This window comes from Arachis ipaensis, chromosome B9, assembly GCF_059453495.1.
Source record: "Arachis ipaensis isolate K30076 ecotype BB chromosome B9, ASM5945349v1, whole genome shotgun sequence".
NCBI lineage: Eukaryota > Viridiplantae > Streptophyta > Magnoliopsida > Fabales > Fabaceae > Arachis > Arachis ipaensis.
Window position 1 is genome coordinate 81,523,647 of NC_142444.1, and position 63,345 is coordinate 81,586,991.

Consider the following 63,345-nt stretch of genomic DNA (forward strand, 5'->3'; position numbering starts at 1 on the left):
TTATCTTTCCAACCCTGGTTAGAATTGTCCTGCCATCCATAGTTATAATTGCCACCTTGATTGTATCCTTGATTGGGGCGGTCATAGAAGTTATGAGTGGCTGCCACAGTGTTGTCTTCCTGCTGGAGCTGCGGACATTCATCAGTATAACGGCTGTAATCAGCACAGATCCCGCACACTATCTGTGGAACCAACTGTTGGCTTTGCTGTGGTGGAGAGGGCTGAGCTTGCTGAGCTTGTTGTTGACTCAACTGCATCTGCTTTAGTAAGTTGGTCATTTCATAGATACTCTAAGTTAGAGCAACAGTCTTTCTGCTAGAGGATACTTCTACAACAGCTTTTGACCAGCTTTGTTTCTACCTGTGATTCCTAGTAGACTCAGCCAAATCGCTGATCAATTGCCATGCCTCATCAGTGGTCTTGTACTTTTTTATAGACCCATTGCTAGTACTTTCTAATGTGGTCTTATCTTGGGGCCTCATGCCCTATGTAACGTAGCCGAGCAACACTATCTTGTCAATCATATGGTGGGGACATGCTTCTAGAAGGTTGTTGAAGCGCTCCCAGTATTCATAGAGAGTCTCGGACTCGTCCTAAACAATCATGGAAAAGTCTTTCCTTAGTTTATCAGTAACTTCAGCTGGAAAGAATTTTTCCAAAAATTCTCTTCTAAGCGTATCCTAGTCAGAAACAGTTGCTGCTGGTTGAGTGTAGTACCACTCTCTCGCCTTTTCCTCAAGAGAGAATGGGAAAGCTTTTAGCAAAATAGAAGTTTCATCCGCACCATCGCGCCTGACAGTAGAACAGGCTGCTTGGAAATCCCTTAGGTGCTTAATAGGCTCTTGAGCAGGTAAGCCATGAAACTTAGGCATCAAGTTGAGTAGTGCAGTCTTTATTTTAAAGTCTGTAGCCACTGCTGGGTGATGCACTTGAAACCGTTGCATTGTGAAATCAGGGGCTCCAGCCTCCTGGATAGTAACTCTCCTAGGTTCTGCCATGTCACCTGCACGTGAATCAACCGAATCAGTAGAATGGGGGCTTGTTTCTTACTCAAGTGACGTTTCAGATCCACCCTCAGAGAGGACTAACCGACGCTGAGCTTGCTTTATACGTGAAATAGTTCTTTCAATCTCAGGATCAAATATTGGCAAGTTTGGATCAGGAAGTGAACGCGTCATTTAACGAAAGAAACATGCAGCTCATAGTAGCAAAAATAAAATAAAATACAAATAAATAAATTCTAATTAATAACTTAGCACTCTATTGCAACTCCCCGGCAACGGCGCCAAAAATTGACGTGGCGGAAATTGGCGAGTTAAGAATTTGTTATATGAGATACGTTGCAAGTACAGTTCTTAACCATCCAAAAATCTACTTATCAATTTAGAAGGGTTGTCACAAAATAGAAATTAAAATACTGGGAGTATGAATCCCAGGTCGTCTCCCAACGAGTTACAGAAATATGTGCTATTTTATTAATCAGATGTTTTCCAAGAAATTGTTTGAGTTAATAAACAGGAAATTAAATAAGAGAATTTATGTAATTTAAATAAAAAAAACCTTGACTGGGAGTAGATTAGTTGGAATCCCTATCCTTGATGGAGTTCTCTCAAGATCAATTAATAATTGAAGGTTGTCTGCTCAGAAATCCTTTACCGGATAAAGGAAAGTCAAGAAAGTTTGAAGTCAATTTCTATTCACAAGTTCTAATCCTCTCCCTTGGGAAGGATTAGTGTCAGTGATTAGATGGCAACCCAACGCGAATCCCAATTATAATTTCACTCTTGAGCATCCAACTCAAGGTCTTCCTGTCAATCAACTCCCAATTAAGTTATGGAACTACTCGCTCATTATGTTTGTAAAATCCATGAAATAAGAAAAGGTAATATTGAAACACATGATAGGTAATAATCAAAAGGATCAATTAAAATTAAAAATAGTTCTTGTATTAATAAATTCTAAAAATAATATAATAATAATCTTGAGTAAATAAAGGACATGGAAGAGTAAGTGACAGGTAAGGAAAACAAACTAGAATGGTGAAGCCTTGACGGAGGTAATAACTCTTCTCAATATCCCATCCGAAAAGCAATGAAATCGAAATACTAAGAACTATGAATGTGTAGAGAGAAAACCTAGAGGAGGAGTAAAATTAGATCTAAAAAACTAAAACTATGCGGAATGAATGAATGTTGTTTTTTTGTCTCTGCATGTTCTCTGGCTCTAATATGCTTTTCTGGACCGAAAACTGGGTCAAAACAGGGCCCAAAATTGCCCCCAGCGAATTCTGCAGATTTTGCAGATCGCGCACGTCACGCAATTGCGTCATCTAGGCGTTCGCGTCATCCAGTGTTTTGCCTTGCCACGCTTGCACGTCGTCCACGCCTTTGCGTCACTTGTGCAGTTTCCAATCCGCGCGGTCGCGTGAGCCATGCATCCACGTCACTGCAAGTTCCTCTATGTCGCGCGGTCGCGTGAGCCATGCGTCCGCGTCATTTCTCGCTGGTCATCTCCTCAATTTCTTGTGTTCCTTCCATTTTTGCAAGCTTCCTTTCTAATCTCCAAGTCATTCATGCCCTATAAAGCCTGAAACACTTAGCACACAGATCACGACATCGAATGGAATAAAGGAGAATTAAAATACATAATTAAAAGTCTCTAAGAAGTAATTTTTCAACCATGAAGTATTTTTAGGAAGGATTTATAATGCATGCTAATCATATGAATAAGTGGGTAAAGATTTGATAAAACCACACAATTAAACACAATATAAACCATAAAATAGTGGTTTATCAGGGTGCATCCCAAAAGCACTTCTTTAATGTCATTAGCTTGACGAACAACTCCTTTCAAGGAGGAAGATAGTCATAGAGGAATAAATATGCACTCCTTACTGGGAGCTTCCTTCCTGTACTCTCATGGAATAGCGTAATATGCTCAAGAGACAGGATCTTGTTCACTGCTTGAGGCAGGGTTGGGCTTACAGCAGTATGCTGGTGTCCCTTTTTGTCACTTCCCTCTTCCATGGTAAAAATCTTTCAGTAGGGATAATTTTGTTTTTTCAGCTCCTATGTATCTTCCTTTTGGGGCCTTCCTTCTTTGTGAATAGTGGACATCCAACACCAAACTTATATTTGGTCTTAGGAAGGATTGAATTAGTTCCATCCAAGGGAGGAGGCTTGGATGCTGAATCCTTTATCCAAGTGCCTCCCTTGTCAGGGGGTAATGGAGGGTCAAGAACCTTGAATACCATCTAGTCCTTATGCAAGGTAATCCTTATTTCCTCTTGGATTCCAAGCTTCTTGATAAACCACTGTTTTATGATTTATCTTGTGCTCAATTGAGTAGTTTTTATCAAGTCTTTGCTCACTTATTCATATAATTTGCATGGTTTTACAATTCCTTCCTTATTATGTGATATATGTGAAAACATGTTTCCTAGACCTTAAAACTGCGAATTTTAATTATCCTTTATTACCATTCGATGCTGTGATCTGTGTGTTAAGTATTTCCAGGCTTCATAGGGCAGAAATGGCTTAGAGGATGGAAAGAAAACATGCAAAAGTGGAAGGAATGCGACAAAATGAAGTTTTGAGAAACTGGCAGCGATACGTACGCATGGATGACGCGGATGCGTGCCTAGCACAGAACACAAGTGACGCGTATGAATGACTGACACGTACACGTGAAAAGGAATTTTGCCATATGACGCACACGCGTGACATATGCGTACGCGTGACCTACGCGTACGCGTGACATGTGCCACGTGCAGAAAGTTGCAGAAAGTGCTAGGGGCGATTTCTGGGCTCCTTTTCGGCCCAATTCCAAGCCCGAGAACACAGAATAGAGGCTGCAAAATAGGGGAATCATTGATTCATTCATGAATACACATAATTTTAGGTTTTAGATGTAGTTTTCTAGAGAGAGAGGCTTTCTCCTCTCTCTAGGTTTTAGGATTTAAGATTTCTCTTAGTTTTAGGTTCATTCCTTCTAAATTCCATGTTCAATGTTCCTTTAATTTAGTTTCTCTTCTACTTTTATTTATTCTATAGCTTTGGTTCATCTATTTCTCTTGTTAATTACTTATTTTCCCAATTTGGTTTATGTACTCTTCATGTTAGATTTGAATTTCTATTTAATGCAATTTGAGGTATTTCAAATTTATGATTTTAATTTAGCTTTTTACATTCTTAGCTTGAATTGATTAATTGGTGACACTTGAGTTATCAAACTCCTTTGTTGATTGATAATTAGAATTTGCTGGTTGATTTGGATCCCTCTAAAGCTAGTCTTTTCTTAGGAGTTGACTAGGACTTGAGGAATCAAATTGACTAGTCCACTTGACTTTTCTTTATTTAGTAAGGGTTAACTAAGTGGGAGTAATGAACAATTCTCATAACAACTAATAAGGATAACTAGGATAGGATTTCCAGTTTTTATACCTTGTTAAGAGCTTTATTAGTTATTAATTTACTCTCTTACAATTTACTTTTCCTTGTTCCTTATTCAAAAACCCCAAAAAAGATAATCTTCCATAACCAATAATAAATCATACTTCCCTGCAATTCCTTAAGAGACGACCCGAAGTTTAAATACTTCGGTTATCAATTTTATTAGGGGTTTGTTACTTGTGACAACCAAACTTTTGTACGAAAGGATTCTTTGTTGGTTTAGAAACTATACTTTCAACGAGAATTTATCTGTAAAACATCTTTACCAACATAAGCCCGTTCGTCACTTCTCCATTACTATACTTGACCCTAGGTCACACAGAGCCTTCTCGAAGGTCATGGTGCCTATGGTGCAAGAGATCAGAAAGCGTCCTGGATCTGGAAGTTTCTGAGGTAGCTCCTGCTAAAATAAAGTACTGAATTCTTTGGAAAGCAATGGAGGTTCTTCCTCCATAGGCTTTGTACCAAATAGCTTGGCATTCAGCTTCATGAGAGCTCCTAGGTACCGAGCAACTTGCTCTTCCCTAGTGTATTCATCTTCATCCGACGATGAGTTGTCATCAGAACTTATGCACCGTAGGAGTGCATTATTAAAAAGAACCTCAATGGTCTTTATGATTTTCTTTGGTTCTAGGATAGAGGGTTCTGGAGTGGGATTTAGGCACTCAAAGGGTGTGCTTTGAATGATGTTTAACGCCAGATCTGTGAGCTCTTTGGGCATTAAACGCCCTTGCTGTCCACCCTTACTGGCGTTAAATGCCAGTTCCTCTAGCCTTTTAGGCGTTGAACGCCCAGCAGGGATGTCCCTGCTGGCATTCAACGCCTGCTTCCCTGGGTGTGTGGGCGTTGAACACCCAGTGAGGGGTTCCTGACTGGTGTTCAGCACCAGGCTGCCTGCCTGTTTGGGCGTTGAACGCCCAATCAGGGGTTCCTTACTGGCGTTCAGCGCCAGAAAGCCTCTGTGTTTGGGCGTTGAATGCCCAGCCAGTGCTCCCTGGCTGGCGTTCAACGCCAGCTCTGCTGCCAGGATGGGCGTTGAATGCCCAGTGAGATCTTTCTCACTGGCATTCAATTCCTTCCCATTCTCTCCAAATTCGGCCTCTGCCTTAGTGGAAGGTATAAAATTTAAACTTAAGAAGATCATACAGGGCTTTGTCATAAATGATCTTTCTAGTAGTCCATAGGATCTGAAAGCTCCATGGATCTGTGATGCACATAAACTAGTTATGCTACGATTTAGGAAATTGCATGATCGGCAAAATTTCTTCCGGCAAGTGCACCGGTTATCGTCGTCAAGTAAAAACTCACAATAGAGTGAGGTCGAATCCCACAAGGATTGGTTGATTGAGCAATTCGGATTAGAAGTGTGTTCTAGTTGAGCGGAATCAAGAATTGAGATGAGAATTGCGGAATGTAAAATTGGCGGGAAAAGTAAATGACAAGAAAATTAAATGGCCGAATCTTAAATTGCATGAATTAAAGAGCAGAATGTAAATTGCTGAAATTAAAAGGGAATGGGGGTGATTGCAAGAATTGAATTGCAGAATGTAAAGAGAAAGTGAAAATCAGAAATGGGGAATTCATTGGGTTTAGGAGATATTGAAATCTCCGAATCAAAACATGTATATCTCTTCCTCAACCAATGCATTCATTGAATTTTGCTTGGCAATCTTATATGATTGGATCCCAATTCCTTGGCTCACCAATGCTCTCTAAAAACAAACAAATTCCCAATCCCTTGGTTTAAATGTTCATAAGAAGAGATGATGCTTGATCACTGATTATACCACACAATTTCATGAACCACAATTTGGTAGGATTACATGTCACAATATCCATCCAAACCCCAATCCAATCCACTGTGAGAAAGCTTCTCTAGCATGAATCCTCCATTCCTTTCCCAAGGCTCCGAAGGATTCCAAGTATGAGTAGTCTCTTTCCCAAGACAACTACTCAATGGAATTAGATCGAGAAGCTTTCTAACAAAATTCAAGAGAAAAGATTGAAGAAGAAGATAAACTATTATTGATTCATTGAATTACAATAGAGCTCCCTAACCCAATGAGAGGGGGTTTAGTGAATCATAGCTCTGAATTCAATTACAAAGAAAAGGAAAAACTAGCTCCAAGTGAAAGTAAAAAATCCTCTCTAACTTAACTTCTATCCTATTTATACACTTTCTATATTGAGCTTCAGTTGTGCTTCTTGGGCTTTGAGGCCTCTCCTTGCTTTCCTTTTGCCTTGGGTTTATGATCCATAATCTTGATGAGGTTGTTGATCCAAGTCCTGTAACATTTATTGAGCCAACTTAGTGATAATCAAATAATGACACATGACTCAACAAATTGAGATTTCAAACTCATCAATCCTTCAGGCCCAATCCCATAAACCATGATATTCAATTGGGTTTCATACCAAAGTAAGTTTAAGTTAATAATTGTGCTCAAAGACTAACTTAAATCACAATATTTTTGGCCCAGAAACCCTTTTCAAGAGTGGCGTTTAAGTTGTAGTTTAAGCTTAAACTGCAACTTAAACGCCAGATACTTCCAGTGAGGCCATTTGTAAAAGCACGTTTAAGCTTCAGTTAAGGTTAAACTGAAGCTTAAACGTGGAAATGGAAGAATGGTAGCCCTGGAGAGTAATGTAGTCGAACACGTTTAACCTCCAGTTTAAGGTTAAACTGGAGGTTAAACGTGGAAAAGGAATGAGGCATCCTGGAGGTCGAACACGTTTAACCTCCAGTTTGAGGTCAAACTGGAGGTTAAACGTGGAAGCTTGGAATGGTGGCCCTGGAGGTGTCGAACACGTTTAACCTCCAGTTTGGGGTCAAACTGGAGGTTAAACGTGGAGGTGGAGAGAGCAACCCTGGAGTGGAGAAACTATCGAACACGTTTAACCTCCAGTTTGAGGTCAAACTGGAGGTTAAACGTGGAAGCTTGGAGAGAGCAACCCTGGAGTGGAGAAACTATCGAACACGTTTAAGCTCCAGTTTGAGTCAAACTGGAGCTTAAACGTGGAATGGCCCCTGGTACTCTTCCTGGTTCTGGCGTTTAACCTCCAGTTTGAGGTCAAACTGGAGGTTAAACTTCAATCCCAGCATTTCTTATCCTTCATGATTTTGGCGTTTAAGCTCCAGTTTAGGCTTAAACTGGAACTTAAACTCCACATGTTATATACAAGCTTCCTTTATTGATTTTGTTGCTTCCTTGCTTAGCCTCTTCTTCCCTGAAATCATCCAAACAATTGCATCAAAGTCTTGCAAAATTTCATGAGAAATCTTTCATTCATAGCATTTAAGTAATATAACTAAAACTCATGGAATTTGCATCAAAATCATATTGTTTGGATGGTTCATTACTTTGTTCTTCATTTACCCATTTTTGGTTACTTTAAGCTCAAGAAAATGCATAAAACAACTAAAACTAACAGAAAATTGCTAGTGAAACTAGCCTATGATGCCTTGGCATCACAACACCAAACTTAATACTTGCTTGTCCCTAAGCAAGTCCTGAGTTAATTGAGAAGAAAGTATGAAACAGAAAGCAATTACATTGGCTATATTAGCAAGCATTTGAAGTTCATCAGAAGGGTTTTATGCAGAAAGTTGCAGCATCACTTTTTCATACTTATCAGGTAGGATTATCACTTTTTCATTGCATCCATCAAAAATTGCTATGGCCTCTTGTTATTCTTATGTCTTTAGCACTTTTCTCTTCTTTGTTTTTCTTTTCTTTTTCTTAGAGCTTCTTTTGCTCCTTGTTTGCTTAGTGTCATGTGTTGCACAAGCCTTTGGCATTTTCTTTTTCTTATCAGTGCACTACACATATCCACCTTAGGCATTTTAGTTCACATTTCTTCTTGAGACATTAGTGCCCAGCACCTCTTTGTGTGACTAAATGTTTTGTATTTAGGTTGCTCTTGATAGTGGACTTTTGGTTGATAATCCCGGGTTAGTTAACCCAAGTTACCAAGTGTTGAAACACTCCTCAGAACCTATTCATCCAAGCATATCCTTAATACATAAACACCACAGGCATTTGTCTCAGAAGTTCAAACCATTGGTGCCTAGCTTATTTTCTCAATTTTTTTTTGCTTTTTGGTTGCCTTTTTCCGTGGCTATTTTCCTTTCCTTTTTCTTTCTTTTTCATAGCCAAAGACATTTATTCATCAAGATCCATAGACAATTTTTACTTCTACATAAAAAAATGATAATTCTACACTCAAATTTTAGTGATGTGACTAAACAATCAAGCATGCATACCACCACTTAATTCTACTTGATTTGTCACTAATTTAGCCAAGTTACTTTTGTTCAAACTTTTCTTTTATTTTTGGAAACAGAACAAGCATGGCACGCACTTGTTTAAGAAGGTGAAGTTATATCCAAACATCTAGGCATTCACTTTATTCAAAGCAATTAACAAGAAAAACTACACATTCCAGAAAGAGTCAACATTTACAGTTTAATCCAGAACACGCATGCTTTTGTTTAACCTTTTTAAAGAATTATCAAGGAATAATACCACCTTGTGAAATTCCTTGTTTTCTCTTTGTTGTCAGGAAACACTTTGATTTCTCCTTCTTCTTCCTACATGTTGCTTCATGCTTTAAGGTTCTTGTTTCCTTTCCTGCAAAGAGTAGTGAAGTTGCTTGCTCCTCAAGCACTTAAGTGGTTAGCTAAACTATGTGTGGGTAAGTATCGGATTCTTAAGTTGGTGTGTGAACACCAAACTTAGTCTCCCACTTACTTCTCTGTGTTCTTTGAATCCTTGAGTTATCTTGGAATGATGTTGCTACTAAGGGTTTTAAGCATTTCTGTGACTGCTTAGAATAGTTGTTCCTTTCACATAATTCAAAGGTTGTTGTGTTCAGTTGATCTTTATGGTGGAACACCAAACTTAGAGTCACACATTCCCCTTTGACTTATGGATCCATGAATTCATTGTTTGGTGTGAAACACCAAACTTAATTCTTTGCAATGCACAGAAACTACTTTTACCCCTTTTATTGAAACAAATAAAAGAAACAGCAAAAAGGTATTACCTCAGGTTGGGTTGCCTCCCAACAAGCGCTTGTTTAACGTCATTAGCTTGACAGTCAGCTTCCTCAGTTGAGGTGATATTTAACTTTGTCCTTCTCCTCCACATCTCCCAAGTAATGTTTAAGTCTTTGACCGTTGACAATGAAGGTTCGTTGTGACTTTTCTTCCATGATTTCTACTTGTCCATAATTGGAGACCTTGGTGACAAGGAATGGTCCAGACCACCTTGATTTTAGCTTCCCTGGAAACAGCTTCAGCCTAGAATTGTAGAGCAATACTTTTTGCCCTTCTTCAAATTTCCTTGGGGTTATGTTGCTGTCATGCTTCTTCTTTGCTCTTTCTTTGTAAATTTTGGCATTCTCATAAGCTTCCGCTCTGAATTCTTCCAACTCTTGAATTTGCAACATCCTTCTTTCTCCAGCGGCTTTGTTGTCCAAGTTCAGAAGTTTCAAGGCCCAGTATGCCTTGTGCTCCAACTCTAGTGGCAGATGGCAAGCTTTTCCATATACTAGTTGGTAAGGCGACATTCCAATTGGTGTTTTGAAAGCTGTCCTATATGCCCAAAGAGCATCATCTAGCTTAATCGACCAGTCCTTCCTTGAAGTTCCCACAGTCTTTTCCAGGATTCTTTTGAGTTCTCTGTTAGATATTTCGGCTTGCCCACTTGTCTGTGGATGGTATGGTGTGGCCACCCTGTGTTTGACTCCATATTTTAGAAGCAATGCCTCTAATGGTTTGTTGCAGAAGTGGCTTCCTCCATCACTGATGATTGCTCTTGGCACCCCAAAACGGCAAAAAATGTGTTTTCTGAGGAAGTTCATGACTACCTTATTATCATTGGTTGGAGTTGCTATTGCTTCAACCCATTTGGAGACATAGTCTACTGCCACAAGAATGTAATTGTTTGAGTATGAGGAGGGAAATGGTCCCATGAAATCTATCCCCCATACATCAAACAATTCAAGTTCCAGAATGAATTGTTGTGGCATTTCATTTCTTCTTGGCAAGTTCCCAGCTTTCTGGCATTCATGGCAGTGCTTCACTAATTCTTTTGCATCTTTGAAGATAGTGGGCCAATAAAAACCACACTGCAACACCTTAGCTGCTGTTCTTTCTCCTGCAAAGTGCCCTCCATAAGTGGAGCCATGGCAGTCCCATAAAACTTCCCTTCCTTCTTCCTCGGATATGCATCTTCTGAGTATGCCATCGGAACATTTTTTGAACAAATATGGTTCGTCCCAGATGAAGTATTTGGCATCATTTACCAATTTCTTCCTTTGATGTTTGTTAAATTCCAAAGGTAAACTCCCAGTGGCCTTGAAATTTGCTATGTCTGCAAACCAGGGTGCTTTGTGAATTACCATGAGTTGTTCATCAGGAAAGCACTCATTTACCTGTGTGCTTTGTGTGCTTCCTTCTTCACATGGTATCCTTGATAAATGATCTGCCACCTTGTTTTCTACACCCTTCTTGTCTTTGATTTCAATGTCAAATTCCTGCAACAAAAGAACCCATCTAATAAGTCTTGGTTTAGATTCTTGTTTAGCAAGTAAATATTTTAAAGCTGAATGATCAGTGAAGACAATGACTTTAGATCCAATGAGATAAGATCTAAATTTGTCAAATGCAAAGACTATTGCCAAGAGTTCTTTTTCAGTGGTTGTGTAATTCTTTTGGTTAGCATTCAAGACTTTACTGGCATAATAAATCACATGCACCAAATTGTTTTTCCTTTGTCCTAACACGGCCCCAATAGCAAGGTCTGATGCATCACACATCAGTTCAAAAGGTAAGTTCCAATCAGGTGGGGCAATGATAGGTGCAGAGGAAAGTTTTTGCTTCAAAAGATCATAGGCTAGCATGCAATTTTTATCAAATACAAAGGGTGTATCAGAGACAAGCAAGTTACTCAAAGGTTTGGCTATTTTAGAAAAGTCTCTAATAAACCTTCTGTAAAAACCAGCGTGTCCCAAAAAGCTTCTAACTGCCTTGACATTACTTGGTGGAGGTAGTTTTTCAATGATTTCCACCTTAGCTCTGTCCACCTCCATGCCTCTATTAGAGATTTTGTGGCCAAGGACTATTCCTTCTGTGACCATGAAATGACACTTTTCCCAGTTTAATACTAGGTTAGTCTCTTGGCACCTCTTAAGCACCAAGGCAAGGTGGTGTAGGCAGCTGGGAAAAGAATCCCCAAACACAGAAAAATCGTCCATGAAGACCTCAATAAATTTTTCAATCATGTCCGAAAAGATGGACAGCATGCATCTTTGGAAAGTGGCAGGTGCATTGCACAACCCAAAGGGCATGCGTCTATAAGCAAAAACTCCATATGGACAAACAAATGATGTTTTCTCTTGATCACTAGGATCAACTACTATTTGGTTGTAGCCCGAATATCCATCCAAGAAGCAATAGTAAGCATGTCCGGCAAGCCTTTCAAGCATCTGATCCATGAATGGGAGTGGGAAATGATCTTTTCTGGTAGCTTCATTGAGTTTCCTGTAGTCTATGCACATCCTCCATCCAGTAACGGTTCTTGTGGGTATGAGTTCGTTCCTCTCATTTGGAACCACAGTTATGCCACCTTTCTTGGGCACTACATGGATGGGACTAACCCATGGGCTATCAGAAATGGGGTAGATTACCCCTGCCTGCCATAACTTCCTCACTTCCTTTTGTACCACTTCTTTCATGACGGGATTCAATCTTCTTTGAGCTTGAATGGAGGGTCTAGCATCTTCTTCTAACAAGATTTTATGCATGCATATGGATGAACTTATCCCCTTCAAATCAGCTAGGGTCCATCCAATGGCATCTTGATGAGTTTGCAGCACCTTGATCAATTCTTCTTCCTGTTCTTGGCTCAAGGCCGAGCTAATGATAACAGGGTGACTCTCATCACTACCCAAGTATGCATACTTGAGATTAGGGGGCAATGCTTTGAGCTCAGGTTTTGGTGCTTCCTTTTCTTCTTTCACTTTCTCTGGCCTGCTTAGCATAGTTGTGTCATCGTCCTTGATATCACTAACTTCAATATCCTTGGTGAACTCCTCCTCTGCCACTTCCTTTATTGTTTCCTCAAAAGTTTCTTGTACTGCAATGTCCACTACATCAACCCTCATGCATTCCCTTAGTGATTCTGATGGATAGCTCATTGCCTTGAATACATTAAACACCAATTTCTCATCATGGAGTCTAAGAGTGAGTTCACCCTTTTGCACATCTATGATGGCTCCAGCAGTAGCTAGGAAGGGTCTTCCCAGAATTATTGAAGCTTTGGCTTCTTCCTCCATATCTAACACCACAAAATCAGCAGGAAATATAAATTCTCCCACTTTCACCAACAAATCCTCAACTATCCCATGAGGGAATTTAAAAGTTCGATCTGCCAATTGGAGGGCCATTCTTGTTGGTTTGGCTTCTTCAATCTTCATTCTTCTCATCATTGTTAGCGACATCAAATTGATGCTGGCCCCTAAATCACACAAGGCCTTCTCCACCATGACTTCTCCTATAATACAGGGGATTTGGAAACTGCCTGGGTCCTTCAATTTCTGAGGCAATTTGTGCTGAATGATAGCACTGCATTCTTCAGTTAACAACACAGTTTCCTCATTTCTCCAGCTTCTCTTCTTGGTCATTAATTCTTTTAAGAATTTTGCATAGAGTGGCATTTGCTCTATTGCCTCAGCAAAGGGAATGTTGATTTGAAGCTTCTTGAAAATCTCCAAGAACCTGGAGAATTGGCCATCCTTTTCACTTTTCATCAAACGTTGAGGATAAGGTGCTTTAGGTGTGTAAGGCTTCAAGACCTCTTTTTCTTTTTCTTTTGTTGCAAACGGTGTAACAGATTGTCCTTGTTCTTTGTCTTTCACATTTTCCTTTGCTTCATCCTCTGTGGTTTCCCTTGAAATCTCCTTTAGATTCTTTCCACTTCTGAGGGTTATGGCCTTACATTCCTCCCTTGCAATAGCCTTGGCAGCATGAGAACTGCTTGTCCCAGGGGCTTGCTTAGTTAAATACAAAATTTGATTTTCTAGCTTCTGGATGGCAGCTCCTTGGTTTTGCAAGTTAGAATTTACTTCTTCCTTAAAAGCCTTCAATTCAATTATGTCTTGGCTCATGGTTGCAAGCATTCCTTCCATCCGGTTTAATTGATCTTGAAATTGTTGGTTCGGATTAGGTTGGGTATGTTGATTATTTTGGCCATGATATGATGATTGGGGGTAAGTGTTTTGTGTGGCTTGGTATGATCTTTGGTTGGAGTTTTGGTATGTGGAATTGTTTTGTTGGTTGTGGTTGTAAGGTTTGTGGTTTTGTGGTTGGGTTTGTTGGTTTCCCCACCCAAAGTTTGGGTGGTTTCTCCAGCCTGGGTTGTAAGTGTTGGAGTGTGGATCATATGATTGCCTTTGTTGGTTTCCCACATAGTTAACCTCATCCCAATCACCTCCTTCAATGCCTACTTCCTCTTGATCTTGTGTGTGTATTGCAGCCACTTGCTTTGTTTCTAATTGCCTGGTAAGCTCTGCTAGTTGCTTGGCAAACACCTTGTTTTGGGCTAGAATTGTATCAACATGGTTCAGCTCCATGACTCCCTTAGTGTTGTGCCTTTCTGATGCATAATAGTATTCATTCTCAGCCACTGTCTCGATCACTTCAATGGCTTCTTCCACGGTCTTTTTCTTGTTCAATGAACCTCCTGATGAATGGTCTACAGCCTTCCTTGATTTATAAGAGAGCCCATCATAGAAGATGTGCAATTGCACCCAATCATGGAACATGTTTGGTGGGCATTTCCTTGTCAAGTCCTTGAATCTCTCCCATGCCTCGTAGAGAGTTTCACCATCTTGTTGTCTAAAAGTTTGGACCTCAGATCGAAGCCTATTGACCTTTTGTGGAGGGTAGAAACGTGCCAGAAACTTGCCTTCCACCTCATCCCATGTGGTTAGACTCCCCCTTGGGAATGATTCCAGCCACTTAGCTGCCTTGTCCCTAAGTGAAAATGGGAACAAGAGCAGTTTATAGGCATCTTCCTGGACTCCATTGGACTTCACAGTGTCACAAATTCTCAGGAATTTTGTGAGATGTTGGTTTGGGTCTTCATTAGCATTTCCTCCAAAGGAACAATGATTTTCCACCAATGATATTAGCTGTGGCTTGAGCTCAAAATTGTTGGCCTGAATGGGTGGTTTCTGGATGCTACTACCACAATTCCCAGAGGTTGGGTTTATGTATGAACTAAGAACCCTCCTCTCAGGAATGGCATTGTTTCCATCAGCTCTCTCATGGTTGTGAACTTCTCTATCCATGTTGAGATCTAGAGCTTCCTCAAAATTGTCCTCAGATTCTCCTTCAGATTCCTCTTCTCCCACTACTCTCTTCCCTCTTGCTTCCCTTCTAAGTCTATGAAGGGTCCTTTCCGGTTCGGTATATGGAGGAGTTGATGTCTCTCCTCTCCTACCTGTCATACAAGAACACAGCTCAAACACAAACAAGTAAAATACTCTTGGTTAATGGAAGAGTATGGTTAGATCAATTGAGGAATTAAATCAAACAGTTAGTGAGTCAGTGAGTTAGTTGCATGAATTTAAAGGCATAAAGAAGGAAAGCATGTAACCAAGTGCAGAAATTAAAATTCAACAAATATCTAGAACAGAATTAACAAAGCAAGAGAAAATTGCTCAATCTAGTTAGCTTCCAATTTGAGAATTGTCAATCGAAAACCAATCCCCGGCAACGGCGCCATAAACTTGATGCACATAAACTAGTTATGCTACGATTTAGGAAATTGCACGATCGGCAAAATTCCTTCCGGCAAGTGCACCGGTTATCGTCGTCAAGTAAAAACTCACAATAGAGTGAGGTCAAATCCCACAAGGATTGGTTGATTGAGCAATTCGGATTAGAAGTGTGTTCTAGTTGAGCGGAATCAAGAATTGAGATGAGAATTGCGGAATGTAAAATTGGCGGGAAAAGTAAATGACAAGAAAATTAAATGGCCGAATCTTAAATTGCATGAATTAAAGAGCAGAATGTAAATTGCTGAAATTAAAAGGGAATGGGGGTGATTGCAAGAATTGAATTGCAGAATGTAAAGAGAAAGTGAAAATCAGAAATGGGGAATTCATTGGGTTTAGGAGATATTGAAATCTCCGAATCAAAACATGTATATCTCTTCCTCAACCAATGCATTCATTGAATTTTGCTTGGCAATCTTATATGATTGGATCCCAATTCCTTGGCTCACCAATGCTCTCTAAAAACAAACAAATTCCCAATCCCTTGGTTTAAATGTTCATAAGAAGAGATGATGCTTGATCACTGATTATACCACACAATTTCATGAACCACAATTTGGTAGGATTACATGTCACAATATCCATCCAAACCCCAATCCAATCCACTGTGAGAAAGCTTCTCTAGCATGAATCCTCCATTCCTTTCCCAAGGCTCCGAAGGATTCCAAGTATGAGTAGTCTCTTTCCCAAGACAACTACTCAATGGAATTAGATCGAGAAGCTTTCTAACAAAATTCAAGAGAAAAGATTGAAGAAGAAGATAAACTATTATTGATTCATTGAATTACAATAGAGCTCCCTAACCCAATGAGAGGGGGTTTAGTGAATCATAGCTCTGAATTCAATTACAAAGAAAAGGAAAAACTAGCTCCAAGTGAAAGTAAAAAATCCTCTCTAACTTAACTTCTATCCTATTTATACACTTTCTATATTGAGCTTCAGTTGTGCTTCTTGGGCTTTGAGGCCTCTCCTTGCTTTCCTTTTGCCTTGGGTTTATGATCCATAATCTTGATGAGGTTGTTGATCCAAGTCCTGTAACATTTATTGAGCCAACTTAGTGATAATCAAATAATGACACATGACTCAACAAATTGAGATTTCAAACTCATCAATCCTTCAGGCCCAATCCCATAAACCATGATATTCAATTGGGTTTCATACCAAAGTAAGTTTAAGTTAATAATTGTGCTCAAAGACTAACTTAAATCACAATATTTTTGGCCCAGAAACCCTTTTCAAGAGTGGCGTTTAAGTTGTAGTTTAAGCTTAAACTGCAACTTAAACGCCAGATACTTCCAGTGAGGCCATTTGTAAAAGCACGTTTAAGCTTCAGTTAAGGTTAAACTGAAGCTTAAACGTGGAAATGGAAGAATGGTAGCCCTGGAGAGTAATGTAGTCGAACACGTTTAACCTCCAGTTTAAGGTTAAACTGGAGGTTAAACGTGGAAAAGGAATGAGGCATCCTGGAGGTCGAACACGTTTAACCTCCAGTTTGAGGTCAAACTGGAGGTTAAACGTGGAAGCTTGGAATGGTGGCCCTGGAGGTGTCGAACACGTTTAACCTCCAGTTTGGGGTCAAACTGGAGGTTAAACGTGGAGGTGGAGAGAGCAACCCTGGAGTGGAGAAACTATCGAACACGTTTAACCTCCAGTTTGAGGTCAAACTGGAGGTTAAACGTGGAAGCTTGGAGAGAGCAACCCTGGAGTGGAGAAACTATCGAACACGTTTAAGCTCCAGTTTGAGTCAAACTGGAGCTTAAACGTGGAATGGCCCCTGGTACTCTTCCTGGTTCTGGCGTTTAACCTCCAGTTTGAGGTCAAACTGGAGGTTAAACTTCAATCCCAGCATTTCTTATCCTTCATGATTTTGGCGTTTAAGCTCCAGTTTAGGCTTAAACTGGAACTTAAACTCCACATGTTATATACAAGCTTCCTTTATTGATTTTGTTGCTTCCTTGCTTAGCCTCTTCTTCCCTGAAATCATCCAAACAATTGCATCAAAGTCTTGCAAAATTTCATGAGAAATCTTTCATTCATAGCATTTAAGTAATATAACTAAAACTCATGGAATTTGCATCAAAATCATATTGTTTGGATGGTTCATTACTTTGTTCTTCATTTACCCATTTTTGGTTACTTTAAGCTCAAGAAAATGCATAAAACAACTAAAACTAACAGAAAATTGCTAGTGAAACTAGCCTATGATGCCTTGGCATCACAACACCAAACTTAATACTTGCTTGTCCCTAAGCAAGTCCTGAGTTAATTGAGAAGAAAGTATGAAACAGAAAGCAATTACATTGGCTATATTAGCAAGCATTTGAAGTTCATCAGAAGGGTTTTATGCAGAAAGTTGCAGCATCACTTTTTCATACTTATCAGGTAGGATTATCACTTTTTCATTGCATCCATCAAAAATTGCTATGGCCTCTTGTTATTCTTATGTCTTTAGCACTTTTCTCTTCTTTGTTTTTCTTTTCTTTTTCTTAGAGCTTCTTTTGCTCCTTGTTTGCTTAGTGTCATGTGTTGCACAAGCCTTTGGCATTTTCTTTTTCTTATCAGTGCACTACACATATCCACCTTAGGCATTTTAGTTCACATTTCTTCTTGAGACATTAGTGCCCAGCACCTCTTTGTGTGACTAAATGTTTTGTATTTAGGTTGCTCTTGATAGTGGACTTTTGGTTGATAATCCCGGGTTAGTTAACCCAAGTTACCAAGTGTTGAAACACTCCTCAGAACCTATTCATCCAAGCATATCCTTAATACATAAACACCACAGGCATTTGTCTCAGAAGTTCAAACCATTGGTGCCTAGCTTATTTTCTCAATTTTTTTTTGCTTTTTGGTTGCCTTTTTCCGTGGCTATTTTCCTTTCCTTTTTCTTTCTTTTTCATAGCCAAAGACATTTATTCATCAAGATCCATAGACAATTTTTACTTCTACATAAAAAAATGATAATTCTACACTCAAATTTTAGTGATGTGACTAAACAATCAAGCATGCATACCACCACTTAATTCTACTTGATTTGTCACTAATTTAGCCAAGTTACTTTTGTTCAAACTTTTCTTTTATTTTTGGAAACAGAACAAGCATGGCACGCACTTGTTTAAGAAGGTGAAGTTATATCCAAACATCTAGGCATTCACTTTATTCAAAGCAATTAACAAGAAAAACTACACATTCCAGAAAGAGTCAACATTTACAGTTAAATCCAGAACACGCATGCTTTTGTTTAACCTTTTTAAAGAATTATCAAGGAATAATACCACCTTGTGAAATTCCTTGTTTTCTCTTTGTTGTCAGGAAACACTTTGATTTCTCCTTCTTCTTCCTACATGTTGCTTCATGCTTTAAGGTTCTTGTTTCCTTTCCTGCAAAGAGTAGTGAAGTTGCTTGCTCCTCAAGCACTTAAGTGGTTAGCTAAACTATGTGTGGGTAAGTATCGGATTCTTAAGTTGGTGTGTGAACACCAAACTTAGTCTCCCACTTACTTCTCTGTGTTCTTTGAATCCTTGAGTTATCTTGGAATGATGTTGCTACTAAGGGTTTTAAGCATTTCTGTGACTGCTTAGAATAGTTGTTCCTTTCACATAATTCAAAGGTTGTTGTGTTCAGTTGATCTTTATGGTGGAACACCAAACTTAGAGTCACACATTCCCCTTTGACTTATGGATCCATGAATTCATTGTTTGGTGTGAAACACCAAACTTAATTCTTTGCAATGCACAGAAACTACTTTTACCCCTTTATTGAAACAAATAAAAGAAACAGCAAAAAGGTATTACCTCAGGTTGGGTTGCCTCCCAACAAGCGCTTGTTTAACGTCATTAGCTTGACGGTCAGCTTCCTCAGTTGAGGTGATATTTAACTTTGTCCTTCTCCTCCACATCTCCCAAGTAATGTTTAAGTCTTTGACCGTTGACAATGAAGGTTCGTTGTGACTTTTCTTCCATGATTTCTACTTGTCCATAATTGGAGACCTTGGTGACAAGGAATGGTCCAGACCACCTTGATTTTAGCTTCCCTGGAAACAGCTTCAGCCTAGAATTGTAGAGCAATACTTTTTGCCCTTCTTCAAATTTCCTTGGGGTTATGTTGCTGTCATGCTTCTTCTTTGCTCTTTCTTTGTAAATTTTGGCATTCTCATAAGCTTCCGCTCTGAATTCTTCCAACTCTTGAATTTGCAACATCCTTCTTTCTCCAGCGGCTTTGTTGTCCAACTTCAGAAGTTTCAAGGCCCAGTATGCCTTGTGCTCCAACTCTAGTGGCAGATGGCAAGCTTTTCCATATACTAGTTGGTAAGGCGACATTCCAATTGGTGTTTTGAAAGCTGTCCTATATGCCCAAAGAGCATCATCTAGCTTAATCGACCAGTCCTTCCTTGAAGTTCCCACAGTCTTTTCCAGGATTCTTTTGAGTTCTCTGTTAGATATTTCGGCTTGCCCACTTGTCTGTGGATGGTATGGTGTGGCCACCCTGTGTTTGACTCCATATTTTAGAAGCAATGCCTCTAATGGTTTGTTGCAGAAGTGGCTTCCTCCATCACTGATGATTGCTCTTGGCACCCCAAAACGGCAAAAAATGTGTTTTCTGAGGAAGTTCATGACTACCTTATTATCATTGGTTGGAGTTGCTATTGCTTCAACCCATTTGGAGACATAGTCTACTGCCACAAGAATGTAATTGTTTGAGTATGAGGAGGGAAATGGTCCCATGAAATCTATCCCCCATACATCAAACAATTCAAGTTCCAGAATGAATTGTTGTGGCATTTCATTTCTTCTTGGCAAGTTCCCAGCTTTCTGGCATTCATGGCAGTGCTTCACTAATTCTTTTGCATCTTTGAAGATAGTGGGCCAATAAAAACCACACTGCAACACCTTAGCTGCTGTTCTTTCTCCTGCAAAGTGCCCTCCATAAGTGGAGCCATGGCAGTCCCATAAAACTTCCCTTCCTTCTTCCTCGGATATGCATCTTCTGAGTATGCCATCGGAACATTTTTTGAACAAATATGGTTCGTCCCAGATGAAGTATTTGGCATCATTTACCAATTTCTTCCTTTGATGTTTGTTAAATTCCAAAGGTAAACTCCCAGTGGCCTTGAAATTTGCTATGTCTGCAAACCAGGGTGCTTTGTGAATTACCATGAGTTGTTCATCAGGAAAGCACTCATTTACATGTGTGCTTTGTGTGCTTCCTTCTTCACATGGTATCCTTGATAAATGATCTGCCACCTTGTTTTCTACACCCTTCTTGTCTTTGATTTCAATGTCAAATTCCTGCAACAAAAGAACCCATCTAATAAGTCTTGGTTTAGATTCTTGTTTAGCAAGTAAATATTTTAAAGCTGAATGATCAGTGAAGACAATGACTTTAGATCCAATGAGATAAGATCTAAATTTGTCAAATGCAAAGACTATTGCCAAGAGTTCTTTTTCAGTGGTTGTGTAATTCTTTTGGTTAGCATTCAAGACTTTACTGGCATAATAAATCACATGCACCAAATTGTTTTTCCTTTGTCCTAACACGGCCCCAATAGCAAGGTCTGATGCATCACACATCAGTTCAAAAGGTAAGTTCCAATCAGGTGGGGCAATGATAGGTGCAGAGGAAAGTTTTTGCTTCAAAAGATCATAGGCTAGCATGCAATTTTTATCAAATACAAAGGGTGTATCAGAGACAAGCAAGTTACTCAAAGGTTTGGCTATTTTAGAAAAGTCTCTAATAAACCTTCTGTAAAAACCAGCGTGTCCCAAAAAGCTTCTAACTGCCTTGACATTACTTGGTGGAGGTAGTTTTTCAATGATTTCCACCTTAGCTCTGTCCACCTCCATGCCTCTATTAGAGATTTTGTGGCCAAGGACTATTCCTTCTGTGACCATGAAATGACACTTTTCCCAGTTTAATACTAGGTTAGTCTCTTGGCACCTCTTAAGCACCAAGGCAAGGTGGTGTAGGCAGCTGGGAAAAGAATCCCCAAACACAGAAAAATCGTCCATGAAGACCTCAATAAATTTTTCAATCATGTCCGAAAAGATGGACAGCATGCATCTTTGGAAAGTGGCAGGTGCATTGCACAACCCAAAGGGCATGCGTCTATAAGCAAAAACTCCATATGGACAAACAAATGATGTTTTCTCTTGATCACTAGGATCAACTACTATTTGGTTGTAGCCCGAATATCCATCCAAGAAGCAATAGTAAGCATGTCCGGCAAGCCTTTCAAGCATCTGATCCATGAATGGGAGTGGGAAATGATCTTTTCTGGTAGCTTCATTGAGTTTCCTGTAGTCTATGCACATCCTCCATCCAGTAACGGTTCTTGTGGGTATGAGTTCGTTCCTCTCATTTGGAACCACAGTTATGCCACCTTTCTTGGGCACTACATGGATGGGACTAACCCATGGGCTATCAGAAATGGGGTAGATTACCCCTGCCTGCCATAACTTCCTCACTTCCTTTTGTACCACTTCTTTCATGACGGGATTCAATCTTCTTTGAGCTTGAATGGAGGGTCTAGCATCTTCTTCTAACAAGATTTTATGCATGCATATGGATGAACTTATCCCCTTCAAATCAGCTAGGGTCCATCCAATGGCATCTTGATGAGTTTGCAGCACCTTGATCAATTCTTCTTCCTGTTCTTGGCTCAAGGCCGAGCTAATGATAACAGGGTGACTCTCATCACTACCCAAGTATGCATACTTGAGATTAGGGGGCAATGCTTTGAGCTCAGGTTTTGGTGCTTCCTTTTCTTCTTTCACTTTCTCTGGCCTGCTTAGCATAGTTGTGTCATCGTCCTTGATATCACTAACTTCAATATCCTTGGTGAACTCCTCCTCTGCCACTTCCTTTATTGTTTCCTCAAAAGTTTCTTGTACTGCAATGTCCACTACATCAACCCTCATGCATTCCCTTAGTGATTCTGATGGATAGCTCATTGCCTTGAATACATTAAACACCAATTTCTCATCATGGAGTCTAAGAGTGAGTTCACCCTTTTGCACATCTATGATGGCTCCAGCAGTAGCTAGGAAGGGTCTTCCCAGAATTATTGAAGCTTTGGCTTCTTCCTCCATATCTAACACCACAAAATCAGCAGGAAATATAAATTCTCCCACTTTCACCAACAAATCCTCAACTATCCCATGAGGGAATTTAAAAGTTCGATCTGCCAATTGGAGGGCCATTCTTGTTGGTTTGGCTTCTTCAATCTTCATTCTTCTCATCATTGTTAGCGACATCAAATTGATGCTGGCCCCTAAATCACACAAGGCCTTCTCCACCATGACTTCTCCTATAATACAGGGGATTTGGAAACTGCCTGGGTCCTTCAATTTCTGAGGCAATTTGTGCTGAATGATAGCACTGCATTCTTCAGTTAACAACACAGTTTCCTCATTTCTCCAGCTTCTCTTCTTGGTCATTAATTCTTTTAAGAATTTTGCATAGAGTGGCATTTGCTCTATTGCCTCAGCAAAGGGAATGTTGATTTGAAGCTTCTTGAAAATCTCCAAGAACCTGGAGAATTGGCCATCCTTTTCACTTTTCATCAAACGTTGAGGATAAGGTGCTTTAGGTGTGTAAGGCTTCAAGACCTCTTTTTCTTTTTCTTTTGTTGCAAACGGTGTAACAGATTGTCCTTGTTCTTTGTCTTTCACATTTTCCTTTGCTTCATCCTCTGTGGTTTCCCTTGAAATCTCCTTTAGATTCTTTCCACTTCTGAGGGTTATGGCCTTACATTCCTCCCTTGCAATAGCCTTGGCAGCATGAGAACTGCTTGTCCCAGGGGCTTGCTTAGTTAAATACAAAATTTGATTTTCTAGCTTCTGGATGGCAGCTCCTTGGTTTTGCAAGTTAGAATTTACTTCTTCCTTAAAAGCCTTCAATTCAATTATGTCTTGGCTCATGGTTGCAAGCATTCCTTCCATCCGGTTTAATTGATCTTGAAATTGTTGGTTCGGATTAGGTTGGGTATGTTGATTATTTTGGCCATGATATGATGATTGGGGGTAAGTGTTTTGTGTGGCTTGGTATGATCTTTGGTTGGAGTTTTGGTATGTGGAATTGTTTTGTTGGTTGTGGTTGTAAGGTTTGTGGTTTTGTGGTTGGGTTTGTTGGTTTCCCCACCCAAAGTTTGGGTGGTTTCTCCAGCCTGGGTTGTAAGTGTTGGAGTGTGGATCATATGATTGCCTTTGTTGGTTTCCCACATAGTTAACCTCATCCCAATCACCTCCTTCAATGCCTACTTCCTCTTGATCTTGTGTGTGTATTGCAGCCACTTGCTTTGTTTCTAATTGCCTGGTAAGCTCTGCTAGTTGCTTGGCAAACACCTTGTTTTGGGCTAGAATTGTATCAACATGGTTCAGCTCCATGACTCCCTTAGTGTTGTGCCTTTCTGATGCATAATAGTATTCATTCTCAGCCACTGTCTCGATCACTTCAATGGCTTCTTCCACGGTCTTTTTCTTGTTCAATGAACCTCCTGATGAATGGTCTACAGCCTTCCTTGATTTATAAGAGAGCCCATCATAGAAGATGTGCAATTGCACCCAATCATGGAACATGTTTGGTGGGCATTTCCTTGTCAAGTCCTTGAATCTCTCCCATGCCTCGTAGAGAGTTTCACCATCTTGTTGTCTAAAAGTCTGGACCTCAGATCGAAGCCTATTGACCTTTTGTGGAGGGTAGAAACGTGCCAGAAACTTGCCTTCCACCTCATCCCATGTGGTTAGACTCCCCCTTGGGAATGATTCCAGCCACTTAGCTGCCTTGTCCCTAAGTGAAAATGGGAACAAGAGCAGTTTATAGGCATCTTCCTGGACTCCATTGGACTTCACAGTGTCACAAATTCTCAGGAATTTTGTGAGATGTTGGTTTGGGTCTTCATTAGCATTTCCTCCAAAGGAACAATGATTTTCCACCAATGATATTAGCTGTGGCTTGAGCTCAAAATTGTTGGCCTGAATGGGTGGTTTCTGGATGCTACTACCACAATTCCCAGAGGTTGGGTTTATGTATGAACTAAGAACCCTCCTCTCAGGAATGGCATTGTTTCCATCAGCTCTCTCATGGTTGTGAACTTCTCTATCCATGTTGAGATCTAGAGCTTCCTCAAAATTGTCCTCAGATTCTCCTTCAGATTCCTCTTCTCCCACTACTCTCTTCCCTCTTGCTTCCCTTCTAAGTCTATGAAGGGTCCTTTCCGGTTCGGTATATGGAGGAGTTGATGTCTCTCCTCTCCTACCTGTCATACAAGAACACAGCTCAAACACAAACAAGTAAAATACTCTTGGTTAATGGAAGAGTATGGTTAGATCAATTGAGGAATTAAATCAAACAGTTAGTGAGTCAGTGAGTTAGTTGCATGAATTTAAAGGCATAAAGAAGGAAAGCATGTAACCAAGTGCAGAAATTAAAATTCAACAAATATCTAGAACAGAATTAACAAAGCAAGAGAAAATTGCTCAATCTAGTTAGCTTCCAATTTGAGAATTGTCAATCGAAAACCAATCCCCGGCAACGGCGCCATAAACTTGATGCACATAAACTAGTTATGCTACGATTTAGGAAATTGCACGATCGGCAAAATTCCTTCCGGCAAGTGCACCGGTTATCGTCGTCAAGTAAAAACTCACAATAGAGTGAGGTCGAATCCCACAAGGATTGGTTGATTGAGCAATTCGGATTAGAAGTGTGTTCTAGTTGATCGGAATCAAGAATTGAGATGAGAATTGCGGAATGTAAAATTGGCGGGAAAAGTAAATGACAAGAAAATTAAATGGCCGAATCTTAAATTGCATGAATTAAAGAGCAGAATGTAAATTGCTGAAATTAAAAGGGAATGGGGGTGATTGCAAGAATTGAATTGCAGAATGTAAAGAGAAAGTGAAAATCAGAAATGGGGAATTCATTGGGTTTAGGAGATATTGAAATCTCCGAATCAAAACATGTATATCTCTTCCTCAACCAATGCATTCATTGAATTTTGCTTGGCAATCTTATATGATTGGATCCCAATTCCTTGGCTCACCAATGCTCTCTAAAAACAAACAAATTCCCAATCCCTTGGTTTAAATGTTCATAAGAAGAGATGATGCTTGATCACTGATTATACCACACAATTTCATGAACCACAATTTGGTAGGATTACATGTCACAATATCCATCCAAACCCCAATCCAATCCACTGTGAGAAAGCTTCTCTAGCATGAATCCTCCATTCCTTTCCCAAGGCTCCGAAGGATTCCAAGTATGAGTAGTCTCTTTCCCAAGACAACTACTCAATGGAATTAGATCGAGAAGCTTTCTAACAAAATTCAAGAGAAAAGATTGAAGAAGAAGATAAACTATTATTGATTCATTGAATTACAATAGAGCTCCCTAACCCAATGAGAGGGGGTTTAGTGAATCATAGCTCTGAATTCAATTACAAAGAAAAGGAAAAACTAGCTCCAAGTGAAAGTAAAAAATCCTCTCTAACTTAACTTCTATCCTATTTATACACTTTCTATATTGAGCTTCAGTTGTGCTTCTTGGGCTTTGAGGCCTCTCCTTGCTTTCCTTTTGCCTTGGGTTTATGATCCATAATCTTGATGAGGTTGTTGATCCAAGTCCTGTAACATTTATTGAGCCAACTTAGTGATAATCAAATAATGACACATGACTCAACAAATTGAGATTTCAAACTCATCAATCCTTCAGGCCCAATCCCATAAACCATGATATTCAATTGGGTTTCATACCAAAGTAAGTTTAAGTTAATAATTGTGCTCAAAGACTAACTTAAATCACAATATTTTTGGCCCAGAAACCCTTTTCAAGAGTGGCGTTTAAGTTGTAGTTTAAGCTTAAACTGCAACTTAAACGCCAGATACTTCCAGTGAGGCCATTTGTAAAAGCACGTTTAAGCTTCAGTTAAGGTTAAACTGAAGCTTAAACGTGGAAATGGAAGAATGGTAGCCCTGGAGAGTAATGTAGTCGAACACGTTTAACCTCCAGTTTAAGGTTAAACTGGAGGTTAAACGTGGAAAAGGAATGAGGCATCCTGGAGGTCGAACACGTTTAACCTCCAGTTTGAGGTCAAACTGGAGGTTAAACGTGGAAGCTTGGAATGGTGGCCCTGGAGGTGTCGAACACGTTTAACCTCCAGTTTGGGGTCAAACTGGAGGTTAAACGTGGAGGTGGAGAGAGCAACCCTGGAGTGGAGAAACTATCGAACACGTTTAACCTCCAGTTTGAGGTCAAACTGGAGGTTAAACGTGGAAGCTTGGAGAGAGCAACCCTGGAGTGGAGAAACTATCGAACACGTTTAAGCTCCAGTTTGAGTCAAACTGGAGCTTAAACGTGGAATGGCCCCTGGTACTCTTCCTGGTTCTGGCGTTTAACCTCCAGTTTGAGGTCAAACTGGAGGTTAAACTTCAATCCCAGCATTTCTTATCCTTCATGATTTTGGCGTTTAAGCTCCAGTTTAGGCTTAAACTGGAACTTAAACTCCACATGTTATATACAAGCTTCCTTTATTGATTTTGTTGCTTCCTTGCTTAGCCTCTTCTTCCCTGAAATCATCCAAACAATTGCATCAAAGTCTTGCAAAATTTCATGAGAAATCTTTCATTCATAGCATTTAAGTAATATAACTAAAACTCATGGAATTTGCATCAAAATCATATTGTTTGGATGGTTCATTACTTTGTTCTTCATTTACCCATTTTTGGTTACTTTAAGCTCAAGAAAATGCATAAAACAACTAAAACTAACAGAAAATTGCTAGTGAAACTAGCCTATGATGCCTTGGCATCACCCAACCACAAACCTCATGGAATTTGCTTTTTGGTTGCCTTTTTCCGTGGCTTTTTCTTCTCCTTTTTCTTTCTTTTTCATGGCCAAAGACATTTATTCATCAAGATCCATAGACAATTTTTACTTCTACATAAAAATGATAATTCTACACTCAAATTTTAGTGATGTGACTAAACAATCAAGCATGCATACCACCACTTAATTCTACTTGATTTGTCACTAATTTAGCCAAGTTACTTTTGTTCAAACTTTTCTTTTATTTTTGGAAACAGAACAAGCATGGCACGCACTTGTTTAAGAAGGTGAAGTTATATCCAAACATCTAGGCATTCACTTTATTCAAAGCAATTAACAAGAAAAACTACACATTCCAGAAAGAGTCAACATTTACAGTTTAATCCAGAACACGCATGCTTTTGTTTAACCTTTTTAAAGAATTATCAAGGAATAATACCACCTTGTGAAATTCCTTGTTTTCTCTTTGTTGTCAGGAAACACTTTGATTTCTCCTTCTTCTTCCTACATGTTGCTTCATGCTTTAAGGTTCTTGTTTCCTTTCCTGCAAAGAGTAGTGAAGTTGCTTGCTCCTCAAGCACTTAAGTGGTTAGCTAAACTATGTGTGGGTAAGTATCGGATTCTTAAGTTGGTGTGTGAACACCAAACTTAGTCTCCCACTTACTTCTCTGTGTTCTTTGAATCCTTGAGTTATCTTGGAATGATGTTGCTACTAAGGGTTTTAAGCATTTCTGTGACTGCTTAGAATAGTTGTTCCTTTCACATAATTCAAAGGTTGTTGTGTTCAGTTGATCTTTATGGTGGAACACCAAACTTAGAGTCACACATTCCCCTTTGACTTATGGATCCATGAATTCATTGTTTGGTGTGAAACACCAAACTTAATTCTTTGCAATGCACAGAAACTACTTTTACCCCTTTTATTGAAACAAATAAAAGAAACAGCAAAAAGGTATTACCTCAGGTTGGGTTGCCTCCCAACAAGCGCTTGTTTAACGTCATTAGCTTGACGGTCAGCTTCCTCAGTTGAGGTGATATTTAACTTTGTCCTTCTCCTCCACATCTCCCAAGTAATGTTTAAGTCTTTGACCGTTGACAATGAAGGTTCGTTGTGACTTTTCTTCCATGATTTCTACTTGTCCATAATTGGAGACCTTGGTGACAAGGAATGGTCCAGACCACCTTGATTTTAGCTTCCCTGGAAACAGCTTCAGCCTAGAATTGTAGAGCAATACTTTTTGCCCTTCTTCAAATTTCCTTGGGGTTATGTTGCTGTCATGCTTCTTCTTTGCTCTTTCTTTGTAAATTTTGGCATTCTCATAAGCTTCCGCTCTGAATTCTTCCAACTCTTGAATTTGCAACATCCTTCTTTCTCCAGCGGCTTTGTTGTCCAAGTTCAGAAGTTTCAAGGCCCAGTATGCCTTGTGCTCCAACTCTAGTGGCAGATGGCAAGCTTTTCCATATACTAGTTGGTAAGGCGACATTCCAATTGGTGTTTTGAAAGCTGTCCTATATGCCCAAAGAGCATCATCTAGCTTAATCGACCAGTCCTTCCTTGAAGTTCCCACAGTCTTTTCCAGGATTCTTTTGAGTTCTCTGTTAGATATTTCGGCTTGCCCACTTGTCTGTGGATGGTATGGTGTGGCCACCCTGTGTTTGACTCCATATTTTAGAAGCAATGCCTCTAATGGTTTGTTGCAGAAGTGGCTTCCTCCATCACTGATGATTGCTCTTGGCACCCCAAAACGGCAAAAAATGTGTTTTCTGAGGAAGTTCATGACTACCTTATTATCATTGGTTGGAGTTGCTATTGCTTCAACCCATTTGGAGACATAGTCTACTGCCACAAGAATGTAATTGTTTGAGTATGAGGAGGGAAATGGTCCCATGAAATCTATCCCCCATACATCAAACAATTCAAGTTCCAGAATGAATTGTTGTGGCATTTCATTTCTTCTTGGCAAGTTCCCAGCTTTCTGGCATTCATGGCAGTGCTTCACTAATTCTTTTGCATCTTTGAAGATAGTGGGCCAATAAAAACCACACTGCAACACCTTAGCTGCTGTTCTTTCTCCTGCAAAGTGCCCTCCATAAGTGGAGCCATGGCAGTCCCATAAAACTTCCCTTCCTTCTTCCTCGGATATGCATCTTCTGAGTATGCCATCGGAACATTTTTTGAACAAATATGGTTCGTCCCAGATGAAGTATTTGGCATCATTTACCAATTTCTTCCTTTGATGTTTGTTAAATTCCAAAGGTAAACTCCCAGTGGCCTTGAAATTTGCTATGTCTGCAAACCAGGGTGCTTTGTGAATTACCATGAGTTGTTCATCAGGAAAGCACTAATTTACATGTGTGCTTTGTGTGCTTCCTTCTTCACATGGTATCCTTGATAAATGATCTGCCACCTTGTTTTCTACACCCTTCTTGTCTTTGATTTCAATGTCAAATTCCTGCAACAAAAGAACCCATCTAATAAGTCTTGGTTTAGATTCTTGTTTAGCAAGTAAATATTTTAAAGCTGAATGATCAGTGAAGACAATGACTTTAGATCCAATGAGATAAGATCTAAATTTGTCAAATGCAAAGACTATTGCCAAGAGTTCTTTTTCAGTGGTTGTGTAATTCTTTTGGTTAGCATTCAAGACTTTACTGGCATAATAAATCACATGCACCAAATTGTTTTTCCTTTGTCCTAACACGGCCCCAATAGCAAGGTCTGATGCATCACACATCAGTTCAAAAGGTAAGTTCCAATCAGGTGGGGCAATGATAGGTGCAGAGGAAAGTTTTTGCTTCAAAAGATCATAGGCTAGCATGCAATTTTTATCAAATACAAAGGGTGTATCAGAGACAAGCAAGTTACTCAAAGGTTTGGCTATTTTAGAAAAGTCTCTAATAAACCTTCTGTAAAAACCAGCGTGTCCCAAAAAGCTTCTAACTGCCTTGACATTACTTGGTGGAGGTAGTTTTTCAATGATTTCCACCTTAGCTCTGTCCACCTCCATGCCTCTATTAGAGATTTTGTGGCCAAGGACTATTCCTTCTGTGACCATGAAATGACACTTTTCCCAGTTTAATACTAGGTTAGTCTCTTGGCACCTCTTAAGCACCAAGGCAAGGTGGTGTAGGCAGCTGGGAAAAGAATCCCCAAACACAGAAAAATCGTCCATGAAGACCTCAATAAATTTTTCAATCATGTCCGAAAAGATGGACAGCATGCATCTTTGGAAAGTGGCAGGTGCATTGCACAACCCAAAGGGCATGCGTCTATAAGCAAAAACTCCATATGGACAAACAAATGATGTTTTCTCTTGATCACTAGGATCAACTACTATTTGGTTGTAGCCCGAATATCCATCCAAGAAGCAATAGTAAGCATGTCCGGCAAGCCTTTCAAGCATCTGATCCATGAATGGGAGTGGGAAATGATCTTTTCTGGTAGCTTCATTGAGTTTCCTGTAGTCTATGCACATCCTCCATCCAGTAACGGTTCTTGTGGGTATGAGTTCGTTCCTCTCATTTGGAACCACAGTTATGCCACCTTTCTTGGGCACTACATGGATGGGACTAACCCATGGGCTATCAGAAATGGGGTAGATTACCCCTGCCTGCCATAACTTCCTCACTTCCTTTTGTACCACTTCTTTCATGACGGGATTCAATCTTCTTTGAGCTTGAATGGAGGGTCTAGCATCTTCTTCTAACAAGATTTTATGCATGCATATGGATGAACTTATCCCCTTCAAATCAGCTAGGGTCCATCCAATGGCATCTTGATGAGTTTGCAGCACCTTGATCAATTCTTCTTCCTGTTCTTGGCTCAAGGCCGAGCTAATGATAACAGGGTGACTCTCATCACTACCCAAGTATGCATACTTGAGATTAGGGGGCAATGCTTTGAGCTCAGGTTTTGGTGCTTCCTTTTCTTCTTTCACTTTCTCTGGCCTGCTTAGCATAGTTGTGTCATCGTCCTTGATATCACTAACTTCAATATCCTTGGTGAACTCCTCCTCTGCCACTTCCTTTATTGTTTCCTCAAAAGTTTCTTGTACTGCAATGTCCACTACATCAACCCTCATGCATTCCCTTAGTGATTCTGATGGATAGCTCATTGCCTTGAATACATTAAACACCAATTTCTCATCATGGAGTCTAAGAGTGAGTTCACCCTTTTGCACATCTATGATGGCTCCAGCAGTAGCTAGGAAGGGTCTTCCCAGAATTATTGAAGCTTTGGCTTCTTCCTCCATATCTAACACCACAAAATCAGCAGGAAATATAAATTCTCCCACTTTCACCAACAAATCCTCAACTATCCCATGAGGGAATTTAAAAGTTCGATCTGCCAATTGGAGGGCCATTCTTGTTGGTTTGGCTTCTTCAATCTTCATTCTTCTCATCATTGTTAGCGACATCAAATTGATGCTGGCCCCTAAATCACACAAGGCCTTCTCCACCATGACTTCTCCTATAATACAGGGGATTTGGAAACTGCCTGGGTCCTTCAATTTCTGAGGCAATTTGTGCTGAATGATAGCACTGCATTCTTCAGTTAACAACACAGTTTCCTCATTTCTCCAGCTTCTCTTCTTGGTCATTAATTCTTTTAAGAATTTTGCATAGAGTGGCATTTGCTCTATTGCCTCAGCAAAGGGAATGTTGATTTGAAGCTTCTTGAAAATCTCCAAGAACCTGGAGAATTGGCCATCCTTTTCACTTTTCATCAAACGTTGAGGATAAGGTGCTTTAGGTGTGTAAGGCTTCAAGACCTCTTTTTCTTTTTCTTTTGTTGCAAACGGTGTAACAGATTGTCCTTGTTCTTTGTCTTTCACATTTTCCTTTGCTTCATCCTCTGTGGTTTCCCTTGAAATCTCCTTTAGATTCTTTCCACTTCTGAGGGTTATGGCCTTACATTCCTCCCTTGCAATAGCCTTGGCAGCATGAGAACTGCTTGTCCCAGGGGCTTGCTTAGTTAAATACAAAATTTGATTTTCTAGCTTCTGGATGGCAGCTCCTTGGTTTTGCAAGTTAGAATTTACTTCTTCCTTAAAAGCCTTCAATTCAATTATGTCTTGGCTCATGGTTGCAAGCATTCCTTCCATCCGGTTTAATTGATCTTGAAATTGTTGGTTCGGATTAGGTTGGGTATGTTGATTATTTTGGCCATGATATGATGATTGGGGGTAAGTGTTTTGTGTGGCTTGGTATGATCTTTGGTTGGAGTTTTGGTATGTGGAATTGTTTTGTTGGTTGTGGTTGTAAGGTTTGTGGTTTTGTGGTTGGGTTTGTTGGTTTCCCCACCCAAAGTTTGGGTGGTTTCTCCAGCCTGGGTTGTAAGTGTTGGAGTGTGGATCATATGATTGCCTTTGTTGGTTTCCCACATAGTTAACCTCATCCCAATCACCTCCTTCAATGCCTACTTCCTCTTGATCTTGTGTGTGTATTGCAGCCACTTGCTTTGTTTCTAATTGCCTGGTAAGCTCTGCTAGTTGCTTGGCAAACACCTTGTTTTGGGCTAGAATTGTATCAACATGGTTCAGCTCCATGACTCCCTTAGTGTTGTGCCTTTCTGATGCATAATAGTATTCATTCTCAGCCACTGTCTCGATCACTTCAATGGCTTCTTCCACGGTCTTTTTCTTGTTCAATGAACCTCCTGATGAATGGTCTACAGCCTTCCTTGATTCATAAGAGAGCCCATCATAGAAGATGTGCAATTGCACCCAATCATGGAACATGTTTGGTGGGCATTTCCTTGTCAAGTCCTTGAATCTCTCCCATGCCTCGTAGAGAGTTTCACCATCTTGTTGTCTAAAAGTCTGGACCTCAGATCGAAGCCTATTGACCTTTTGTGGAGGGTAGAAACGTGCCAGAAACTTGCCTTCCACCTCATCCCATGTGGTTAGACTCCCCCTTGGGAATGATTCCAGCCACTTAGCTGCCTTGTCCCTAAGTGAAAATGGGAACAAGAGCAGTTTATAGGCATCTTCCTGGACTCCATTGGACTTCACAGTGTCACAAATTCTCAGGAATTTTGTGAGATGTTGGTTTGGGTCTTCATTAGCATTTCCTCCAAAGGAACAATGATTTTCCACCAATGATATTAGCTGTGGCTTGAGCTCAAAATTGTTGGCCTGAATGGGTGGTTTCTGGATGCTACTACCACAATTCCCAGAGGTTGGGTTTATGTATGAACTAAGAACCCTCCTCTCAGGAATGGCATTGTTTCCATCAGCTCTCTCATGGTTGTGAACTTCTCTATCCATGTTGAGATCTAGAGCTTCCTCAAAATTGTCCTCAGATTCTCCTTCAAATTCCTCTTCTCCCACTACTCTCTTCCCTCTTGCTTCCCTTCTAAGTCTATGAAGGGTCCTTTCCGGTTCGGTATATGGAGGAGTTGATGTCTCTCCTCTCCTACCTGTCATACAAGAACACAGCTCAAACACAAACAAGTAAAATACTCTTGGTTAATGGAAGAGTATGGTTAGATCAATTGAGGAATTAAATCAAACAGTTAGTGAGTCAGTGAGTTAGTTGCATGAATTTAAAGGCATAAAGAAGGAAAGCATGTAACCAAGTGCAGAAATTAAAATTCAACAAATATCTAGAACAGAATTAACAAAGCAAGAGAAAATTGCTCAATCTAGTTAGCTTCCAATTTGAGAATTGTCAATCGAAAACCAATCCCCGGCAACGGCGCCATAAACTTGATACACATAAACTAGTTATGCTACGATTTAGGAAATTGCACGATCGGCAAAATTCCTTCCGGCAAGTGCACCGGTTATCGTCGTCAAGTAAAAACTCACAATAGAGTGAGGTCGAATCCCACAAGGATTGGTTGATTGAGCAATTCGGATTAGAAGTGTGTTCTAGTTGAGCGGAATCAAGAATTGAGATGAGAATTGCGGAATGTAAAATTGGCGGGAAAAGTAAATGACAAGAAAATTAAATGGCCGAATCTTAAATTGCATGAATTAAAGAGCAGAATGTAAATTGCTGAAATTAAAAGGGAATGGGGGTGATTGCAAGAATTGAATTGCAGAATGTAAAGAGAAAGTGAAAATCAGAAATGGGGAATTCATTGGGTTTAGGAGATATTGAAATCTCCGAATCAAAACATGTATATCTCTTCCTCAACCAATGCATTCATTGAATTTTGCTTGGCAATCTTATATGATTGGATCCCAATTCCTTGGCTCACCAATGCTCTCTAAAAACAAACAAATTCCCAATCCCTTGGTTTAAATGTTCATAAGAAGAGATGATGCTTGATCACTGATTATACCACACAATTTCATGAACCACAATTTGGTAGGATTACATGTCACAATATCCATCCAAACCCCAATCCAATCCACTGTGAGAAAGCTTCTCTAGCATGAATCCTCCATTCCTTTCCCAAGGCTCCGAAGGATTCCAAGTATGAGTAGTCTCTTTCCCAAGACAACTACTCAATGGAATTAGATCGAGAAGCTTTCTAACAAAATTCAAGAGAAAAGATTGAAGAAGAAGATAAACTATTATTGATTCATTGAATTACAATAGAGCTCCCTAACCCAATGAGAGGGGGTTTAGTGAATCATAGCTCTGAATTCAATTACAAAGAAAAGGAAAAACTAGCTCCAAGTGAAAGTAAAAAATCCTCTCTAACTTAACTTCTATCCTATTTATACACTTTCTATATTGAGCTTCAGTTGTGCTTCTTGGGCTTTGAGGCCTCTCCTTGCTTTCCTTTTGCCTTGGGTTTATGATCCATAATCTTGATGAGGTTGTTGATCCAAGTCCTGTAACATTTATTGAGCCAACTTAGTGATAATCAAATAATGACACATGACTCAACAAATTGAGATTTCAAACTCATCAATCCTTCAGGCCCAATCCCATAAACCATGATATTCAATTGGGTTTCATACCAAAGTAAGTTTAAGTTAATAATTGTGCTCAAAGACTAACTTAAATCACAATATTTTTGGCCCAGAAACCCTTTTCAAGAGTGGCGTTTAAGTTGTAGTTTAAGCTTAAACTGAAACTTAAACGCCAGATACTTCCAGTGAGGCCATTTGTAAAAGCACGTTTAAGCTTCAGTTAAGGTTAAACTGAAGCTTAAACGTGGAAATGGAAGAATGGTAGCCCTGGAGAGTAATGTAGTCGAACACGTTTAACCTCCAGTTTAAGGTTAAACTGGAGGTTAAACGTGGAAAAGGAATGAGGCATCCTGGAGGTCGAACACGTTTAACCTCCAGTTTGAGGTCAAACTGGAGGTTAAACGTGGAAGCTTGGAATGGTGGCCCTGGAGGTGTCGAACACGTTTAACCTCCAGTTTGGGGTCAAACTGGAGGTTAAACGTGGAGGTGGAGAGAGCAACCCTGGAGTGGAGAAACTATCGAACACGTTTAACCTCCAGTTTGAGGTCAAACTGGAGGTTAAACGTGGAAGCTTGGAGAGAGCAACCCTGGAGTGGAGAAACTATCGAACACGTTTAAGCTCCAGTTTGAGTCAAACTGGAGCTTAAACGTGGAATGGCCCCTGGTACTCTTCCTGGTTCTGGCGTTTAACCTCCAGTTTGAGGTCAAACTGGAGGTTAAACGTGGAACTCCTCCCTGGGTGGCTTACTCATTCTGGCGTTTAACCTCCAGTTTGAGGTCAAACTGGAGGTTAAACGTGGAATGCTCTTTAAGTGAGGCTTTTCATTCTGGCGTTTAACCTCCAGTTTGAGGTCAAACTGGAGGTTAAACTTCAATCCCAGCATTTCTTATCCTTCATGATTTTGGCGTTTAAGCTCCAGTTTAGGCTTAAACTGGAACTTAAACTCCACATGTTATATACAAGCTTCCTTTATTGATTTTGTTGCTTCCTTGCTTAGCCTCTTCTTCCCTGAAATCATCCAAACAATTGCATCAAAGTCTTGCAAAATTTCATGAGAAATCTTTCATTCATAGCATTTAAGTAATATAACTAAAACTCATGGAATTTGCATCAAAATCATATTGTTTGGATGGTTCATTACTTTGTTCTTCATTTACCCATTTTTGGTTACTTTAAGCTCAAGAAAATGCATAAAACAACTAAAACTAACAGAAAAATGCTCGTGAAACTAGCCTATGATGCCTTGGCATCACAACACCAAACTTAATACTTGCTTGTCCCTAAGCAAGTCCTGAGTTAATTGAGAAGAAAGTATGAAACAGAAAGCAATTACATTGGCTATATTAGCAAGCATTTGAAGTTCATCAGAAGGGTTTTATGCAGAAAGTTGCAGCATCACTTTTTCATACTTATCAGGTAGGATTATCACTTTTTCATTGCATCCATCAAAAATTGCTATGGCCTCTTGTTATTCTTATGTCTTTAGCACTTTTCTCTTCTTTGTTTTTCTTTTCTTTTTCTTAGAGCTTCTTTTGCTCCTTGTTTGCTTAGTGTCATGTGTTGCACAAGCCTTTGGCATTTTCTTTTTCTTATCAGTGCACTACACATATCCACCTTAGGCATTTTAGTTCACATTTCTTCTTGAGACATTAGTGCCCAGCACCTCTTTGTGTGACTAAATGTTTTGTATTTAGGTTGCTCTTGATAGTGGACTTTTGGTTGATAATCCCGGGTTAGTTAACCCAAGTTACCAAGTGTTGAAACACTCCTCAGAACCTATTCATCCAAGCATATCCTTAATACAAAAACACCACAGGCATTTGTCTCAGAAGTTCAAACCATTGGTGCCTAGCTTATTTTCTCAATTTTTTTTTGCTTTTTGGTTGCCTTTTTCCGTGGCTTTTTCTTCTCCTTTTTCTTTCTTTTTCATGGCCAAAGACATTTATTCATCAAGATCCATAGACAATTTTTACTTCTACATAAAAATGATAATTCTACACTCAAATTTTAGTGATGTGACTAAACAATCAAGCATGCATACCACCACTTAATTCTACTTGATTTGTCACTAATTTAGCCAAGTTACTTTTGTTCAAACTTTTCTTTTATTTTTGGAAACAGAACAAGCATGGCACGCACTTGTTTAAGAAGGTGAAGTTATATCCAAACATCTAGGCATTCACTTTATTCAAAGCAATTAACAAGAAAAACTACACATTCCAGAAAGAGTCAACATTTACAGTTTAATCCAGAACACGCATGCTTTTGTTTAACCTTTTTAAAGAATTATCAAGGAATAATACCACCTTGTGAAATTCCTTGTTTTCTCTTTGTTGTCAGGAAACACTTTGATTTCTCCTTCTTCTTCCTACATGTTGCTTCATGCTTTAAGGTTCTTGTTTCCTTTCCTGCAAAGAGTAGTGAAGTTGCTTGCTCCTCAAGCACTTAAGTGGTTAGCTAAACTATGTGTGGGTAAGTATCGGATTCTTAAGTTGGTGTGTGAACACCAAACTTAGTCTCCCACTTACTTCTCTGTGTTCTTTGAATCCTTGAGTTATCTTGGAATGATGTTGCTACTAAGGGTTTTAAGCATTTCTGTGACTGCTTAGAATAGTTGTTCCTTTCACATAATTCAAAGGTTGTTGTGTTCAGTTGATCTTTATGGTGGAACACCAAACTTAGAGTCACACATTCCCCTTTGACTTATGGATCCATGAATTCATTGTTTGGTGTGAAACACCAAACTTAATTCTTTGCAATGCACAGAAACTACTTTTACCCCTTTTATTGAAACAAATAAAAGAAACAGCAAAAAGGTATTACCTCAGGTTGGGTTGCCTCCCAACAAGCGCTTGTTTAACGTCATTAGCTTGACGGTCAGCTTCCTCAGTTGAGGTGATATTTAACTTTGTCCTTCTCCTCCACATCTCCCAAGTAATGTTTAAGTCTTTGACCGTTGACAATGAAGGTTCGTTGTGACTTTTCTTCCATGATTTCTACTTGTCCATAATTGGAGACCTTGGTGACAAGGAATGGTCCAGACCACCTTGATTTTAGCTTCCCTGGAAACAGCTTCAGCCTAGAATTGTAGAGCAATACTTTTTGCCCTTCTTCAAATTTCCTTGGGGTTATGTTGCTGTCATGCTTCTTCTTTGCTCTTTCTTTGTAAATTTTGGCATTCTCATAAGCTTCCGCTCTGAATTCTTCCAACTCTTGAATTTGCAACATCCTTCTTTCTCCAGCGGCTTTGTTGTCCAAGTTCAGAAGTTTCAAGGCCCAGTATGCCTTGTGCTCCAACTCTAGTGGCAGATGGCAAGCTTTTCCATATACTAGTTGGTAAGGCGACATTCCAATTGGTGTTTTGAAAGCTGTCCTATATGCCCAAAGAGCATCATCTAGCTTAATCGACCAGTCCTTCCTTGAAGTTCCCACAGTCTTTTCCAGGATTCTTTTGAGTTCTCTGTTAGATATTTCGGCTTGCCCACTTGTCTGTGGATGGTATGGTGTGGCCACCCTGTGTTTGACTCCATATTTTAGAAGCAATGCCTCTAATGGTTTGTTGCAGAAGTGGCTTCCTCCATCACTGATGATTGCTCTTGGCACCCCAAAACGGCAAAAAATGTGTTTTCTGAGGAAGTTCATGACTACCTTATTATCATTGGTTGGAGTTGCTATTGCTTCAACCCATTTGGAGACATAGTCTACTGCCACAAGAATGTAATTGTTTGAGTATGAGGAGGGAAATGGTCCCATGAAATCTATCCCCCATACATCAAACAATTCAAGTTCCAGAATGAATTGTTGTGGCATTTCATTTCTTCTTGGCAAGTTCCCAGCTTTCTGGCATTCATGGCAGTGCTTCACTAATTCTTTTGCATCTTTGAAGATAGTGGGCCAATAAAAACCACACTGCAACACCTTAGCTGCTGTTCTTTCTCCTGCAAAGTGCCCTCCATAAGTGGAGCCATGGCAGTCCCATAAAACTTCCCTTCCTTCTTCCTCGGATATGCATCTTCTGAGTATGCCATCGGAACATTTTTTGAACAAATATGGTTCGTCCCAGATGAAGTATTTGGCATCATTTACCAATTTCTTCCTTTGATGTTTGTTAAATTCCAAAGGTAAACTCCCAGTGGCCTTGAAATTTGCTATGTCTGCAAACCAGGGTGCTTTGTGAATTACCATGAGTTGTTCATCAGGAAAGCACTCATTTACATGTGTGCTTTGTGTGCTTCCTTCTTCACATGGTATCCTTGATAAATGATCTGCCACCTTGTTTTCTACACCCTTCTTGTCTTTGATTTCAATGTAAAATTCCTGCAACAAAAGAACCCATCTAATAAGTCTTGGTTTAGATTCTTGTTTAGCAAGTAAATATTTTAAAGCTGAATGATCAGTGAAGACAATGACTTTAGATCCAATGAGATAAGATCTAAATTTGTCAAATGCAAAGACTATTGCCAAGAGTTCTTTTTCAGTGGTTGTGTAATTCTTTTGGTTAGCATTCAAGACTTTACTGGCATAATAAATCACATGCACCAAATTGTTTTTCCTTTGTCCTAACACGGCCCCAATAGCAAGGTCTGATGCATCACACATCAGTTCAAAAGGTAAGTTCCAATCAGGTGGGGCAATGATAGGTGCAGAGGAAAGTTTTTGCTTCAAAAGATCATAGGCTAGCATGCAATTTTTATCAAATACAAAGGGTGTATCAGAGACAAGCAAGTTACTCAAAGGTTTGGCTATTTTAGAAAAGTCTCTAATAAACCTTCTGTAAAAACCAGCGTGTCCCAAAAAGCTTCTAACTGCCTTGACATTACTTGGTGGAGGTAGTTTTTCAATGATTTCCACCTTAGCTCTGTCCACCTCCATGCCTCTATTAGAGATTTTGTGGCCAAGGACTATTCCTTCTGTGACCATGAAATGACACTTTTCCCAGTTTAATACTAGGTTAGTCTCTTGGCACCTCTTAAGCACCAAGGCAAGGTGGTGTAGGCAGCTGGGAAAAGAATCCCCAAACACAGAAAAATCGTCCATGAAGACCTCAATAAATTTTTCAATCATGTCCGAAAAGATGGACAGCATGCATCTTTGGAAAGTGGCAGGTGCATTGCACAACCCAAAGGGCATGCGTCTATAAGCAAAAACTCCATATGGACAAACAAATGATGTTTTCTCTTGATCACTAGGATCAACTACTATTTGGTTGTAGCCCGAATATCCATCCAAGAAGCAATAGTAAGCATGTCCGGCAAGCCTTTCAAGCATCTGATCCATGAATGGGAGTGGGAAATGATCTTTTCTGGTAGCTTCATTGAGTTTCCTGTAGTCTATGCACATCCTCCATCCAGTAACGGTTCTTGTGGGTATGAGTTCGTTCCTCTCATTTGGAACCACAGTTATGCCACCTTTCTTGGGTACTACATGGATGGGACTAACCCATGGGCTATCAGAAATGGGGTAGATTACCCCTGCCTGCCATAACTTCCTCACTTCCTTTTGTACCACTTCTTTCATGACGGGATTCAATCTTCTTTGAGCTTGAATGGAGGGTCTAGCATCTTCTTCTAACAAGATTTTATGCATGCATATGGATGAACTTATCCCCTTCAAATCAGCTAGGGTCCATCCAATGGCATCTTGATGAGTTTGCAGCACCTTGATCAATTCTTCTTCCTGTTCTTGGCTCAAGGCCGAGCTAATGATAACAGGGTGACTCTCATCACTACCCAAGTATGCATACTTGAGATTAGGGGGCAATGCTTTGAGCTCAGGTTTTGGTGCTTCCTTTTCTTCTTTCACTTTCTCTGGCCTGCTTAGCATAGTTGTGTCATCGTCCTTGATATCACTAACTTCAATATCCTTGGTGAACTCCTCCTCTGCCACTTCCTTTATTGTTTCCTCAAAAGTTTCTTGTACTGCAATGTCCACTACATCAACCCTCATGCATTCCCTTAGTGATTCTGATGGATAGCTCATTGCCTTGAATACATTAAACACCAATTTCTCATCATGGAGTCTAAGAGTGAGTTCACCCTTTTGCACATCTATGATGGCTCCAGCAGTAGCTAGGAAGGGTCTTCCCAGAATTATTGAAGCTTTGGCTTCTTCCTCCATATCTAACACCACAAAATCAGCAGGAAATATAAATTCTCCCACTTTCACCAACAAATCCTCAACTATCCCATGAGGGAATTTAAAAGTTCGATCTGCCAATTGGAGGGCCATTCTTGTTGGTTTGGCTTCTTCAATCTTCATTCTTCTCATCATTGTTAGCGACATCAAATTGATGCTGGCCCCTAAATCACACAAGGCCTTCTCCACCATGACTTCTCCTATAATACAGGGGATTTGGAAACTGCCTGGGTCCTTCAATTTCTGAGGCAATTTGTGCTGAATGATAGCACTGCATTCTTCAGTTAACAACACAGTTTCCTCATTTCTCCAGCTTCTCTTCTTGGTCATTAATTCTTTTAAGAATTTTGCATAGAGTGGCATTTGCTCTATTGCCTCAGCAAAGGGAATGTTGATTTGAAGCTTCTTGAAAATCTCCAAGAACCTGGAGAATTGGCCATCCTTTTCACTTTTCATCAAACGTTGAGGATAAGGTGCTTTAGGTGTGTAAGGCTTCAAGACCTCTTTTTCTTTTTCTTTTGTTGCAAACGGTGTAACAGATTGTCCTTGTTCTTTGTCTTTCACATTTTCCTTTGCTTCATCCTCTGTGGTTTCCCTTGAAATCTCCTTTAGATTCTTTCCACTTCTGAGGGTTATGGCCTTACATTCCTCCCTTGCAATAGCCTTGGCAGCATGAGAACTGCTTGTCCCAGGGGCTTGCTTAGTTAAATACAAAATTTGATTTTCTAGCTTCTGGATGGCAGCTCCTTGGTTTTGCAAGTTAGAATTTACTTCTTCCTTAAAAGCCTTCAATTCAATTATGTCTTGGCTCATGGTTGCAAGCATTCCTTCCATCCGGTTTAATTGATCTTGAAATTGTTGGTTCGGATTAGGTTGGGTATGTTGATTATTTTGGCCATGATATGATGATTGGGGGTAAGTGTTTTGTGTGGCTTGGTATGATCTTTGGTTGGAGTTTTGGTATGTGGAATTGTTTTGTTGGTTGTGGTTGTAAGGTTTGTGGTTTTGTGGTTGGGTTTGTTGGTTTCCCCACCCAAAGTTTGGGTGGTTTCTCCAGCCTGGGTTGTAAGTGTTGGAGTGTGGATCATATGATTGCCTTTGTTGGTTTCCCACATAGTTAACCTCATCCCAATCACCTCCTTCAATGCCTACTTCCTCTTGATCTTGTGTGTGTATTGCAGCCACTTGCTTTGTTTCTAATTGCCTGGTAAGCTCTGCTAGTTGCTTGGCAAACACCTTGTTTTGGGCTAGAATTGTATCAACATGGTTCAGCTCCATGACTCCCTTAGTGTTGTGCCTTTCTGATGCATAATAGTATTCATTCTCAGCCACTGTCTCGATCACTTCAATGGCTTCTTCCACGGTCTTTTTCTTGTTCAATGAACCTCCTGATGAATGGTCTACAGCCTTCCTTGATTCATAAGAGAGCCCATCATAGAAGATGTGCAATTGCACCCAATCATGGAACATGTTTGGTGGGCATTTCCTTGTCAAGTCCTTGAATCTCTCCCATGCCTCATAGAGAGTTTCACCATCTTGTTGTCTAAAAGTCTGGACCTCAGATCGAAGCCTATTGACCTTTTGTGGAGGGTAGAAACGTGCCAGAAACTTGCCTTCCACCTCATCCCATGTGGTTAGACTCCCCCTTGGGAATGATTCCAGCCACTTAGCTGCCTTGTCCCTAAGTGAAAATGGGAACAAGAGCAGTTTATAGGCATCTTCCTGGACTCCATTGGACTTCACAGTGTCACAAATTCTCAGGAATTTTGTGAGATGTTGGTTTGGGTCTTCATTAGCATTTCCTCCAAAGGAACAATGATTTTCCACCAATGATATTAGCTGTGGCTTGAGCTCAAAATTGTTGGCCTGAATGGGTGGTTTCTGGATGCTACTACCACAATTCCCAGAGGTTGGGTTTATGTATGAACTAAGAACCCTCCTCTCAGGAATGGCATTGTTTCCATCAGCTCTCTCATGGTTGTGAACTTCTCTATCCATGTTGAGATCTAGAGCTTCCTCAAAATTGTCCTCAGATTCTCCTTCAGATTCCTCTTCTCCCACTACTCTCTTCCCTCTTGCTTCCCTTCTAAGTCTATGAAGGGTCCTTTCCGGTTCGGTATATGGAGGAGTTGATGTCTCTCCTCTCCTACCTGTCATACAAGAACACAGCTCAAACACACACAAGTAAAATACTCTTGGTTAATGGAAGAGTATGGTTAGATAAATTGAGGAATTAAATCAAACAGTTAGTGAGTCAGTGAGTTAGTTGCATGAATTTAAAGGCATAAAGAAGGAAAGCATGTAACCAAGTGCAGAAATTAAAATTCAACAAATATCTAGAACAGAATTAACAAAGCAAGAGAAAATTGCTCAATCTAGTTAGCTTCCAATTTGAGAATTGTCAATCGAAAACCAATCCCCGGCAACGGCGCCATAAACTTGATGCACATAAACTAGTTATGCTACGATTTAGGAAATTGCACGATCGGCAAAATTCCTTCCGGCAAGTGCACCGGCTATCGTCGTCAAGTAAAAACTCACAATAGAGTGAGGTCGAATCCCACAAGGATTGGTTGATTGAGCAATTCGGATTAGAAGTGTGTTCTAGTTGAGCGGAATCAAGAATTGAGATGAGAATTGCGGAATGTAAAATTGGCGGGAAAAGTAAATGACAAGAAAATTAAATGGCCGAATCTTAAATTGCATGAATTAAAGAGCAGAATGTAAATTGCTGAAATTAAAAGGGAATGGGGATGATTGCAAGAATTGAATTGCAGAATGTAAAGAGAAAGTGAAATCAGAAATGGGGAATTCATTGGGTTTAGGAGATATTGAAATCTCCGAATCAAAACATGTATATCTCTTCCTCAACCAATGCATTCATTGAATTTTGCTTGGCAATCTTATATGATTGAATCCCAATTCCTTGGCTCACCAATGCTCTCTAAAAACAAACAAATTCCCAATCCCTTGGTTTAAATGTTCATAAGAAGAGATGATGCTTGATCACTGATTATACCACACAATTTTATGAACCACAATTTGGTGATGCCAAGGCATCTTAGGCTAGTTTCACTAGCCTTTTTCTTTTATTTTTAGTTGTTTTATGCATTTTCTTGAGCCTTAAGTAATCATTTTGGGCCAAATAGTCATGCTTGTCTTAAATCATTCAACATGAAGATTTTTGTGCAAATTCCATGAGTTTTTAGTTATATTCCTTGAATGCTATGAATGGAAGAATTCTCATGAATTTTAGCAAGACTTTGATGCAACTGTTTGGATGATTTCAGGGAAGAAGAGGCTAGGCAAGGAAGCAACAAAATCAATAAAGGAAGCTTGAATATCACATGTGGAGTTTAAGTTCCAGTTTAAGCCTAAACTGGAGCTTAAACGCCAAAAATCATGAAGGATAAGAAATGCTGGAATTGAAGTTTAACCTCCAGTTTGACCTCAAACTGGAGGTTAAACGCCAGAATGAAAAGCCTCACTAAAGAAGCATTCCACGTTTAACCTCCAGTTTGACCTCAAACTGGAGGTTAAACGCCAGAATGATAATGCCACTCAGGGAGGAGTTCCACGTTTAACCTCCAGTTTGACCTCAAACTGGAGGTTAAACGCCAGAACCAGGAAGAGTACCAGGGAGCCATTCCACGTTTAACCTCCAGTTTGACCTCAAACTGAAGGTTAAACGTGTTCGACACCTCCAGGGCTACCATTCTAAGCTTCCACGTTTAACCTCCAGTTTGACCTCAAACTGGAGGTTAAACGTGTTCGACCTCCAGGGCTGCCCTTCCTTTATCCACGTTTAAGCTTCAGTTTAACCTTAAACTGAAGCTTAAACGTGTTATATGGAACAGCTTGACCATGCCTTCTTCAAACATAAATAACTTGAGCTACAAAACTCCAAATGAGGTGATTCAAAATGCATTGGAAAGAAGACATCTAGAGCTTTCCAAGCATATATGGCATGCATGGTGGATACTAAAAATTGAGGGAGAAAACAGCCCCGTAATGTGCATAGAAGAGCATAGTACCAACATGCAATCAGGCCAGCTGACCTCTTCACCTTCCATGGAGTATAACTCGAGTTGTAGAGATCCAATTGAGGTGCTTCCAGTTGCGTTAGAAAGCTGACATCCATAGCTTTCCAACGAGGTATAATAGTCTATATTTGGCATCAAATTGGCAAGGTTGACAAGAGAACAAAGTGACGACTCAAGAAAGGGGGTGCAACATTTGAGTGTAGTTTAATGGATCATTATCCTTTTTGGATCAATTATGTCACTCAGCCCTTCAAGCAAGCAAGGCCCATCAACAACACCAAATCAAGGCCACAAGAATCATCTAGAATAGTTTATTTTCATTTGATTGTAATTTGCTTTGAATTTCATTTTCATTTTGTAATTTAGGGAGCCTATTTAAAGGCCTTAGTTCTGCATTTGAAGAGGGGGGGATTGAAGGGGAATCCAGCCCCTGATGGGGACTTTTTACTTTCACTTTGAGCTAGTTTTTCCTTTTCTTTGTAATTGAATTCAGAGCTATGATTCACTAAACCCCCTTTCATTGGGTTAGGGAGCTCTATTGTAATTCAATGAATCAATAATAGTTTATCTTCTTCTTCAATCTTTTCTCTTGAATTTTGTTAGAAAGCTTCTCGATCTAATTCCATTGAGTAGTTGTCTTGGGAAAGAGACTACTCATACTTGGAATTCTTCGGAGCCTTGGGAAAGGAATGGAGGATTCATGCTAGAGAAGCTTTCTCACAGTGGATTGGATTGGGGTTTGGATGGATATTGTGACATGTAATCCTACCAAATTGTGGTTCATGAAATTGTGTGGTATAATCAGTGATCAAGCATCATCTCTTCTTATGAACATTTAAACCAAGGGATTGGGAATTTGTTTGTTTTTAGAGAGCATTGGTGAGCCAAGGAATTGGGATCCAATCATATAAGATTGCCAAGCAAAATTCAATGAATGCATTGGTTGAGGAAGAGATATACATGTTTTGATTCGGAGATTTCAATATCTCCTAAACCCAATGAATTCCCCATTTCTGATTTCACTTTCTCTTTACATTCTGCAATTCAATTCTTGCAATCACCCCCATTCCCTTTTAATTTCAGCAATTTACATTCTGCTCTTTAATTCATGCAATTTAAGATTCGGCCATTTAATTTTCTTGTCATTTACTTTTCCCGCCAATTTTACATTCCGCAATTCTCATCTCAATTCTTGATTCCGCTCAACTAGAACACACTTCTAATCCGAATTGCTCAATCAACCAATCCTTGTGGGATTCGACCTCACTCTATTGTGAGTTTTTACTTGACGACGATAACCGGTGCACTTGCCGGAAGGAATTTTGCCGATCGTGCAATTTCCTAAATCGTAGCATAACTAGTTTATGTGCATCAAGTTTATGGCGCCGTTGCCGGGGATTGGTTTTCGATTGACAATTCTCCAATTGGAAGTTAACTAGATTGAGCAATTTTTCTTTTCTTTTGTTAATAGTTTTTGTTTCAGTTTATTACTGCTAATTTCTGCAAATTTTAATTTGTTTTCTTTGCTTATTCACTTGTTAGCATACTAACTGTTTGTGATATTGCCTCACTATGGGATTTCCACTATCTTTGGATGAGTATTGTTTGAGACTGAGCACATTGCAAAAAAGAAAAAAAGAGTATCCATCATCCTTTGGTCAATCAAAATTCATGAGAAACTCTCCACCACCACAGAATGATTCATGTTATTATGCTCATGGTGGGTGGGAGTATCAGAAACAGGAAAAGGGGTACTTCCCAGAGCCACAAAATGGTCCATGTTTTAGTGAATTTGATCACTACTCAAGTTGTGGCTGGGAAGATCAAAACCAAAGAGATTTCACTTATTCACACCCCATTCATCAAGAGCCATCACCTCTGAATTATCCAACCTCACCTCCTAGTTCTACATATCCAAATTCTTCATCACTTGAACATTTCTCAGCACAAAATTCCTTCTCAAATTCATACAATTCATTTCACTATCCACAAAACTCATCCCACTTCACACAAGAGTCATACCACTACCAACACTCCAACCAAAGACTCTATCAGCCCACACAAAACACATACTCCCAGCCACCATAAAAAAGAGGAGACCTAACACCTGAAGCTAAAGGGTGGTATGCAATAGTTAGGAGATCCATCCTACCCACTGCAAACTCTTCAGAAATAGTCCCTAAAAGAGCCATCTTGCTACATTGCATTATGGTTGGAGGAGAGATCAAAGTTCATAAACTCATTGCTGAACAGATACAAGAGTTTAGTGAGAAAAGTGACCCTGAATCCTGGCTTCATTTCCCTAGCACCATCATTAGACTATGCATCGATGCCAAAGTACCACTTGAGGATGAAAGACCTAATTGGCTATATCCTGGGCTGGCCATAACTGCACACAGAATGACTCTTGGCCCAACTCCTCCAAGACATACAAGAAGAAGAAATGAAGAAGGGCAACAAGTGGAAGCCGAGCAAGAAGCAGAACAAGAAAGACAAGAAGGAGAAGACAGAGAAGAAGAGCAAGAAGAGCAAGCAACTCCTGAAAGAAGACAACGTATTCCCAGAGACCCCATGGATATGAGCAGAATGCAGGAAATCATGGAAGGAATGTCTCAACAATACATGAGGTCTCAGGAAAGACAAGAAGACTTTCATCTAAAAATGATGGATATGCAAAGGAACTTTGAATCAAGATTCTTTGATCTGCAAAGGGAACAAAATCTACACTTACAGGAATCCTTCAGCCACATATGCCAACACCAAGATGCCAATGTCTTGGCAATCAAGGAAGCCACTACTTTACAGAATGCAAGATACTCAGTCCAAGCTGACTACAACATCAGTTCGCAAATCAAGCTTAACTACATAGGGGAACATCTACACAAGATGGACCCAGCATTCCCAGCTTATGATGAGTATTTCAAAGGGAGGAAAGAAGGAGAAATAAACAAGGCAATGATCCTTGAAAAAGGAGTGGAAGAAACGATGAAAAAGGCTGGATTCTGGAAAAAGCTCATAAGAAAAGACAAAGGAAGCACAAGTGGTCAAAAAGAGGCAGGAAGCAAGAAGAAGCAGGATCCCAAGAATTAAGAAGAACCAAGCAATAAATAAGAGGTGGTCTCGTTCCTTAATAATCAAATGATAATTGGTGACTTGTCTTTATGAATGTTTTCATCATAAATCATCTAAGTGTTAGGTGGAGTCTTTTTTTTTTTTTTTATGAGTCGTTTTTTTTTAAGTATGTGTGTTTGTTAAGTGCTTTGAATAAAGTGAATGCCTAGATGTTTGGATATAACTTCACCTTCTTAAACAAGTGCGTGCCATGCTTGTTCTGTTTCAAAAATAAAAGAAAAGTTTGAACAAAAGTAACTTGGCTAAATTAGTGACAAATCAAGTAGAATTAAGTGGTGGTATGCATGCTTGATTGTTTAGTCACATCACTAAAATTAGAGTGTAGAATTATCATTTTTTTATGTAGAAGTACAAATTGTCTATGGATCTTGATGAATAAATGTCTTTGGCTATGAAAAAGAAAGAAAAAGGAAAGGAAAATAGCCACGGAAAAAGGCAACCAAAAAGCAAAAAAATTGAGAAAATAAGCTAGGCACCAATGGTTTGAACTTCTGAGACAAATGCCTGTGGTGTTTATGTATTAAGGATATGCTTGGATGAATAGGTTCTGAGGAGTGTTTCAACACTTGGTAACTTGGGTTAACTAACCCGGGATTATCAACCAAAAGTCCACTATCAAGAGCAACCTAAATACAAAACATTTAGTCACACAAAGAGGTGCTGGGCACTAATGTCTCAAGAAGAAATGTGAACTAAAATGCCTAAGGTGGATATGTGTAGTGCACTGATAAGAAAAAGAAAATGCCAAAGGCTTGTGCAACACATGACACTAAGCAAACAAGGAGCAAAAGAAGCTCTAAGAAAAAGAAAAGAAAAACAAAGAAGAGAAAAGTGCTAAAGACATAAGAATAACAAGAGGCCATAGCAATTTTTGATGGATGCAATGAAAAAGTGATAATCCTACCTGATAAGTATGAAAAAGTGATGCTGCAACTTTCTGCATAAAACCCTTCTGATGAACTTCAAATGCTTGCTAATATAGCCAATGTAATTGCTTTCTGTTTCATACTTTCTTCTCAATTAACTCATAAACTTGATGCGCATAAACGTGTTATGCTACGATTTAGGAAATTGCACGATCGGCAAAATTCCTTCCGGCAAGTGCACCGGTTATCGTCGTCAAGTAAAAACTCACAATAGAGTGAAGTCGAATCCCACAAGGATTGGTTGAGTGAGCAATTCGGATTAGAAGTGTGTTCTAGTTGAGCGGAATCAAGATTTGAGATGAGAATTGCGGAATGTAAAATTGGCGGGAAAAGTAAATGACAAGAAAATTAAATGGCTGAATCTTAAATTGCATGAATTAAAGAGCAGAATGTAAATTGCTGAAATTAAAAGGGAATGGGGATGATTGCAAGAATTGAATTGCAGAATGTAAAGAGAAAGTGAAATCAGAAATGGGGAATTCATTGGGTTTAGGAGATATTGAAATCTCCGAATCAAAACATGTATATCTCTTCCTCAACCAATGCATTCATTGAATTTTGCTTGGCAATCTTATATGATTGGATCCCAATTCCTTGGCTCACCAATGCTCTCTAAAAACAAACAAATTCCCAATCCCTTGGTTTAAATGTTCATAAGAAGAGATGATGCTTGATCACTGATTATACCACACAATTTCATGAACCACAATTTGGTAGGATTACATGTCACAATATCCATCCAAACCCCAATCCAATCCACTGTGAGAAAGCTTCTCTAGCATGAATCCTCCATTCCTTTCCCAAGGCTCCGAAGGATTCCAAGTATGAGTAGTCTCTTTCCCAAGACAACTACTCAATGGAATTAGATCGAGAAGCTTTCTAACAAAATTCAAGAGAAAAGATTGAAGAAGAAGATAAACTATTATTGATTCATTGAATTACAATAGAGCTCCCTAACCCAATGAAAGGGGGTTTAGTGAATCATAGCTTTGAATTCAATTACAAAGAAAAGGAAAAACTAGCTCAAAGTGAAAGTCTAGTCCTCTCTAACTTAACTTCTATCCTATTTATACACTTTCTATATTGAGCTTCAGTTGTGCTTCTTGGGCTTTGAGGCCTCTCCTTGCTTTCCTTTTGCCTTGGGTTTATGATCCATAATCTTGATGAGGTTGTTGATCCAAGTCCTGTAACATTTATTGAGCCAACTTAGTGATAATCAAATAATGACACATGACTCAACAAATTGAGATTTCAAACTCATCAATCCTTCAGGCCCAATCCCATAAACCATGATATTCAATTGGGTTTCATACCAAAGTAAGTTTAAGTTAATAATTGTGCTCAAAGACTAACTTAAATCACAATATTTTTGGCCCAGAAACCCTTTTCAAGAGTGGCGTTTAAGTTGTAGTTTAAGCTTAAACTGCAACTTAAACGCCAGATACTTCCAGTGAGGCCATTTGTAAAAGCACGTTTAAGCTTCAGTTAAGGTTAAACTGAAGCTTAAACGTGGAAATGGAAGAATGGTAGCCCTGGAGAGTAATGTAGTCGAACACGTTTAACCTCCAGTTTAAGGTTAAACTGGAGGTTAAACGTGGAAAAGGAATGAGGCATCCTGGAGGTCGAACACGTTTAACCTCCAGTTTGAGGTCAAACTGGAGGTTAAACGTGGAAGCTTGGAATGGTGGCCCTGGAGGTGTCGAACACGTTTAACCTCCAGTTTGGGGTCAAACTGGAGGTTAAACGTGGAGGTGGAGAGAGCAACCCTGGAGTGGAGAAACTATCGAACACGTTTAACCTCCAGTTTGAGGTCAAACTGGAGGTTAAACGTGGAAGCTTGGAGAGAGCAACCCTGGAGTGGAGAAACTATCGAACACGTTTAAGCTCCAGTTTGAGTCAAACTGGAGCTTAAACGTGGAATGGCCCCTGGTACTCTTCCTGGTTCTGGCGTTTAACCTCCAGTTTGAGGTCAAACTGGAGGTTAAACGTGGAACTCCTCCCTGGGTGGCTTACTCATTCTGGCGTTTAACCTCCAGTTTGAGGTCAAACTGGAGGTTAAACGTGGAATGCTCCTTAAGTGAGGCTTTTCATTCTGGCGTTTAACCTCCAGTTTGAGGTCAAACTGGAGGTTAAACTTCAATCCCAGCATTTCTTATCCTTCATGATTTTGGCGTTTAAGCTCCAGTTTAGGCTTAAACTGGAACTTAAACTCCACATGTTATATACAAGCTTCCTTTATTGATTTTGTTGCTTCCTTGCTTAGCCTCTTCTTCCCTGAAATCATCCAAACAATTGCATCAAAGTCTTGCAAAATTTCATGAGAAATCTTTCATTCATAGCATTTAAGTAATATAACTAAAACTCATGGAATTTGCATCAAAATCATATTGTTTGGATGGTTCATTACTTTGTTCTTCATTTACCCATTTTTGGTTACTTTAAGCTCAAGAAAATGCATAAAACAACTAAAACTAACAGAAAAATGCTAGTGAAACTAGCCTATGATGCCTTGGCATCACAACACCAAACTTAATACTTGCTTGTCCCTAAGCAAGTCCTGAGTTAATTGAGAAGAAAGTATGAAACAGAAAGCAATTACATTGGCTATATTAGCAAGCATTTGAAGTTCATCAGAAGGGTTTTATGCAGAAAGTTGCAGCATCACTTTTTCATACTTATCAGGTAGGATTATCACTTTTTCATTGCATCCATCAAAAATTGCTATGGCCTCTTGTTATTCTTATGTCTTTAGCACTTTTCTCTTCTTTGTTTTTCTTTTCTTTTTCTTAGAGCTTCTTTTGCTCCTTGTTTGCTTAGTGTCATGTGTTGCACAAGCCTTTGGCATTTTCTTTTTCTTATCAGTGCACTACACATATCCACCTTAGGCATTTTAGTTCACATTTCTTCTTGAGACATTAGTGCCCAGCACCTCTTTGTGTGACTAAATGTTTTGTATTTAGGTTGCTCTTGATAGTGGACTTTTGGTTGATAATCCCGGGTTAGTTAACCCAAGTTACCAAGTGTTGAAACACTCCTCAGAACCTATTCATCCAAGCATATCCTTCATTTTTAGATGAAAGTCTTCTTGTCTTTCCTGAGACCTCATGTATTGTTGAGACATTCCTTCCATGATTTCCTGCATTCTGCTCATATCCATGGGGTCTCTGGGAATACGTTGTCTTCTTTCAGGAGTTGCTTGCTCTTCTTGCTCTTCTTCTCTGTCTTCTCCTTCTTGTCTTTCTTGTTCTGCTTCTTGCTCGGCTTCCACTTGTTGCCCTTCTTCATTTCTTCTTCTTGTATGTCTTGGAGGAGTTGGGCCAAGAGTCATTCTGTGTGCAGTTATGGCCAGCCCAGGATATAGCCAATTAGGTCTTTCATCCTCAAGTGGTACTTTGGCATCGATGCATAGTCTAATGATGGTGCTAGGGAAATGAAGCCAGGATTCAGGGTCACTTTTCTCACTAAACTCTTGTATCTGTTCAGCAATGAGTTTATGAACTTTGATCTCTCCTCCAACCATAATGCAATGTAGCAAGATGGCTCTTTTAGGGACTATTTCTGAAGAGTTTACAGTGGGTAGGATGGATCTCCTAACTATTGCATACCACCCTTTAGCTTCAGGTGTTAGGTCTCCTCTTCTCAAGACTCTTGGAGCCCCTCTTGTTTTTCTCACCCATTCAGCTCTGATGGCACAAAGGTCTTCAGCAATAGTTGTATAGTCAGGTTCTCCTCTCATCCTTTCGTCATAACTTGCTTGGCTGAAATGTATGTTTTTCAGGCCAAGAGTTTTCATGATTGCTTTGGGACTGAAGTCAACCTCCACCCCTCTCACATAGCTTTTGTATGTGGGGTTCTTGGTTTGATCCTCCCTTACTGCATTTGCATAAAACTCCTTCACCAAGTTGATGTTGATTCTAGTGATTGGCTTAGTTAGGAGCTCCCACTTCCTCTTTTTGATCTTTTCCCAAACACCTGGGAACTCATCCTTTTCAAGTTCAAAGGGGACCTCAGCTAGTACCGTTTTAGGTCTCATCCATTCGGCTTGAATCTCATGGAACACTGATCTGTATCTCCATGCATCGAATCCCCTGTTTTCCTCCATTGGCTGCTTGTCTTTTCTTCTTTTGTGGCTAGATGAGGCTGCCATTTTGGTAAGTGACAACTAAAGTTGAGAAGGTGAAGCAAGAAGTGTTGTTGGAGGTGTGGTGAGATTGTTTTCGGCAAGAGATGGTTATGCTATGATGAAGGAAAAAGTGTATGAAGGAGGATTGATGGTGTAGGACTCGTTCCCTAAGTGGTTCTTTATAGTGCCCATGAGTGCAAAATGAACGGCTAGGGTGGTTTGTGAAGGGTGGCTTGATGGTAAATATATGAATTGTAGATAAGGACGCTTGGCTTTTCATTTTCTTGGAAGTATTCTAGATGCATTAGGTTGTACATGTAGCTTTCTTTTCTTGCAGAACTTCCTTTTCCCATGTGTTAATTTCAAAGATTTATGAATTTTCTTTTTGACCAAGCACGTCCCTCCCTTTGTCTTTTTCCTCCATTTTTGTCTTTTCTTTTGTACCTGCACAAACAAACAAATTTGCTATCATTTTTCGGTCCATGTGAATTATGAATAGTATTTGCACATGTAAATCAATGCTTGTCTTTGTGAGCTTATAGCCGTGACTTCTACATGTATGCACACTTATTATTTGGACACCAAACTTAGTTTTTGGTTAAGTCTCCTGATGACATGACATCCATATTGGTTGTCCTTAATGAGTGTGCATATTTCTACTAAATCATAGTCACCTTGGCTCTTTGATTCTAAACAAAGTGACTACCCTAAGTAATTGAAACTAAAGCATTAAAACATATGAATGGTATACTTGTCATGAATTTTGAAATCCAGAGGAACTTCTTGCTTTTCATAAACTGTGTTCAAAAAGAACACCAAACTTAATGTTTGGTTGTGCACCTTGAATGAAAGATGGAATTCAATTTGAGTAAGATTTGGGAGTGCCATCAGGCACACCAAACTTAGAGACCAATTGTAATTTACATGCACGGTTTAGTGCACTTAATCAATAGTTGTCCTGAGGATTCAAGTTCATGCATAAGAAACCATACTTTATTAGATGTAAAGCAAAGCACTAAAGATTAAGGATACTAAAAACATGGGTTGCCTCCCATGAAGCGCTTCTTTAACGTCACTAGCTTGACGGTTGTCCCTTGTTAGGGTGGATTGTAGTGCTTGACGTCCTCTACCCTCTCTATGAAAACGTCCCCTCTTGATTCATTCATGACCTCTAAATGTTCCAAAGAAAGAACTTTCTTTATTGTGAACACTTGAGGGAGCTGAGAAGGAATGGTCTTGAGGCCAGGTGGGATTGGCAGATAATGACTTGAGATCACTTTATCTCCTGGAGAAAAACCTTCAGTGGGAATTTTCTTGTTTCTCCATCCTCTTGGCAATCTCCCTATCACTCTTCCCTTTCTCTTGAGGATTTCTTCATTGCCCTTTATGTCAGGAGGATCCTTCTGATCTGTTTCCACTGATTCTTGTGGCTCTAACTCTTGCAACTCTTGTTTGCCTTCCAATGACTGTTTTAGAGTCTCAGCTGCTGGATTACTTTCCTCCAAACACGGATAGCTACTATCATCTTTAGGCTTTTCAGATTCTGGTTCAGGCTCAGATGCAGGTTTGAAGACTTTGAAAATGAGCTGTTCATCATGTATTCTCAGAATTAGTTCTCCTTGTTCTACATCTATGAGTGCTCTAGTAGTGGCTAGAAATGGTCTGCCCAGAATTATAGGGTGCAAATAGCTTTCCTCCATGTCCACAATGACAAAGTCTGTGGGGAAGTAATAATCTCCCACTTTCACCAGCACATTTTCAACTACCCCTTCAGCTTGCTTCTGAGTTTTGTCAGCCAGTTGTATGATTACATCAGTGGATCTCACCTCATTCAGTTGTAGCCTCTTCATAAGAGTTAGAGGCATCACATTTATGCTAGCTCCTAGATCACAGAATCCTCTGTCAATTTTTGTTTCCCCAATGATGCAAGGGATATGAAAACTTCCTGGGTCCGTTTTCTTATAGAGGGTGTCCTTCTTGATGAGAGCACTGCATTCTTTGTTCATTGTTACAGTTTGTCCTCCCTTCAAAACTCTTTTCTTGCTTAACAATTCCTTTAAATACTTGATGTGTGTGGGCATTTGATGAAGAATCTCAAGAAAAGGAATATTGACATGAAGAGAGTTAAATGTCTCTAGAAACCTTGAATAGGTTTTCTTTTTTTCACCTCCTCCTAACCTTTCAGGAAATGGTGCTTTTGGTTGGTATATTTCCATCATGCCTTTTTGCAGTTCCTTGGCTTGCTCAGTTCCACCTTCCTGCCTAACTTCTTCCACACCTTCTTTCAAGATTTCTGGTTCGTGCTCTGAGGGCCTGATTCCTTCTTCTGAGACTTCCTTCAATACGGTGATGGCCTTGCATTCTTCCCATCTTACTCTCTTTTGTTCCCCTTTAGGATTCTTTTCTGTGTCACTAGGGAACACTGCAGTTGATTTGGGGGCCTGTCGAGATAGCTCTCCTACTAGAGATTCCATCCATTTGAGTTTTTCACCATGGTTTCTTAAGGTAGTCCTCACATCATCCCTGAAGCTTTTCAATTCAATTATGTCTTGACTCATGGTTGCCATCATTCCTTCCATCCGGTTTAATTGATCTTGAAATTGTTGGTTAGGATTGGGTTGGGTAGGTTGATTACTTTGGTCATGGTATGACGATTGGGGGTAAGTGTGTTGTGTGGCTTGGTATGATCTTTGGTTGGAGTTTTGGTATGTGGAATTGTTTTGTTGGTTGTGGTTGTAAGGTTTGTGGTTTTGTGGTTGGGTTTGTTGGTTTCCCCACCCAAAGTTTGGGTGGTTTCTCCAGCCTGGGTTGTAAGTGTTGGAGTGTGGATCATATGATTGCCTTTGTTGGTTTCCCACATAATTGGCCTCTTCCCAATCACCTCCTTCAATGCCTACTTCCTCTTGATCTTGTGTGTGTATTGCAGTCACTTGCTTTGTTTCTAATTGCCTGGTAAGTTCTGCTAGTTGCTTGGCAAACACCTTGTTTTGGGCCAGAATTGTATCAACCTGGTTCAGCTCCATGACTCCCTTAGTGTTGTGCCTTTCTGATGCATAGTAGTATTCATTTTCAGCCACTGTCTCGATCACTTCAATGGCTTCTTCCACGGTCTTTTTCTTGTTCAATGAACCTCCTGATGAATGGTCTACAGCCTTCCTTGATTCATAAGAGAGCCCATCATAGAAGATGTGCAATTGCACCCAATCATGGAACATGTTTGGTGGGCATTTCCTTGTCAAGTCCTTGAATCTCTCCCATGCCTCGTAGAGAGTTTCACCATCTTGTTGTCTAAAAGTCTGGACCTCAGATCGAAGCCTATTGACCTTTTGTGGAGGGTAGAAACGTGCCAGAAACTTGCCTTCCACCTCATCCCATGTGGTTAGACTCCCCCTTGGGAATGATTCCAGCCACTTAGCTGCCTTGTCCCTAAGTGAAAATGGGAACAAGAGCAGTTTATAGGCATCTTCCTGGACTCCATTGGACTTCACAGTGTCACAAATTCTCAGGAATTTTGTGAGATGTTGGTTTGGGTCTTCATTAGCATTTCCTCCAAAGGAACAATGATTTTCCACCAATGATATTAGGTGTGGCTTGAGCTCAAAATTGTTGGCCTGAATGGGTGGTTTCTGGATGCTACTACCACAATTCCCAGAGGTTGGGTTTATGTATGAACTAAGAACCCTCCTCTCAGGAATGGCATTGTTTCCATCAGCTCTCTCATGGTTGTGAACTTCTCTATCCATGTTGAGATCTAGAGCTTCCTCAAAATTGTCCTCAGATTCTCCTTCAGATTCCTCTTCTCCCACTACTCTCTTCCCTCTTGCTTCCCTTCTAAGTCTATGAAGGGTCCTTTCCGGTTCGGTATATGGAGGAGTTGATGTCTCTCCTCTCCTACCTGTCATACAAGAACACGGCTCAAACACAAACAAGTAAAATACTCTTGGTTAATGGAAGAGTATGGTTAGATCAATTGAGGAATTAAATCAAACAGTTAGTGAGTCAGTGAGTTAGTTGCATGAATTTAAAGGCATAAAGAAGGAAAGCATGTAACCAAGTGCAGAAATTAAAATTCAACAAATATCTAGAACAGAATTAACAAAGCAAGAGAAAATTGCTCAATCTAGTTAGCTTCCAATTTGAGAATTGTCAATCGAAAACCAATCCCCGGCAACGGCGCCATAAACTTGATGCACATAAACTAGTTATGCTACGATTTAGGAAATTGCACGATCGGCAAAATTTCTTCCGGCAAGTGCACCGGTTATCGTCGTCAAGTAAAAACTCACAATAGAGTGAGGTCGAATCCCACAAGGATTGGTTGATTGAGCAATTCGGATTAGAAGTGTGTTCTAGTTGAGCGGAATCAAGAATTGAGATGAGAATTGCGGAATGTAAAATTGGCGGGAAAAGTAAATGACAAGAAAATTAAATGGCCGAATCTTAAATTGCATGAATTAAAGAGCAGAATGTAAATTGCTGAAATTAAAAGGGAATGGGGGTGATTGCAAGAATTGAATTGCAGAATGTAAAGAGAAAGTGAAAATCAGAAATGGGGAATTCATTGGGTTTAGGAGATATTGAAATCTCCGAATCAAAACATGTATATCTCTTCCTCAACCAATGCATTCATTGAATTTTGCTTGGCAATCTTATATGATTGGATCCCAATTCCTTGGCTCACCAATGCTCTCTAAAAACAAACAAATTCCCAATCCCTTGGTTTAAATGTTCATAAGAAGAGATGATGCTTGATCACTGATTATACCACACAATTTCATGAACCACAATTTGGTAGGATTACATGTCACAATATCCATCCAAACCCCAATCCAATCCACTGTGAGAAAGCTTCTCTAGCATGAATCCTCCATTCCTTTCCCAAGGCTCCGAAGGATTCCAAGTATGAGTAGTCTCTTTCCCAAGACAACTACTCAATGGAATTAGATCGAGAAGCTTTCTAACAAAATTCAAGAGAAAAGATTGAAGAAGAAGATAAACTATTATTGATTCATTGAATTACAATAGAGCTCCCTAACCCAATGAGAGGGGGTTTAGTGAATCATAGCTCTGAATTCAATTACAAAGAAAAGGAAAAACTAGCTCCAAGTGAAAGTAAAAAATCCTCTCTAACTTAACTTCTATCCTATTTATACACTTTCTATATTGAGCTTCAGTTGTGCTTCTTGGGCTTTGAGGCCTCTCCTTGCTTTCCTTTTGCCTTGGGTTTATGATCCATAATCTTGATGAGGTTGTTGATCCAAGTCCTGTAACATTTATTGAGGCAACTTAGTGATAATCAAATAATGACACATGACTCAACAAATTGAGATTTCAAACTCATCAATCCTTCAGGCCCAATCCCATAAACCATGATATTCAATTGGGTTTCATACCAAAGTAAGTTTAAGTTAATAATTGTGCTCAAAGACTAACTTAAATCACAATATTTTTGGCCCAGAAACCCTTTTCAAGAGTGGCGTTTAAGTTGTAGTTTAAGCTTAAACTGCAACTTAAACGCCAGATACTTCCAGTGAGGCCATTTGTAAAAGCACGTTTAAGCTTCAGTTAAGGTTAAACTGAAGCTTAAACGTGGAAATGGAAGAATGGTAGCCCTGGAGAGTAATGTAGTCGAACACGTTTAACCTCCAGTTTAAGGTTAAACTGGAGGTTAAACGTGGAAAAGGAATGAGGCATCCTGGAGGTCGAACACGTTTAACCTCCAGTTTGAGGTCAAACTGGAGGTTAAACGTGGAAGCTTGGAATGGTGGCCCTGGAGGTGTCGAACACGTTTAACCTCCAGTTTGGGGTCAAACTGGAGGTTAAACGTGGAGGTGGAGAGAGCAACCCTGGAGTGGAGAAACTATCGAACACGTTTAACCTCCAGTTTGAGGTCAAACTGGAGGTTAAACGTGGAAGCTTGGAGAGAGCAACCCTGGAGTGGAGAAACTATCGAACACGTTTAAGCTCCAGTTTGAGTCAAACTGGAGCTTAAACGTGGAATGGCCCCTGGTACTCTTCCTGGTTCTGGCGTTTAACCTCCAGTTTGAGGTCAAACTGGAGGTTAAACGTGGAACTCCTCCCTGGGTGGCTTACTCATTCTGGCGTTTAACCTCCAGTTTGAGGTCAAACTGGAGGTTAAACTTCAATCCCAGCATTTCTTATCCTTCATGATTTTGGCGTTTAAGCTCCAGTTTAGGCTTAAACTGGAACTTAAACTCCACATGTTATATACAAGCTTCCTTTATTGATTTTGTTGCTTCCTTGCTTAGCCTCTTCTTCCCTGAAATCATCCAAACAATTGCATCAAAGTCTTGCAAAATTTCATGAGAAATCTTTCATTCATAGCATTTAAGTAATATAACTAAAACTCATGGAATTTGCATCAAAATCATATTGTTTGGATGGTTCATTACTTTGTTCTTCATTTACCCATTTTTGGTTACTTTAAGCTCAAGAAAATGCATAAAACAACTAAAACTAACAGAAAATTGCTAGTGAAACTAGCCTATGATGCCTTGGCATCAATCTGGCATCTTCCTTGGCAGCTCATGCTGAATTAGGATACTATACTTCTTAGTAAGCATCTCTATTTTATCTCCCCTTAAGTCCTTCTTTTCAAAAAGAATGTCTTTTAGATAGGCCATATAGGGGGTCCTTTTTCCCAATACCTCTGCAATAGAGATATTGACTTGCAGCTCCTTACGGGCTGCTGGGAAATGAGCCAGCTGCTCATCTGCCAGTTCTTTCTGCACACCAAGGAAAGGTAGCTCTTGAGGCTCTCTCACCCCTGCAAGGGCATGCTCAATGGCAATCTCAGGATCCTTCTGGTTCGTGATTTCCTTTGGCCTCTTTGGTGAAGACTACTGTCTCACCTTCTTTTAAGGTCTCCTTCCCAGAGAGCACCAGGCTTTCTGTGAGGGCCAGACGCTCTTCTCTTGGATTCACTTCTATGGCTCTGAGAAGAGTGTTAGGGTGTGTCTGTAGTTTCTGAAGAAGGTTCCTCTCAATAACTGCATTGTACTCCTTAGTAAGAGCTACTGTCTGTACTTCCCTCCAATCCTTCTTATGACTCAAAATGTCCTTCATGAACTTAGCATAAGAAGGTATCTGTTCAAGAGCTTCTGCAAAAGAGGTCTTGATCTGAAATGTTCTGAGATACTCTGGAAAGCAGGCAAACTATTTATCCATTTCCTCTTGATAGAGTTTCTGGAGAAATGACATCTTAGCCTTATAATCATCAATCCTGATTGATGAGGGCCGAATGCCATGTGTGTTAGGAGGGGGGTTACTGGCTTGCTTAGGAGGGTTATCATCAGTATGTGACTGTCCTCCTATGCTTGGGCGTTCAATGCCCTTGTTGCTGCCCCCATTCTGGCATTCAACGCCAGGAATGCTTCCTCCTTGAGCGTTTGAATGCCCAGTCTCTGCCCTTTTCTGGCGTTCAACGCTAGGAGGGATACCTCCATGGGCGTTTAAATGCCCAGAATCATCTTGTGCAGAGACCTGGTTATCCTCTTTGGGCTTTTCATTCTTATTGTGCTGAGGTTGGATGTTCAAGGTTTTCCCACTCCTCAGTTGAATAGCCTGGCATTCATCTGTTATCTCCTTAGATAACTGCTGCCTTGTTTGACTCAACTGGGCTTCTACATTTCTGTTAGAAGCCTAAGCTTCTCGCAAAGCCTCTTTCAATTCCAGTATTTGCTGAGCAAGGGCTTGTAGTTGTTGAGTCAATGGGCTATCTTTCTCTGGAGGTTTAGGTTCAGTAGATACTGCCTTAACCTCTCCTTTGATGGAAGTCTCAGAAGATGAGTATAGATGTTGAAGTGGCAATTGTCTCAATAAGCTCCTGAGCTTCTTCAATGGTCTTTCTCATGTGTATGGAACCACCAGCAGAGTAGTCCAAAGACATTCTACCCATGTCTGAAAGCCCATAATAGAAGATATCTAACTGTACCCATTTTGAAAATATTTCAGTGGGATATTTTCTTAGCATCATTCTATACCTCTCCCAAGTATCATAAAGAGATTCACTATCTTCTTGTTTGAAGCCTTGGATGTCCAGCCTCAGCTAAGTCATCTTTCTTGGGGGAAAGTATTGGTTTAAAAACTTGTCTACTAACTATTTCCAAGTTTTTAAACTAGCTTTAGGTTGGTTATCTAACCACCTCTTTGCTTGATCTTTTACAGCAAAAGGAAAGAGTAATAATCTATAGACCTCTTGGTCTACTCCCTCATGGTGTACATTGTTAGAAATTTTTATGAAATCTGCTAAGAATTCTGTAGGTTCTTCCTATGAAAGTCCAGAAAACTGGCAGATTTGCTGCACTATGGCAATGAGTTGAGGGTTTAATTCAAAACTCCTTGCTCTGATGTGAGGTATGCTAATACTTCTTCCATAGAAGTTAGCATTGGGATTTGTATAGGATCCCAGAGTTCTTCTGAACTCTTCATTCCAACTTGGGTTCATAATGAAGAAAGGTAGAAGAAAAGGAAGAAGAGATAGGGATAGGAGAGATGAATAAGAGTTAAAATATTTTTGTTTTTATTTTGTTTATTTATTTAGTCCAAAATTAAAATTAATTAATTAAAAAGAATTTAAAATTTAATTGTTAAATTTCGAAAATAGAAGAGATAGAAGAGGAAGAGAATTTTTGAAAATTAGAGAGAAGAAGTTAGTTAGGGAGTTTTGAAAAAGAGGAGAGAGAAGATGAGATATGAATTAAGAAAAGATTTGAATTTAAAATAAGATAAGATAAGAAAAGATTTGAAATTAAAATTTGAAATTAGAGAAAAGATAAGATAAGAAATTAAAAAGATTTTAAAAATATTTGATTTTAAAATTTGAGATTAGAAAAGATAAGATAAGTTAGATAATAAAAAATAAGATAGGGAAGTTAGGAGAAGATAAGTTTTAAATTGAAAAGATTTAAAATTTAAAATTTTGGAATTTGAAAAATTTGAATTTTAAATTTTGAAATTTGAATTTTTAAATTTTGAAAAAGATTTGAATTTTGAAAAGATTTAGCTTTGAAAATTGAAATTTGAAATTTAAATTTTGGATTTTGAAATTGAAATTTAAAACTTGAAATATTTTATTTTTGAAATTTTGAAAGTTGAAATTTTAAATTTGAAATAAGATAAGATTTTCAAAAAGATATGATTTTTTTATTTTGAAAAATTTGATTTTTGAATTTTAAAATTAAGATAAGATAAGATAAAAAATTTTAAAATTAAAATCTGAAATTTTGTGTAAAATTTCGAAAATATAGTAAAAAGATAAGAAAAGATATTAATTTTTTGATTTTTGAATTTAATGATGAAAGAGAAAAACACACAAAAGACACAAAGGGAAACACAAAGGGACACAAAATTTAAAAATTTTAAGATCGAAACATAAAAAAGACTCAAGAACACTTTGAATACTAACAAGAACACAAAGAACAAGACTCAAGAAACTCAAAGAACACAAGCACATGAAAAGAACACCAAACTTAAAATTTTTAGAAAACCAAACATAAATTTTTGAAAATCAAAAGAAAAATAACAAGAAGACACCAAACTTAAAGACTTGACACAAGATTTAAACAAAAAAAATTATTTTTGAAAATTTTTTTTTTAAAGAAGCACTCAAAGAACACAAAAATTTTACCAAGAACGTAAACACAAGGACTCAAACAGAATGTTTAAGGATGCTTGAAAATAAACTGCATGAAAAGGATTTTTGGAAAAGTTTTAAAATTTTTGTAACTGAAAAATAAGAACATGCAAGACTCAAACCAAGAACAAGAATTAAATAAAGAAAATATATATATATATATTTTAAAAAGTTTTTAATTTGTTCGAAAAATAGAGAAGAAGGAGATCAAAATCAAGGACTTAACAAAAATAAAAATTACCTGATCTAGGGAGCAAGACAATCCGTCAGTTTTTCCAAACTCAACAATCCCCAGCAACGGTGTCAAAAACTTGGTAGGAAGAATTTCCACACCTTCGTA

General features: G+C 39.4%; 5 non-coding genes across 5 annotated transcripts; all 5 read left to right on the top strand.

Moving 5' to 3' along the window:
* The first annotated feature begins 14,277 nt into the window (after positions 1 to 14,277).
* LOC148545193 (small nucleolar RNA R71) lies at positions 14,278 to 14,381 on the top strand. Its single transcript, XR_015901579.1, has one exon. It is a non-coding gene; the product is annotated as a small nucleolar RNA R71 (small nucleolar RNA).
* A 9,486-nt stretch (positions 14,382 to 23,867) lies between these two features.
* Positions 23,868 to 23,971, top strand: LOC148545194 (small nucleolar RNA R71). Its single transcript, XR_015901899.1, has one exon. It is a non-coding gene; the product is annotated as a small nucleolar RNA R71 (small nucleolar RNA).
* An 8,887-nt stretch (positions 23,972 to 32,858) lies between these two features.
* On the top strand, positions 32,859 to 32,962 carry LOC148545195 (small nucleolar RNA R71). Its single transcript, XR_015901900.1, has one exon. It is a non-coding gene; the product is annotated as a small nucleolar RNA R71 (small nucleolar RNA).
* A 9,632-nt stretch (positions 32,963 to 42,594) lies between these two features.
* LOC148545196 (small nucleolar RNA R71) lies at positions 42,595 to 42,698 on the top strand. The gene has a single exon (XR_015900223.1). It is a non-coding gene; the product is annotated as a small nucleolar RNA R71 (small nucleolar RNA).
* Positions 42,699 to 56,563: 13,865 nt separating this feature from the next.
* Positions 56,564 to 56,667, top strand: LOC148545197 (small nucleolar RNA R71). Its single transcript, XR_015901901.1, has one exon. It is a non-coding gene; the product is annotated as a small nucleolar RNA R71 (small nucleolar RNA).
* The last annotated feature ends 6,678 nt before the right edge of the window (positions 56,668 to 63,345 follow it).